This window comes from Ammospiza nelsoni, chromosome 35 (assembly GCF_027579445.1).
Source record: "Ammospiza nelsoni isolate bAmmNel1 chromosome 35, bAmmNel1.pri, whole genome shotgun sequence".
NCBI lineage: Eukaryota > Metazoa > Chordata > Aves > Passeriformes > Passerellidae > Ammospiza > Ammospiza nelsoni.
Genome location: NC_080667.1, coordinates 741,104 through 812,362, shown reverse-complemented (window position 1 = coordinate 812,362; position 71,259 = coordinate 741,104). Strand labels below are relative to the sequence as shown.

The 71,259-nt window shown below is 53.7% G+C and overlaps 1 protein-coding gene and 1 pseudogene across 1 annotated transcript; both read right to left on the bottom strand.

Moving 5' to 3' along the window:
• Positions 1 to 28,793: 28,793 nt before the first annotated feature.
• Positions 28,794 to 32,499, bottom strand: LOC132086020 (Fc receptor-like protein 3; the record flags this gene model as incomplete). Its single annotated transcript, XM_059491482.1, has 10 exons — positions 28,794 to 28,868; positions 28,979 to 29,058; positions 29,513 to 29,599; positions 29,681 to 29,967; positions 30,050 to 30,215; positions 30,687 to 30,965; positions 31,056 to 31,322; positions 31,582 to 31,812; positions 31,901 to 31,921; positions 32,433 to 32,499. Coding segments are annotated over 10 exons (1,560 nt in total), but the record flags the coding sequence as incomplete, so codon positions are not given.
• A 3,964-nt stretch (positions 32,500 to 36,463) lies between these two features.
• LOC132086090 (Fc receptor-like protein 2) lies at positions 36,464 to 65,523 on the bottom strand (annotated as a pseudogene).
• Positions 65,524 to 71,259: the final 5,736 nt, after the last annotated feature.

Genomic DNA, 71,259 nt, shown 5'->3' with positions numbered 1-71,259 from the left:
AGTGACAGTGCTCGGTGAGCACCCCCACGTCTGGAACTCCAATCTCCTAACACCCCCAAAACCACTTCCCAGTGCACTCAGAGTCACAGTCCTCACCTCCCCTCTCCTTCCCTGAGCTCTTCTTGGTGCAGGTGCTGGAGGGTCCCCCCAAGCCCACCCTGGGGTCTCCCCTGACTCTCAGCTGCCTCAGCACCCCTAGCCCCCTGCGGCCCCGAGCCCCCCTCCTGCACGTGTTTTACTGGGACGGGCAGGTGGTGGGGGGCCCGCAGGGGGGTCTCCCACTCAGGGAATTACAGCTGCCAGGTGTGCTCCAATTGGGGGGCCGTGCAGAGAGCAGCGCCTGGCTTTGCGTCATGGTGCCCTGTGAGTGCGGGGATGGGCACAGGGAGCCCTCACAGCCTGCTTGGGTGCCTTGCCTTGGCACATCCATGTCCTCCTAACACCTTTCTTGTGTCCTTCCATCACTCCCCTTGTCCCCTTGCCCCTCCCTGTGTTGACCCCATCCCCAATACCCTCCATCACACCCATCCCCCCATCCCTATCGCCCCAAACCAGCTGCCAGCTCCTCCCTGTGGCCTCAGCCCTGTCTGTGTCCCCACAGCGCCCGTGGCTCATGTCACCATCACCTCTGGTCCCCTGGCACACCAGGTGCGTGCAGGTGACAACATGACCCTGCGCTGCTTGGTGCAGGTGGGCTCAGCCCCTGTCACCTTCACCTGGCTGCACAATGGGCAGGAGGTGGCACGGGGTCCCCTCTGTATTGGAATACGGCTCCCAATATTACCAGTTGGATTGTGCCTGGGCCAGTCTGACCCTCGCTGCTGGGCCAAAGGCAGCAACTGCGGTGTATCACCCCAGAGATACCTTGGCTTGCTGGAGATTGCAGCTGGGCACTGAACAAGTCCAGGCTTGTTAGGAACCCCGTTTACCTCAGGAGGAATGGCTTCAGGCGATGGTGAAGAGTAAAAGGATGGATTCTGCTGGAGGGTTTAATGTCCAGAGGTTTATTCCATGGTTACAGAGGTCTGAACGTGGGCAACTGCTCCAACAGAATCCCGGCCGCATGGTCTGATAACCTTTTTAAGCTCAGGGACAGGGGGAGGGGAGGTAAAGGTGAGCCACCAACCAGGTGAGAGGGGCAGGGTCTCAGGGGAAGATGACACCCAGTCAGGCCAATGACCCCCAGGCCTGAGGGGCATCCTTTGAACTTGACCAACCACACAATGCCTTGCTGGAATGTTAAGCCTGATTGACAGGACTCACTCAGCATGGGGGCAAGGGGGAAGGGAGAGAGGTATAGGCACACCTGGGGAAGTGACCTGGAAGTCTAAAATGGGACATTACAGCACACCACAACACCTCTGGAGCTCAGGAATATCAATGTGGGACATTCGGGCACCTACCAGTGCATGGCCACCAACCAGCTGGGACAGGACGGGCACCGCGTGTTCCAGGCACTCAGCCCTGAGCTGGCCCTGGAGGTGACACCTGGCTCACCCTGGGTCACAGGCGGGGTCACACAGGGTTGCTGGGGGGTTCAGGTCCCCCATGGCTCAGGGTGACCCCAGTGTGTCCCCCTCCGTCCCCAGCAGTGGCTGTGAATGTCAGCAGGACCCTCCTGTTCCTGCTCCTGCTCCTGGCTGTCATCAGTGGCACTGCAGGGCTGGGTTACATTGGGGTGGGATGGGGACTCTGCAAGGATGGGAAGCCCCCAGAGTGGGGGCAGAGATCAGCAGCACCCAGGGCCCTTGAGCTGGGGGACACTGAGCCTGCAGTGACCTTGGCTGGGGGTCCTTGGGGATTTGGGGGGAATTTGGAGTGTCTTGGTTGGGCTCCACAGGCTTCCCTGGGTGGGCTTTGAGCAACATTGTGGTGCATTGGGAGTTCCTGGAAGGTTTGGGGAGGTCCTGGAGGGCTGTACAATGATGTTGGAGGATCTTTTTGGATCCTGGGGGAGTTTGGGGGTGGCCCTTCCTGCCAGGCTTGGGGTTCTGGGGACTCAGAGGGTTGGGGGCACCAGGGGGCTTGGGGGCACTGTGGGGATGCAGAAGTTCTGGAGGTCTCAGGAGTGCTGAGTGTCTGGGGAGAATCAGGGATATGGTGGGAGTCGGGGCTGCAGTGGGGATTTGGGGGTCCCGTGGGTGGTTGGAACTCTGAGGTCACAGGAAGGTTCAGGGGTGCTGGTGTCCCCTCGGTCACCCTCTCTCCTTTCCCTTGCAGAAACCAGGAATCTCCAGGACAGGTGAGTGGGGGGCTGGGGCTTTCCCCCTCCCAGACTAGTGAGACCCCCCTCTTATCCCCACAGGATCCCCCCTGGAGGAGGGGACTGTGCTCAACACCCACGCCATGGGCACCGAGTGGGCAGTGGGAGAATTCGGGGGGGACAAGGACACATCATCCACGGGTGTCACTCCCACCCAGGTCCCCACAACCGGTGTCACTCTCAGGGTCCCCACGGGTGTCCCCCAGCCCCGCCCCACCTTGGGATCCACAAGTCACCAACGTGGAGCTGTCAGGACCCTACGAGGGACAGTGGAACCCCCGTGACTATGAGAACCTGCTGTGACGCTGGGAGCACTGGGGCCACTGGGGGTCCCTGCCCCAGGGCACCCCCCTGTGTCTCCCACCGGATCCTGTGCTCCCATGCCCGGGGGGTGGTTGTTGAACAGATCCTTGTGGGATTTGCACTATTTTTGGGGCTCCCTCAGTCCCTTGGGGACCGGAACAAAATGATCAATTGCTGAATTTCCAAACTGGTTCCCTCTCAGCTGCCCCGCAGCGGGGAAGGACCTGCCGCTCCCTGTTTGTTCCCTCTCAGTGACACCGGCCAAGGGCTCGGGCACCTGTGGCAGTGCCGCCCCGTTACCTCGGGCACCGATCCAGCAGCTGCCGAGCCCCTCGGGCCCATCCCAGCTCAGCCCATCCCCGCCCGGTGCCTAAACCCCGGAACCGGCGCTCCCCGAGTGGCGTCTGAGCCCTGGAGCTGCTGCGGAGCCCCGGCCGGGGGCACCGGGAGGGCGGAGGGGCCCGGGGACCCTGGGGAGGAGCCCCTGGTGCTGCGGGAGCAGAGCCCCGGCCTCGGGTCACTGTTGCCAGTCACGGCTGCCATCGCACAGCGAGAGACGGGACTGTCCCGGGCTGCGGGGACCGACGGTGTCGGTGTGTCCCGAGGGGGGATTTTGGGGTCTCACCCCGTCCTTTCCAGGACCCCCCGATCCCCCATCCCCCTCCAGCTCCGGGGCTGTTGGGGACGTTGGGGACAGCGCCGCTCGTGCCGGGGGCCGTTGGGGACATCTCGCGACAGCTGCTGCCGCTGCCCACGGCCGGGCCTGGCGACAATCGCGACATCCGTATCGGCCAATGGCGACACGCGACAGCCACCCCTGCCCGGGATTCGCCTCCCTCCATCCCGGGGACACCAACCCCAACCCCAGCGGGTCCCTTGTCCCCCAAAACGCTCCTGGGGACACCTCGGTCCCCCCGACCCCCTGGTCCCTCCCCTCCCCCCGGGCTCGGCGGAGGCTCCGCAGGAGCTCCGGGGCTCGGAGCCCGCCCGGGGAGCGCCGGATGCGGGGTTGGGCACCGAGGGGGCACCGGGAGGGGAACCGGGCAGGGCTGGGGAGGCGGGATCTGGGCACCGGAGGAATTTTGGGAGGATTTGGGGAGATTTTAGGGTGATTTGGGGGATTTGGAGGGCATTTTGAGGTGATTTGGGATTATTTTGGCGACCATTTGGGGGATTTTTGGAGGGTGGGGAAATTAGGAGGTGTTTTGGGGTGATTTTAAGGGATTTTGGGGGTGATTCAGAGGTGATTTTAGAGAAGTCTGGTGAAATTTGGGGTAATTTTGGGCAGATTTTTGAGAGTTTGGGGTGATTTGTGGGATTTAGAGGATATTTCGATATTTTGTGCAGAATTTGGAGGATATTGGGGTGATTTAGAAGATTTTGGGGGCTTTAGGGATGATTTGGGGGAATTTTGGGGCAATTTGGGCGTAAGGATGTTGAGGAGTTTGGGGACATTTGGGGTTGATTTTGGGTTGATTTTGGTGGATTTTCTGGGTATTTTTATGGTATTTTGGGGGCCATTTTTATGGGAGTTTTTCATGGGATTTTGGGAGAATTTGGGGGGGATTTGGGAGTCTCACCCCATCCTTTCCTGCAGCCCAAGGGCTGCTCCAGCCCCATCGTGCTGCTCCATGATGTCACCAATGTCACTGTCACCACCGGAGCGCTGCCCTCGCTCCGGGACAAACCCCAAAACCATCCAAGTCATCATCAGGGACCTGACCCAGGAGCTCATGCGAGGCTCCCAAAATTTAACATTTTTCCCCCAACATCTGCAATTTTTCTCCCCCAAAATCTTCTATTCCCCCCCCCCCCCAATCCATTATTTTTTGCCCCAAAATTCATGATTCTTTGACCGAAGATTCAGGATATTTTCCCCCAAAATTCAGGATTTTTTTCCCCAAAATTCAGGATATTAAACAAACAAACAAACAAACAAACAAACAAAAAAAAAAAAAACCAAAAAAATACTTATTTTTTTGCTTAAAATCTGGTGTTTTTTCCCTCCAAAATCTGGGATATTTTCTCCGAAATTCAGGGTATTTTTCCCCAAAATTTGAAAATTTTTCCCCCAAAATCTGGGATATTTTTCCCCTGATCCTGGTCCATGTCCCCAAGAATTCCCAGGGATCGACCCCCAGCCTTGCTCATTATCGGCACTGAGGAATTCCAGCATATCCAGGAGGAGGCTCAGCCTCCATGGCAGCTCACGGATCGGCTGTGGATCCTCAAATCCCACCAGGACGTGGCTTTTGTTAGCATCTCCTGATTCCCTGAGCCCCAATTTCCCAAACCCAAATTTCCTGATCCCAATTTCCCGATCCCAAATTTCCCAATCCCACTTTTCCTGAGCCTGATTTTCCCGATCACGCTATTCCTGGTCCCGAATTTCCTGAGCCTGATTTTCCCTATCCCAAATTTCCCAATCTCGATCTTCCCAATCCCAAATTTTCTGATCCAGCTTTTCCTGACCCCGCTTTCCCTGACTCCACTTCCCCTGATCCCACTTTTCTGATCCCAATTTTCTCAATCCCACTTTTCCCAATCCCACTTATCCTGATTTTCTGCATCCTGTTGTTCCTGATCCTGATTTTACTGATCCAGGGAATGTCCCGGGATTTCCCCGGGAATGTCACCAGGAATGGCTCTGGGAATGTCCCCGGGAATGCCTCGGGATGTCCCAGGGATGTCCTCAAAATCTCCATGGGCTGTCCCAGGGATATCCCTGGGAATGACCCCCAGGAAGATGCTGGGAATGCCCTGGGCTGTCCCTGCGATGTCCCCGGGCTGTATTATTATTGTTTGTGATTCTCCTTATGTTACAGGAATCATTGAGAGAATTCAGCACTCATTCCTGAAGGAAGGCTCTAACAAAGTTCTTTTTCTGTTATTAATCTCTCTGTACAGCTTTTCACTTCACAGGTCTCAGCAATACAACCTTCTGCACTTTAGATCACACACCCCTCTGCCTGGACCTGCACTGGAAGGTGATGTGAAGGTGGATGCCCTCGCCATGACAGTCACTATACCACAAAAGTCAGGGCAGGCCAAACTTTCTCATGATGTCTACCATCAAAATGCCCGAGCACTGGGAAAACAATTCCCTCTGACTTTGCCCCAAGCACGGGATGTAGTGAATTCTTGCTCACAGTGTCAGCAGACTCTTTCTTTGCCACCAATGTTAGGTACAAACTCACAAGGGTTGAAACCTAATAACATGTGGCAAACAGATGTAACACACTTTTTGAGCTTTGGGACGTTTAAATATGTCCTTGTTTCTCCTGATACCTTTTCTGGATTCACAGTAGCAGCAGTACACTAGGGTGAGAAATCCACGGGAATTTGAGAGGAATTTCAGAGGGGAACTGAAAGATTCTAAATGCCTGGAATGCTTTCATTCCTTGGGAATATTGGAGGGGAACTGCAGGATTCCAAATTCCCAACATCCAGAATGCCAGTATTCCATGGGAGTTCCATGGGGAATTTGAGAAGGGAGCTGAAGCATTTGAAATTCCTGATGCCCAGAATGCAGTTATTCCATAGTTTTGGTGGGAATCTGGGAGGAGAACTGGAGCATTCTAAATTCCCAACACCCAGAATGCTCTTATTCATTGGGAATTTGGGAGGGGAACTGAAGGATTCCAAATTCCCTATGCCCCGAATGCCATTATTTCATGGGAATTTGGGATGAGACCTGCAGGATTCAAAATTCCCAATGTCCAGAAGGCAATTATTCCATAGTTTGGGGGGAATTTTGGATGGGAACTGGAGGATTTGAAATTTCCAATGCTTGGAATGCAATTATTTCATGGGAATTTTGGAATTTGGGAACTGAAGGATTGAAACTTCCTGATGCCCAGAATGCCGTTTTTCCATGTGAATTTGGGAGGGGAGCTGGAGGATTTGGAATTCCTGGTGCCCAGAATGCAGTCATTCCATTCTACAGTTTTGGTAGGAATATGACATTGGAGCTGGAGGATTCAAACTTTCTGACGCCCAGAATACTGTTAATCCATGGGAATTTGGGAGGGGAATGGGAGGAGTTGAAATTCCTGGCGCCCAGAATACTGTTAATCCATGAGAATTTGGGAGGAGAATGGGAGAATTTGAAATTCCTGACACCCAGAATGCTGTTATTCCGGGAATTTGGTGGGAATTTGGGAGAGGAGTTGGAGGATTTGAAATTCCCAACAGTTTGAATGCCATTATTCCATGGGCATTTCGGAGGGCAGCTGGAGCATCCAAAAATTCCAATGCCTGGAATGCCATTGTTCCATAGTTTTGGGGGGAATTTTTGAGGAGAACTGCAGGGTTTGATGCCTGGAATGTCATTATTCCATGGGAATCTGGAGGGAGAGGTGGAGCATTCAAAATTCCTCATGGCCGGAAAGCCATTATTCCATGGGAATTGGGGAGAGCAGCTGGAGCATTCAAAATTCCCAATGCCTGGAATGCTGTTATTCCATGAGAATTTGGAAGGTAAATGGCAAGATTGAAAATTCCTGACATCTGTGCCTCTCATGTGCCTTTGCAGCTGCCAGAAGGTGCAGTTTTGTTCTGTGCTGATCATGCTTGTGCCAAACATGGGCACCAGTGCTTGTGCATTTTGATGGAAAAAAGCATGACTCAGTTTTGCTTGTTCAAAATGTTTGGCAAAGTGTTTGGAAAAACCACTGTCAGTTTGTCGGCTCTCACATTTCCTTCTGCCATGAATCCTGTTAGCGAGGAATGAGCCCTGATATGAGAGACAAAATATTGGTTAGTTCTGAGTGTCAAAATTGTAGAAAGACATGAAAGCCAACAATATCATTAGTAACATCCTTTAAAACGGATCCTTTTATTCTTTTAACAATACTAGCAACACAAGATAAATCTGTAATTAAATTCAAAAGTTCTGAAAAGAGCTGAAACGCTCTAAACTACTGCAGCCAGTTCAACAATCTGAGGAGAGCCCTCTATTGTAGGGACATCTGAGTCCCATGTTTTGGTTGTTTGATTTTGCCATACTATTACTGATTTCTGTGTTTTCCCTGCTCCATCAGTGAGGAGAGTTATAGCACTTAAAGGCTCTTCACTTAGCATGGGTTTTTCTCTAAAACTTAATTTAGCTTGTAACAATTTGTGGCCTGGGTAATGAATAGAACAAACACCTGAATAATTTAGCAATGCAATTTGCAAGTCTAAATTTTGCAAAGCCCAATCAACCCTTTTCACAGGTAAATAAATAATTACAAAATCTTGGCCTGCCATAGTTAGCAATCTCGTTCTGGCTCTAACTATGATTTCAGTTGTCATCTCCATGGTTGTAAAAATTGATTTTTGGAGACCTATAAGGAAGAAAAACCCACTGTGTGATTAACAAAGGATCTTTTTCAGAAGTGTTCCATTGAAAAATGAGACCATAAAGTTGCATTTTTTCTCCTAACTGCAAGAAATGCAGTGTCTATTCTACAAGATTCCTTCACTTTTATTTCTAGCTTTACAAGAAAAAAGTAAGATGGGGGAGTCAACCCAACTAAGACATAGGGTCAGCTGACTTCACACCAAACAAACCAAGCCTGATCTTCAAGGTCGGGGAACCATTCATCTAAATCAGGGCAAGCCTCAGATCGCCTCCTAAGAACCTTTGGAGTAGTTATGTTAATTAGTCCAAGTCCCACTCCCCTCCTGGTTACATATGTTCCATATATTGTATGGTTTCTAGAATGTTAATCTCCAAGACTATATACTGTTACCTCTTACTTGTCTCTGGCCCTTGGAGCTCCTCCCTATGTTGTGTTCTGTTCCTGAGCATAGTTCCCATTTTTATTTCCCATTAAAAGTCGTTTCCTTGTTGGGCACTCAATGGTTCCCCCTCCTTCTCTCCTATTTTGCACCACGTTCACCCTAAATCCGGGGACCCAAAGGTTTGTCACAGCCACCCTCACTGCGACAGCCAGTGCCCAGAGCGCTGTCAGGCAGTGCCAGAATCCCGGCTGTGCTTCTGCTCCCCACAAGTGAGGAATGGCAGCCCCAGGCTCAGACCCAGGCAGAAAGCCAAGCAAGAGAGAGCAGAGGGAGGGCACCCTTCCAGTCTCTCTGGGGCATGGCTGCAAAACAGCCCCTGCTGCTTCTTCCTCCGCATGTGTTTGGGCTGTGCTGGTGGCAGAGCCAGCCAAGTTGTGCTCTGTGTTCCAAAGCCTGTTGGGAGCGGGCATGAAAAGCGCTGTGTGCACAGCACAGAGTCCTTAAAGGTGCTGGCAAGAGCATCCTGCAGGAACAGGGCTCTGGTCCCTGGCCAGGAAAAGCCTGGTTTTGGTGCTGTGAGCACAGGCAGGAGCTGAGGCAGGTGAAGAGGCAGCGGGCAGCTTGTGTTTGTAGAGGGCCTGGGGCTGCACGTCTGAACCTGCCCCTGGAAACTCACTTGAGGGAATAGGAGCTAGAGCTGGAGTGCCTGTCCTGAAAGGACCTGAAGTCATTCAGCCTTGCCAGCGTTTCTTAAGGGTGTGTTGGTGTTCCCCAGGAAAGCTGCGCATTTGGGGAAACACCTTTGGAGGAAAGGGGCTTGCTTCTCAAGGAAAGTGCCTCACAGGGAGCTCCCAGTGAGGCAGGTGCAAGTGTCCCCCTTTGGCTCTCTGTGCTCCTTTCAGTCCTTGAGGCCCATTGCACTTGGCAGAGGGGCAGGGAGAAGGCAATGAAGAGCAGGTTTGGCATCTGCCTGGACCTGTGGAAATCAACCCAAGCACCTGCAGCAGGTAGTGTTACCATCTTTGGACAGAAGTGTGAGCAGGAGCATCTCTGTCCAGCCATGAGCCCCAAAGCTCTCTGTGAGAGCTGTGAATTAAAAGGCCTTTACACACACCCCTTTCACATCTTTACTCTCTGCTGTGTTTCAACTCCTGGCAATATGCATTTGCCTCCTGCTTGGTGGGAGCTGCTGTGGCCCAGGGTCAGCACAGAGATGGGATGTGTGGGATAAGCAGTGTGGAGAGTCTTGGCTGATCTTGGTGTGTCCCTGCCCTCAGAAAAGGCCTCCCAAAATGTCCTGCTCATAGGGTCTCCCTGTGCATCTTGGAGAGAACAAGGCAGGCATTTCTGGCAGCTGGGCATCAACCAGCCTTAAAATGGGGATGTGTGGGGGAGTGAGCCCAGCTGAGACACCCTGAGAGCAGCCCAGTGCTCCTTGTTCCTCTCTGTTGACCCATGAGCATTTCTCGGCTTTCGGGATGGCCCTGGCTGTGTCAGGGCTGCTCCATGGACACGAGACAGCCAGTCCTGTCCTGCTGGGTCCCAGCAGTGCCTGGCAGCAGCCCTGCATCCACGTCAGGGTGCTGGCCAAGAGAGGCCCTGGAAGCTGAGGCAGCTGATTTGAAGCTTTTACAGATACACACAGGGGACAGCCAGCAGTGTTCCCTCAGGATACAGCAGTCCTGAGGGGCATCTCATCAGTCCTGAGCTGCCTGATGCCACCCAGTCCTTGTGGCACCAGTTGCTTTCCTGTGGGATGTTCTACCTCCCCAAAGAGTAAAGGGAGAGCTGGAGAAAGCTGCTGATCCAGCTGCTCTGGATCCTTTCCCGGCAGCCCTGGTTGAGTGGAGAAGTCCAAGCTGAGCGCAGATGTGCCCATGGAACAGCTGTGCACAGGAAGGCTCGCTGGCAAGGATGATCCAGGAACTACAGGCCTGGCAGCCTGGCTTTGCTCCAAGCCAGAGAAGGCCTTGGAGCAGATCCTCCTGAGTGCCATCCCACGGCACCTGCAGGGAACCAGGGGCTCTGCTGGAGGCTGGGAAAGCTCTATGGAGGGACGGGCACAGCTGGGGCTCCTGGTGGGGAGTTGAGGGCTTCTGTGGGGGTGTTTAGGGGTGGTTGTTGGGGGGCGTGTTTGGGAAGGAGTTGTCTGGAAGGTGAGAGGTCTGGCCTGGAATTTGAGTCAGTTTGAAGGCAGCATCTGTGCTTTAGCACAGCTTTGGTTATGGAGGGCAGAAAGAATATCTGTGACCATTTTTTTTACTGGTGCTGTTTCTCCTGCAGGGAACAAGAAGGGACAGTTGTACTTTATTGGCCACTTAGATATCTGTACTGGGGGAGGATTAGCCCTTTTGCCATCTACTCAATTTGTTCTGGTTACTCTTGTAACACTGAGTGGTCTTTCATTCCTTGACAGTGTTTAGTCCTTAAGAGAATTAGGAGATTATAATCCCTTCTTCAAAATCCATTTGCAAATCAAAGAATGGCCTTCTTTTTGGCTCTGTGTAGTGTTATGTTTTGTAAAGTGACTTCCAGTGGATGATGTTAAGGCAAATGAGTTGCTGCTTTGAGATGGGAGCAAACTTCCAAACCATTCCCATTCTCTGGCCATGGCTATTAATTGGAGAAGTTTGCAAATTTTGGAACTACTTGAGTTGAGCAATGGGAAGTAAAGCTTTCCTGAAGTGAGGATTCTTAAATGCCCTGAGCCCACAGAGCAGGGCAGCATTTGCTGATGTTTCGAGCAGTTCCAAGAGATCCTGTGGGGCTGCCTTAGACACCTGGGCCCAGAGATTCCTTCTAGCCTGGGCCACTTTGGCTGGGCTGGGGGTGGCCCCAGGGCAGGTGGCAGTTGTGCAACAGCCCTGGGTGGCAAGCTGCAGCACAGTCACCGTTGCATGGAATGGAACCCGGTGTCCAAGGGACCTTTGTGACACGTGGGAAATAGAAGCTTGCCGGGGTGCTCAGAACAGCCAACGGGACAGAACAGGACAGAGCAGTGCTGTGAGGAGCCCCCACACAGCACACTTGTTTCTGTCTCTCCTGGAGCTTTTCCGCAGCGTTATTCCTGCAGCTGAGCTCGAGGCCAGACTGAGGGACTCTGTGACTCGTAGCTTTTCCGAGGCATCTGCCATTCCTGCAGCCAGTGCCATTGACCGTGGGATTTGGTCACCTGAATCACTTAGGAGGAGCCTCCTGTCATTGTGGCAGGAGCCCTCAAGACGAGAGTGCAGGGCTTCCTGTCCTGCAGCCTTCCTGAGGCTTCCCTGTTGCAGGTGCCTTGAGGGCACAACTGCAATTGTTGACTTGACGATATTCTGAGGCATCTCTTTTTAAGGCGCCCTCAAGACTCTGACATGGCAGCCAGATTCCCCGGCATGTTGAAAGTGTTCAGGGGGAAAAAAAAAGAGAAGCCCTGGAGCTGCCGCAGCACAACAGCCTGAAGATCCAGAGGAGATCCAGACACTGCAGGATGGTGAGATGCCATGATCCTGCAGGATGCAGAGCTGGGCCACAGGGCTGATGGGTACAGCCAGCTTGGCCCAATCCCATCCCATCCCGTCCCATTCCATCCCATCCCATCCCATCCCATCCCATCCCATCCCATCCCATCCCATCCCATCCCATCCCATCTCATCCCCTGGGGAAATGCCCATGGACAGGATGAAACAGGGGCAGGACAGACACCCCACAATGGCCGTGCTCTATCCCCTGGGTCATGCTGGGGCTCTCCCTGCCTGCGAGCACAGGGCTGGGCTGTCTTCTCCAGGCTCTCCCGCAGCCCCTCAGCTGTGGCTGCGCTCGCTCTTTGCCAGATGCAGCCCTGGACAAGACACAAGAGCAGAAGTCCAGCCGTGGCTTCTTGCACCAAACTCTGAGGGTACCCGCAGCCACCCCCACCTGGGCTGGGCCTGCTGTCCCTGCTCAACCCAGCACCATGCTTGGAGCATGCCACAGAGCATCCCTGGCTTCCCTGCCCTTTATTCTCCTGCAGGTGTTCCGGAAATTCCTGCGCATCCGACGACGTAGAAAGAGCGGCACCACAGCAGCTGAGGGCACAGCCCAGCCTGACTTAGGGCTGACCAAGCTCCAGGCAGAGCCTGATGTCAGCCCAGATTCGGCTGAGCGCTCACAAAACTCTGAGGCTGCAATGAATGAGGACAGGGCAAAGGCGGACAAGGCAGTGACTGAGGATGTGGCCGTCATAAACACCAATACTGCAGAGACTGAGGACATCTCAAATACTGGCACCAGGCCCACTCTCACTGGGATTCATGCTCCCACTAAGGATTTTTTCGAGGAGAGTGCTGTTCCTTCTCAGCAGCAGGTAAGCAGCCTGGGGCCAGGCCTGGAGGATTGCCAGGATTGTGTGTCCCCTCAAGGCATGGTCACTGGGCCCCCTCAGCCTTTGAGGCCAGCACAGTGTGGCGGGAAGGGAAGCACTTCTTGGGGGAAGCTGAGGAAGTTGCTCCCAAGGACAGCACTCAAAATCTACCCCATGCCTCCTCGAGGTGCCAGCCATCGTAAGAAACATCCACCAGACTCTACTGTCCCAGGGCATTGTGGATGCTAGGCTGCAAAGGGACATTGTGAGGCTGGCTGAAGAACAGCCTGCTGACGTGGTGCTCACCCTCCTGCGCTGTGCCCCAACATGCGACGGGTACGGGGCCCACGTGCCTGGAGAGCTCAGGGCTCACCAGCCTTTAGGGCCCATGGCCCTGCACAGCCTGTGCTATGGGCTCTGCCAGACAGGCACAGAGGTCCAGGACCCTCAGGCCCTTCTGTCTCCCAAGCCTGCTGCCAATGCTCCCCCCCTGCCCCTCAGGGCACCGGGGCTCTTTCACCTGCACTCCCACAGCTGCACAGGGCAAGGTACTGTGACTGAGATGCCCCTGACACAGAGCTCTGATCCCACAGAGCTGCTGCAATCATATGGAGAACCATTGGCTCGTCACAACTAACAATGGAGAGAGTGCATCCAACACTGGTCCGTGTAATGGAGGATTGGCCACTGCACAGCACATGCACCTCTGATGGGGACGACAGGGACGTGTTTGCCCTGGATGTGAGTTTCTGGGCCCATGCTCACCCCCAGGACACCTCTCCAGTAGCTCTCAGTCCTTTCGGTGCTGGAGTCACTGGGCTGAAACCTGGTCTAGGGGCAGGCTCAGGGGGCACCAAGCCTGCTGCCCCTCCTGCATCTGCCCTTGGGCCCTGCCCCATGGATGCCTTGGCACTGAGCGCTGTCTTGGGCTGCTTCTTTTGCAGGCAGCCCTGGTGCTCTGGGTGACTGTCCAGGTGCCTGAGTGCAAAAAGGCCATGATCCCTTATTCTGAGCAACTGTTTGTGGCACTGCTCTTCCATATTGTCATCACTACACAGCAGATGCCACCAGAGGAAGTTGATACCTTCTGGAGAGCATGCCAGGAGGAACACCGCCTTCCCATCAAGCTTAACAGGTCCAAGTCCTCCTGTCCTTTCCACGCCCTTGTGGCCAGTGCCAGCGCTCCCAGTGTGACCTGGCCTTTGCTCTGCACACAGGTTTGCAGTGCAGGCCATGAAGGTTCTGCTCTACATGCTGCAGTGTGACCATGTGGTGATGTCTATGGAGCGCAAGTGTGGCTGGGACACGCTGCTGAGTGCTGACACCCAGCACTATGCCATGGGTCTGCTGGCCAGGTGAGACCCCCTTCTCCCCACTGCCCCCGGCATTTGTTCCCTGTGCTCCACACAGTCCCTGTGGTCATGGGCCACAGAGCCTCGTCACTGAGGGACGGCCAAGGAGCCTGAAAAAGGCTGGGAGAGGAGAGTGCCCAGAAGGGGCCACTTTCCAGAGCATCCACATCCCCTCCAGGGATGCTGGGGAAAGACCAGACCTCTCTGAGTCAGTCCTGGGAGAGGTTTGCCCCCCACCTCAGGGTCTCCTTTTTTCCCCCTGCCAAGGAGATGCGTTATGACTTGACCCCCCTGTGTTCCCATGTCACATATTGCCTTCTCCTGCTGCTCAGCAGTGAAAAGCCAAGGTGGGATCTGCCCTTGCTGGCATTCCTTGTGGAGGTGAGCCTGGCGGCCAGCGCTGCCTCGCTGAGCTTCCTCCCAGCTCTGCGCCCTCTCACAGCCACAGCTGCCTGGGACGGTGCTCATGCCCTGTGCTGCTGCCTGGGCCCGGCCCTGTGCACTTCTGAGCTGCTGCTGGATGGCTCCCCTGTCACTGCCCTGTGCCTTTCAGGTCCTTGAGTGCCTGGACTTGAGGGAATGTGCTCGCACTCTTGTGAAGATCATGCCTGCAGATGGAGTGCAGGGAGTGGCGTCGCCTGGCACTCAGAGGCCTCGTGGTGCTCAGCAAGGATCCCGCGATGGTGAGAAGGGGGCTGTGGCTGAAGCTGCGCTGAGGAAAGCAGCCCCTTGGGCGTGCAGGGCTTCAGAAGCTGAGGCAGCTGCTCTCAGCTCTACTGCCTCACCTGCCCCAGTTCTTGGCATCAGGCCTTTGTGGGCCCTGCAGCAGCAGGGTGGGCTTGCAGTGCCAGGGCGGTGTTGGCGGTGCAGCCCTCCATGGCTTTGCAGCACAGCCTTGTGTTCCACACAGGTCAGCAGAATGTGCAGTCTGTCTCCGAGCCTTCTGGAGCTGCTGGGTGATGCTGATGGAGAGGTGGTCAGCATGTCCATCCATGTGCTCACAAATGTGCTCCAGGCAGACATCCTGGTATCCAGCACCACTGCCCCAAAACTGGCTGAGGCACTGCTGCTGCTCTTTGACCATGTAAGGATCTGTGTCCCCAGTTGCAGGCACTGGCTGCTGCCCAGAAACTTTGCCTAGGTGAGCCTGGAGTAATTGTTCTAAAGGCCTCATCCTCTTCCATTCCTCCAGGACAACAGCTATGTGCAAGTGCTCTCCCTTCAGCTCTTCTTCAGGGTGATGGACTTGGTAGTGGAGGAAGGAAAAAAGCCCCTTGCAAAGATTCTGAGCCAAAGCCTCCTTCCACTCTTCTTCCACTGCCATGATGAGAACCAGTGTGTGGCAAAGGTGAGGTTTTGTGTGATGCTGGTGGATCTCGGGGAGGGGGCTCGGCTGCCTCCTGCCCTGGCACCTCATGGACTGCAGCCTCCTGCAGGACTTGGCACAGGGATGTGGGTCCTGTGCCTTGGCCTGTGGGGCCATCTCTGGGTCTCTGCTGCCCTCCAGGCCTCTTGGGAAACGCTGCTTCGTGTGACAAGGTTCCTGAAGAAGAGGAAGCTCAAGCAGCTGGTGAAGAAGGGGCAGCTGTCAGAGTTCACCAAGGTCCTGGTAAGGAGGGCCTGGAAGCCCCAGGCTCAGCCTGGAGAAGGTCCCTGAGGGCGGTGCTCAGTGTGCGGGGCTGGCAGTTGTGCCCGCTGCTGCACCCAGAGGCCGCGCGGGCTCTTCTCCAGGTTCCCGTGAGCCTGAGTCGGGTGCCCATGGAGCCCCGGCCCGGCGGGGCTGCGGGCCGGCACCGCGGCTCCCCGGGCAGCAGCCGGCTCTCTGCCCCTCCCTTCGGGAGCCCTTGGCCAGCGGCTGCTGGCCGCGCCTCAGGGCTGTGCGGGCAGGGGAGGCCGGCGATGGGCGCAGGCAGCGCCCCGCCCAGGAGCTGAGCCCGCGCCAACCCTTCCCTCCTGCCGCTCTCTCCAGCTGGCAGATGACAGGAGCCGAGCGGCCGAGCACCTGCGCCGGGCACTGCTCTACCTGGATAGCCCACAGGAGCCCCTGCGAGAGGCGGCCGTCAGGTTCATGGGTGAGTCCCGAGCCCGGGCTCCTCCCCGGCCCGGCCCGCCGCAGCTCGGCCCCGGCCCCGCCTGCTGCCCCGGCAGCGCCAGCCCGGCCCGGCGCCGTGGAGCCCCGCCTGGCCTGGGCGTTGCTGCCGCCCTCTGGCAGCCGTGCCCTGGGGCGGCAGCATGCGGCAAGGGCCCGGGCTGAGCCCTGCCGGGCCAGCAGCCCGTGTGGCCACAGCGCCGGCAGCGCCGCTGGCAGGGAGCTGTGCCGCTGGGGCCGTGACAGGCTCTGCGTTCACAGGCATGGCCGGGATGGTCACGATGGGCTGGAAGGAAGAGCTCCAGCTCCTCAATGAGGGTGAGTGCGGGCAGCGGGCTGACAGCGGAGGCTGCTACTGGGGGAACTGCAAGTCCTGCCCTGGCTGCGACAGGCTTCTTTACCTGTGTGGACAAGCACAGAGAGATCTCAGGGACAGGACCTGTGTGGGGGACATTTGTGGCCAGCACCTTCTGGCTGATCCCATTGTCTCCTGCTGCCTCCTGTCCATGGCAAGATGTGGGGGGTATGATTCTGGCTGGAAGGCCTCCTTGGCTACCTGCAGATCCAGGCTCTGACTGTGCCTCTGCTCATCTCTGTTCCAGCCCTTCAAGGCCTGAGAAGAGATGACAGCCCTTCCCAAATGAACATAGTCGTTCAGCAGAGAATCATTGAGAGATCTTCAGAACTACGTTTATCTGGTGGCTCAGAAGAACCATTGCTCCTAAAAGTCCTAAAAACACCATGGGAGAGGAGAGCAACTTGAGAGGCCAGAAGAGACAGAAGAGACCAGCTGGAGCTTGAGGCACAGCTGATGATTGGCACAGCTGAGCCTATGGGAAGCTCCAATAGCTCCTGCCTTCTCCCTGCCTGTTGACAAGTCCGTGCCTCCCCCCAGCCCTCAGACCCTGCCCGTGCCCTTTCTTCCCTCCCCACTCCTCCCTTTGCTTCGCCTTCCATTAATAAACAGTTTGGCTTCTTCACTTTGCCTGCATCCCTGTGGAGCTGAAGCACATCCGGGGCCCTGGGACACACTGGCCCCTGCTGCCATTCTCTCCCACAGACCCAGAGGAACGAGGGCAGGTCAGGCTGTAAAGGTCCCTGTGCTGAAGGCGCAGTTCCACAGCACTGTGCAGTTCCACAATCTTGTTGAGCACACTAAAGGTCAGCAGAGGGACAAGGAGCCTGTGTGTCAGGACCAAAGTCATGTCTAAGGCCCTGCCATATTTGGTCCACTGTTGTGCACATCAGCAAGATCATGAAGAGCAGACAATGAAGGAAACTTTATGGTTTAACTGGTGGGAATTTGACTGTAACTGGAAAAACTCCACCCCAGAAGAGGAGATGTCAGGCCTGGTTATGGGCTGGAGGGATGAAAAGGACAAATGCCCATCCTTTTGATGCAGGGGATGCCCTGAATGTGGGTGGCCAGCCTGCTCCTCCCACTGGAGCACCATGCTGAGATACCCTGAGAGCAGCCCAGTGCTCCTTGCTCCTCTCTGCTGACCCATGAGCATTTGTCTGCTTTCGGGATGGCCCTGGCTGTGTCAGGGCTGCTCCGTGGACATGAGACAGCTGGTCCTGACCCACTGGGTCCCAGAAGTGCCTGGCAGCAGCCCTGCATCCGCATCAGGATGCTGGCCAAGAGAGGCCCCGGAAGCTGGGGCGGCTGATTTGAAGCTTTTGCAGATACACACAGGGAACGGCCAGCAGTGTTCCCTCAGGATTCAGCAGTCCTGAGGGGTCTCCCTAATTCAAATAAATCAGCAGACAAATGCATTGCCTTGTAAAAGCCCTTTTATTGAGCTAGCAGGAGGGCAAGGGGTCTGCACTCCACTAAAATGCTTCTCTGCCACATGCAAATTTCAGTGGGTTGATATAGGAATTATCTCAAAATTACAATCCATCTTTTCTCTTCTGAGGTGATTTTAATAGGCAGCAGGTTAGAAATACAATCTGTCAGATTCCTGTACTTGAATCTAATGTCCAGTGCTGGTCAGGAGCAGTCTCCATGCCCTAGACGAGTCAGTAGTCAGTGTCCAATGACAGGCAAGGACATTGTTCCCTTGGTGCAACAGCAGGATAGGGGAGAACATCTTTGGCAGAAATATGAAGAAAAGTTTCAATAAAATATCCACAAGAATGCAGAAGTAGGCGTACTTGGCTGATAAGTAACTAACCAATAGTGAGCTCACCTTTGCAATATGTATGAGCCTCATTAACACCAACATAAAGATGTGTACCTATCAATAAAGTTTGAGATTTGCTGATCACTCATATTGCGTGCTGCATTTCTCCCGCAACAACATGGTGACCCCAACGATGTGATATCGGTAACAGCGACCACGGGGGATCGGTGAAGGAGTTCGGGTCCTGTCGCAGCAAGGACGGTGAAAAAGCACCGCTGAAAACGGGGGAGGTGCCGCTCCCTGAGTGACTGCAACGGAAAGCCCGGCCAATACGTGCTGCCTCAACCTTGTGGGGCTGCAACAGTGCTGATGTTTAAAATGGAAGGCAAGCAGCATATGATTTATTTACTTGCTTTTTAAAAAAGCAACAGGTTAAGGGCATAGATTTGCAGAAAGAGCTTCATGGGTTATTAGCTTACGGGTATGCACAGGGATTTTTTCAAAATCCTCATACAGTCCATAAATTAAGTGAGTGGCAAAAATTTGGAGATAAGCTGTGGGAGGTGTTTTCAGATGATGATAAAACTGCAAAGAAGTTAGGAAAGTTATGGCGAGTGGTGCATAATGAGTTAGTACAATATCAGGTAGAAAAGAAGGCTGCACAGCAAGCTACTGCGGCTCATGGTAAGAATAAAAGTTATGGGGAATTGTCAGATTTGCCCATTACCCCCTGCCACATCCACAGTTATCTTGCCACCAACATCGGCTCCTGCTTCAAGCAGCAGCTCACCCCCCATAACAGCACCATCCGCACCGCCTGTGCCCTGGCAAGACCCTCCACTCCCTCTCCTAGCAATGAGCCGATCCCTGGGGCAGAGAGGGACCTAGCGGGGGCCATTGCACAAGAGCGGAGGAAGGCATGGGCAGCAGTTGCAAAAGAGATCATGGATTCGGGGGATAGTGAGGCTATGGCAGCAGCTATGGAAGTGGCTTGCCCAGTGGTGTATACTCCTCTGGACGGGGGTGGATTACAGGCAGCAATTACTGCCCTAGATTGGAAACTGTTGTCACAGTTACGGACCACAGTTAGTCAGTTTGGGGTGACCGCTGAGCCCACAAAGCAAATGCTTGACTATATTTGGGGGACCCAGGTGTTATTGCCAGCCGATTGTAGAGGAATAGCAAAGCTTATTTTTACTAAACATCAGCAGCTTCTGTTGGCAAGCACATTGGCAAGCACTCTGCCAGGAGTGCATAGCAGTGGTACGGCAACCAGGTGACCCTTTACAGGGGATAACCTTAGATGAATTATTGGGCATAGGGGCTTTTGCTCAAACAGAAGCACAAGCGTTAATCGGTCCTGATAAATGCCGAGAGGCTATGCGACTGGTGAGGCTAGCTATAGACAGGATAAAAGAACCAGGCAGGGTTCCCTCACACATGGGTATAAAGCAAGGAAGGGGTGAATCGTTTGGATCTTCTGTAGATAAGGTAGCCGCTGCTATTGAGCGATCTGGAGTGGCAGATTTCATGAAAGGGGCCCTATTGAAGCAGTGTTCGCTTCAAAATAGCAACCAGGCTATGAAAAGTGTGTTAAATAGCCTAGGAGCTAATTGGACTATAGAAGAAGCTTTAGAACGCATGGCAAATGTGCCCGTAGGGACTCAGGCGATGTTAGTAGAAGCTATTAAAGAGCTAGGGACAGGACTGAAGGAGCAGGCAGCAGCATCGCAGAGTCAAGTCCTTGCCACCCTTGCGCCCCTACAAGTAGCAGCAACAAGTAGTCCACGATCTCCATCTACTGGCCAATTTAAATGTTACCGGTGCGGAGGCATGGGACATACCCGGCGAGCCTGCCAAGCAGCTGGGATCTGGTGTCACAGTTGTCGCTTGGATACCCACAATACCGGAGCCTGCCGACGCCGCTCGGGAACCGGGAGGCCCAGCGCGAACAGCCACCGCACGCAGACACAATTAGCAGCTGTCAACACCTCAGCCCAGCCCCCCTTCAACCAGCCACCGTCGGGAGCCTCGGGCTGGACGTGGCAGCCTCAGTAGCGGTAACATTGATGACCACCCAAGTGGAAAAGGTCCCGACTGGAATAAAGGGACCAATCATCATTGATGGACAGCCTATGGGAGCTTTGCTTCTGGGGCAATCATCAGCCACCATGATGGGATTATTTGTTTTAACTGGGGTAATATATGCTGATTTTACTGGGGAAATTTTGTTATGGTACATACTCCTTTTCCACCGATACGAATCAAAAAAGGACAGAGGATAGCTCAATTAGTTCCATTGGAACAAATGACTAAAACATTACCCCCTCATCAATCACAGTCCAGAGGGGAACAGGGCTTTGGCTCCACTGGAGGACTTACTCTGTTAACAATGAATTTAAACAATCAGCCAAAACGTGCTGTATTGATAGAGTATCATGGTGACAGGCAAACCTTGGAAGGTTTATTAGATACTGGCGCAGACTCCAGCATTATCAGCCTGGATTGCTGGCCCCATAACTGGCCGTTACAGCCAACCACAGTAGCAGTTACCGGGGTTGGAGGCTTAACACTTGGAAGAAAATCACCCATGTTATCAGAAATTATCAACGGAAAAATTTTACAGAGTGTTTTCTCAGTCATGCCTTTGCCCCCTACTGTGCAGTGCCTCATTGGTCAGGACATTTTGGCTCAAATGGGGGTAGTGCTGACAAATGAGTATCCTTTGGGCTAATGGCCATTGCGTGGACTTTCCCAATCCCACTCATTTGGAACACGGACACACCAGTGTGGGTTAAGCAATGGCCATTAAAAAGGGAAAGTCTGGAACAAGCACATGTACTAGTACAAGAACAATATGAGCAGGGTCATTTACAGTTGTCAGTAAGCCCCTGGAATACCCCTATTTTTGTTATTAAAAAGAAGTCGGGAAAGTATTGTTTACTACAAGATTTACAGGCTGTAAATGAACAAATGGAGCCTATGGGCGCCTTACAAACAGGTTTGCCTAACCCAGTCATGTTGCCACAGGACTGGCCACTGTTAATTGTGGATCTTAAGGTCTGCTTTTTTACTATTGCTCTTCACCCTCGAGACACTCGGAGGTTTGCATTTACCTTATCAGCTTTAAATAGGGGAGAAGACTCAGACAAGAGATTTGAATGGCTTACGCTCCCACAGGGAATGCACAACAGCGCCCCCTTGTGTCATCTGTATGTTGACAATGCTTTACAACCTTTGCAACAGGCCTGGGCCAAAACAACCATTTATCATTACATGGATGATCTTTTATTTGTGCAGCCGCAACCTTTCACAGGTCAACAAATTCAAGAAATACATAAGGCCCTGGAACTACATGGCTTGGTTGTAGCTCCTGAAAAAATCCAATTATCTGCACCCTGGAAATATTTGGGATGGACACATACTGATCAGGTTGTTACCCCCCAGAAATTGCAATTGAATATTAAAATACATACATTGCATGATGCTCAAAAGTTACTTGGTCATCTGCAATGGCTGTGCCCTATTGTGGGCATCCCAAATGAGTTGTTAGATGAACTTCGACCTTTACTAAAAGGGACTGACCCAGCACAACCTGTCCATATAACCTCTGAGTAGGTTAAGACACTTCAGCAGATATTGGACTGTGTGACACAGGGCAGTGTCCGGCGACAAGATCTTAACCTCCCCATACAGCTGACAGTTTGGTATGGAACTAAATTTTTACTGGGTTCACTTATTCAGAAAAACAGAAAAACGGGGGAGGCGTGGGCCTTAGAATGGGTATGTCCTCCACTTCAACAGCATAAAACCCTTCTTCAAAAATCAAAATTTTGGCTGACCTGCTAAAGAAGGGTTGTGAACGGGCATTACAGATTACGGGAAAGGAGCCTGATCAGATATGGATACCAATGAAGAAAGATACATTGACATGGTACCTGATAAACAGTATTGAATTACAAGAAGTGCTGCTGGGAGCTGGAAGCGTGATTGCCACTGGTGATATTCCCAATATACCATTGAACTGGGTAGGGCAGTGGGGTTGGATTCAATGCCCAAAAAGATCACAGAAGCCCCTGTCAGATGCTATAACAGCCTACACGGATGCAGGAAGAAAATCAAGAACTGCTGCAGTGACCTGGCAGGAAAAGGGACAATGGCACCATCAGATTCTCCAGGCTTCCCAGTTGGATACTTTACAAACAATGGAGCTATTGGCTGTTCTATGGGCCATGATGCATTTTTTGGGGCCCCTCAACATAGTGACAGATTCTTTGTATGTTGCAGGAGTGTGTGAGCAAATAGAGGATGCCTCTATAAAAGATGTTCAAAACAGGAGGTTACATGAGCTGTTTATTCAATTACAGAGGGCGATTAAGCTGAGAAAACGTCCCTTTTCTGTTATCCATATCAGAAGTCACAAATGGGATATTGGTCTAGGAGAGGGTAATGCATGAGCAGATAAGCTAGTCTCAATCACACAAATGACTCCAATTCCCAGACAGACTATGGCCAGAGAGTCACATTCCATGTTTCACCAAAATGCAAAAGGTCTCCATAGAGAATTTCAGATAGCTATGAACGAGGCATGGGCAATAGTCAAAACCTGTCCCATATGTAGTCGTCATAATGGGGGCTGCAGGTTAGGTTTGGGAGTTAACACAAGAGGGTTGAGTACAAATGAGACCTGGCAAATGGATGTCACACATGTTGCTGAGTTTGATAGGATGAAGTATGTGCATGTTACTATAGACACCTATAGTCATTTTATATGGGCCACAGCACAGTCTGGTGAGCAAGCTGGACAAGAGGAGAGGCATCTCAGCAGCTGCTTTGCTGTAATGGGAGTGTCACGGTGTATTAAGACAGATAACGGGCCTGCCTACTGCAGCAAAAGAATAAAGCAGTTTATGCAAATGTGGGGAATAGAACATGTGACAGGTATCCCTAATTCCCCGACAGGGCAAGCAATCGTAGAAAGAGCTAATGGTACCTTGAAAAGATATCTAGGTAAATACAAGGATATTAGAGAGCCGCAAGAAAGCCCATTAAGGTGTTTATTTTTTTAAATCACTTGTGTGTGTTTTGGGGAAAGCAAGGTTCCTGCTGTAATTCGCCACTATGTACAGGAGAAAGAAAGTGTAAAGTAAGATGTAAGGGTAAAATACAGAGATCCCAAAACAGGACAATGGCAAGGTCCTGCTAAGGTGTTATATTGGGGCCAGGGATATCTTTGTGTCTCTACCCCTACAGGATCCTTATGGGTACCTGCTAAATGGACCTGAGCAGCTGTGTTAGATGGAACCACCAGAACTCCATCAACTGAGCACAGAAGACTGTCAGCGAGTAGAGACAAAGCTGTTGATAATCCTTCGACCAATACTTCTCAAGCTGAAAGGACAGTGCAGTTTGGCTATCTACCGAGCAATTGATTGGTGCAAATCCTTAGATTATATACTAAGCCTGCTTCAAGCGCTTTCTACATTTGAATTTAGAGGGCCTAGGTACCTAGCTTGTACTGATTGTCAAAATAGACAGTGTGCTGCATGGGTATTGTTTTTTTGTGGGGGTTGTCAGCAAACAAAGTGGGTACATCAGACTCAATTACCTGACTTGTGGTGCAGGAGCTGTGAATTTTATTGGCTGTTGGGCTCCTGGCAAGCAGAACTCTGGACCTTTACAGGATTACCTGGCCGCCAAGGGTTACAGTTGTATGAGTCACCAGAACAGAAAATTATTGCATGATTTAGGTGGGAAATGCAGCATTTAGTTAAATGTGCTTTGGGACAGTCCAAGTCGCATATTTTACAGACTAAGTGTGGTAAGGGTATTCCCCTTTCACAGACAAGTATAATAGGTCCAATTTCTGCAGATTAAGATCCCAACCAAGCGTGGGACAATTGTCTGAGAGACCTAAAGATGTTAAATCTGGGCAGATCAAGGAGAAAGAAGGGGAAAGGAAAGAAGAGACATTCTTAATGACTTGTGGGAAACACGTTTATCTCCCAAATGTCTGGGTGGTTCAAAGCAGCACCTGGGGAGACCAGGGTGATGTGGCACTTTTATGCTGTTACCTTGCTAATCCTCACCCTCTTAGCAGACAGTGCAGGTGCTGCCGGAGAAGTGAAAACTCATCATGCATGGGCCCCACCTCAGCCTAAGACTAACATTTGGGTCACCCTGGCAAACTTAACTAACCAGGAGGCTATTTGCCTGTCATTATCTTCTCCTGGTAATCCATTTACAACTTGCTTGGTAGGGCTACCAGCAGATCCCTGGCCATGTCCCTCAGGTGTACCCACCTGCAAAACTGACAATCCTAAGACAAGTGTAGATAATTGGGACCAATGGGTTTCTCACTTCCCCATCACACCACAGGAACCCCAAGAATTGGAGCTGTTAGGTTCAGTGATGGCAGATGCATGTATTAATTTCTACCATAGAAGCCAGCTTTCAGCAAAAAACCATTCCACTATTGTAACTTCCAGCATGGCTGTGTATCATAATGCAACAGCTTGGTGCAATTATACCACAGGGAAAGTGTCAATCTCATCAAATGACCCTATTCAACTGCCAGCAGGTTACTTCCTAATCTGTGGGGACCGTGCTTGGCCTGGTGTCCCATCGATGCTGCACATACATTGGGCCATGTACAATTGGACGGCTGTCTCTGCTTACTCCCAATACGTCCATGATATTAAACATGAGCTGCCGCCATCGTCAACATAAGAGAATGATCCATGCATTTACTGCTGACTGTAGGGACGATGTAAAATTTTGGTTCCCAGGGGCCATAATTGCAGCATCCTTTCTGACTCCAGGGGTGGCAGCCGCAGGTGCCCATGGTACCCTAAATAAGTTGGGATGCTGGCTTGCAAAGCAAACCAATGCCACCTCTTTGGCACTTGCTAGCCTTTTGCTTGATGTTAATTCTATTCGTCACGCAACGCTTCAAAATAGAGCTGCGATTGACTTTCTTTTACTTGCACAAGGCCATGGCTGTGAAGAATTTGAGGGCATGTGTTGCATGAATCTTTCTGACCATTCGCAGTCCATCCATGCCCAGCTCGCTGAATTGCAAAGGTTAACTGGAAACTTACAGGTAGAATCAGGTTTTGGTATTGATGGATGGCTCTCATCGTTAGGCCTGGGATCATGGCTACGTTCTGTTGTTAAAGTTGGCATTATAGTGGGAATTATAGCTCTGTTAGTAGTGTTAATTTTGCCGTGTTTTTGCATGTGCTTACAGAACATGGTGTAAAGGATGATATCTGCTGCATTTAATCAGACTATGCTTATTCAACAGAAAAACGGGGGAAGTGTGGAGAGCTTTCTGGACAGTTGGTTAGCTGAGAAAGGTCACGTCGACATAATGCCGCTCGTTAAGCTTGAAAGGGACAAGCATAGAAGCCAGTAGTCAGTGTACAATAACAGGCAAGGATATGGTGCCCTTGGTGCAACAGTAGAATAGGGAAGAACATCTTTGGCAGAAATACGAAGAAAAGTTTCAATAAAATATCCACAAGAAGGCAGAAGTAGGCATAGTTGCCTGATAAGTAACTAACCAATAGTGAGCTCGCTTTTGCAATATGTATGAGATTCATTAACACTGATATAAAGATGTGTACCTATCAATAAAGTTTGAGATTTGCTGATCACTCATATTGCGTGCTGCATTTCTCCCGCCGATCCCAACAGCTTACAATAGGACACAGCTGGTCCACTGTAACTTGTAATGCTCCACTAGCAATTTGTCCCTGCACACGTGCCCTGGCTACCTTGATCACCAACTCTTGCTGGTTTGGTTAGCTCTGTCAACATGAAATCAGTATCATCTCATTCTGACTCTTGACTCTTGACTATGAACTCCAATCTTTTTGCTTCTTTGCTAGGGTTTTCTCTATCCATTTTAACTTTTTCCCACCAACTCTTCAGGTCACTAGTAGAAAAGCAGATGTTCACCCACATGGCTTCTCCTGGGGGACTCAAGACTTGCCTTAAGGGGGTGACTAAAGGCAAAGCTTTCTTGGTTTTATTCCTTGGGTTGCTTGTCACTGGGGCTCTCTGAAATTGTCCCCTCACCTGGATTATTCATCTCATCCTCACTGACATTTGGCTTTCATTCAGGGGCCAGAGTGGTTGCCTCAGGGGGAGTGTACCTGAGCTGGCCTGGGCTAACTCGGCTCTAAGTCTTGGACACCTAGAACACAATCTTCCTGGTGCATTGGAGCCAATTTCAAACATCTCTGCCTTATGCTGAATGCTGAATGCTGAATGACATCACTTTCTTTTCTGCCTCTTATCTCTTTCCAAAGTTAGGACTAAAAGTCCTGTGAGGCCAAATCAAAGCCACATTCTTTCTGACACTCAGGTTTATTCTTCAGGGTAAAAAAGATGTCTGCATATATCACTGGATCTCATTTTTCTTCTTGTCTTAAAAATAACATCAACTGTAACAGTGTATGGTAAAGTTCCATTAGGGGGTGACTTCTCACCACTTTCTAATTGATACCAAGCCTACTATTGGGTAAGAGTATTTAATCCGATTACATTTCCTTGAAAAATTACCCTCCGGGATTCCTGCCAAATCTTTCTCATCTGCTAAATTACATTCTAGTGGACTCTTTTTATACCATCTTTACTTCTTGTGTTATTCATTCTTCATGCTATCTTAATTTCCCAACTTATCAGGATGTATTAGTACTTCTCTTTTCCTTCTCTTTATCCCCTGTAGACTACACTTAACACACATGGGCTGACTCTGAATCACCCAGCAACAATATTTTTTTTTATAGTCTTAACAAGCAATGAAAACCAAAGGATTGCATGATTGGAAAATTGGTATGATTCGTGCTGTAAAATTGAAACCACAATCAATATTGATACAGCAATTAATAATTGCAAATAATAAAACATTTAAAAGTTGTAATGCCAAAAAAGAAAGAGATAGGAGGGGTTCCACCCTCCTCCCTGCAGATGTTGAAGGACAGGAGGAAAAAGCAAGAGATAACAGTTACTAAAAATTAACAAAAAGAAGGGACAATCTGGTTGGGTCCCAGGAAAATGCCAGCTGTAAGAGATTTATAACTTTGATTCTTAAATGCAGTAATATGTTAGTTTTGGCTTTCATTGTACTGGCTTGATGTGCATGTGTAACCCAAAGGTGAATTAAAGGACATAGATGTAGAATAGAGGCCTTCATCAGTGACAACCCCCAAAGACTTGTGTGACCACCAAAACAAGTGGTGGCACATGCACGGTAAAGGTGGTGATGAGGGCGGAGGTAGAAGTGTGATGAATCGAAAATGGGAGGAGATGACATTGACACATGGCATATAAGGGGGGAATCTTCACTTGGCAAGCTCGTACGTGAGGTGGCAAGAGTCCAAGAGCCCTGCACGCCGTACCTCGCAGTTATCTTTTGCTTATGCGCTATTATTGGAACCAAATTATCCCCTAGTTTTGACCAATTATATTCTTAATATTTCAAGTGTATCCAATTTTATATATTTTCTAAACTTTTCAATTCAAATTGCTGCTACCTCTAATATTGTTTGGTTTTTTGATGATGGGATAATTGGGCAAACATAACAATATGGAAAAACAGGCCTGGGAGCCTCCCTCATGGCTGCTTACCACACAGCTCATCTTTGGGACGGGCGTTTCACCTTTTATACCTCTGGGGGTTGCATCAGCCAACCCTGGCCCCTCCCAAAGTCTGTCAGTCAACTCTTCTTTGCCATTAATTGGTGGAGATTGCTTTCCTGCAACTTGATTGGTGGGTCAGGTGTTGTCATGCTGTGCCCTCCAGCAGTGATGAGCTTTTTCATTCTCAGCTGCCCTGTAGGAGGGGCACACGTACGTGCCTTCCTTTTACCTGTCCTAAATAACCCAGGCTGTCCGGTGGCGACAATACAGAGGATGGGGAAAGGGGACTGTGAGGAGAACAGAGGGCATCTAAACAATAAACTACAATAACGTACCTATACATCAAGAAATCTTCTCCTAATATTCACACAGTATTCATTCCTTAATTGTTAGGGCAAATAATCTCATTATTTATCTATAACAAATTTTATTTTTATTTTTACATTTTCCTACTGTTATTCCTACTCCCATATCTTTACCTGAGAGCCCCTTAATTCCAAAATTTTAATAATTCAGAGGGAAAGGGTTTATATTTTCCATTTCCAGAGAAGTTCCTTCCTTCTTTAACAGACACCTGTATTTCAAACCAAGACAGAGCCCCAAAAATCCCACAAAGATCTGCGCAACAACATGGCTGGGTCCCTCCTTCCTGAGCCAAACAGGGCAGAGCTGAACAAACAAAAACCATTTTCCTGGTTTAACGAAAAAGCTGTGTTTTGGGTCCCATAAGAGGGACAGTGATGCTGTGCCCCATGGTACTGGGGGAGGGAATGGGGAGATCCTGGGGGTACTGGGAGCACTGGGAGCACTGGAACGGGGAGCTCTTGGCAGCCCCACAAGGGACCCCACACTCATGCCCCCCCCCCCATGGCACGGTGGGCATCCACGGGAGCTGGGGGGCGGACACACAGTGGGAGGTGCCCTCAGGCAGGGATCTCCAGTGCCCCTAGTGCCCCCAGTGTCACAGCATGTTCTTGTAGATGTCACTGGAGTCCTGCTGTTGCCCATGGGGTCCTGGCAGCTCTGCATTGGTCACCTGGGGGGTTGTGGCACAGGGGGGCACTTCAAGAGACACTGGGTGGGGGAACCTGGATGGGAGGTGACACCCCTAGGGTGACATGTCCCTGTCCCCCCACCTGTACTCACCCCCTGCCTTCTTGTTTCACACGACCTGGCTGTACAGCACCTCCCCTGCCTCTGGAGGGGCCGAGGGCCCTGGGGGGCCCCTGCAAGGATAAGGGGGTGTCTGTGGGGGTGTGGGGGGTTGTAATGAACATAAAATGGGGGTTCAGGCCTGGACCCCACACTCACATTTCCTGCTGTTTCCTGAGGGATGCAAAGGAAAGGGGGGAGGGGTGACTGTGGAGTCCTCAGGGCCCCTGAACACCCTTGAGATCTCTGCCCCCAGGAGCCTGGTGCATCCCTGAAGCTCCTAATGAGCCTTGAATCACCCACTGAATCCACTGAGCCCCAAACTCCTCCAAACCCCTGACAGAAGCCCCAATGTCCCTGCATGACCCTGCAGGACCTCCCCAAATCCTCCAGGACCTCCAGGTGAGATCTCTGGGGATTCAGCTTCACCGAAGTCAGGAGCTGTTGGTGCCGCCATCTGGACCTTGAACTCTTTGGGGGCTTCACCCCAATCCCTGGGACCCCCATTCCCCCTCCATTGTCACCCACCTGGGTGGTGCCACCAGTGCCAGCCTCCAAGGACATCCAGGAGCAGAACCAGGAACAGGAGGGACCCACCGACCCCTGCAGACACTGCTGGGGACAGAGAGGGACACATTGGGGTCACCCAGAACCCCGGGGGTCCTGAACTCCCCATGTGACCCTGTGTCACCCTACCTGTGCCCTGGTCCTGTGTTGTCACCTCCAGGGCCAGCTCTGAACTGAGTGCCTGGTGCCCGTCCTGTTGGTTGGTGACCATGCACTGGTAGGTGCCCGAATGTCCCACATCGACAGCCCTGAGCTCCAGGAGGGGACCCTGGGCCACCTCCTGCCCATTGTGCAGCCAGGTGAAGGTGACAGGGGCTGAGCCCACCTGCACTGAGCAGCGCAGGGTCACGGTGTCTCCTGAGCGCACCAGGTGTGACAGGGGACTGAGGGTGATGGTGGCATTGGCCACGGGCACACTGGGGACACAGACAGGGCTGGCGCCTGGTGAGGTGGATGTGGGTGCCATGGGTGGGGTCACCCCCAGTCTGAGGGTCCTGCTCACAAAGGACAGTGACATTCAGGGGGAGACTCTCAGCCGTGCTGTCCCCGCACTGGCAGTGGCCGCTGCCATTGTCCCCAGTGTGGTGCAGCTCCAGGTGGGACCAGGGCCAAGCGGTGCCCCTGAGCCCACCCGGGTACCAGGAAATGGACAGGTGACCTGTCCCTGTGGCCACCGTGCAGCTCAGCACAAGGCTGTGCTGACAGAGACACCCACGAGGGAAGAACCCCTGCGGGAGGGGGTGACACCAGGGGACATTGAGGGACTTGGGGGGAGGTCAGGGAGGTGCAGGGAGATCCCGGTGAGGGAGAGGAGAGGAGGTGCAGAGCTGCGGGGGGGGGGGGGGGCTTGGATAGGTACCCCAAGGAAGGATGGGGGGTTTAATGAGGGGACACATGGAGCGGGAGATGGGAGGACCCCAGTGAGGGTATGGAGACCCAGAGAGGGTATGGTGGGACTTGGCAACTGCGGGGAAACAGCAGAGAGAGGTGGGGTTGACACAGAGATGGGTGAAGGGACACAGAGATGGGTGAAGGGACCCAGTGAGGGACGGGGGGAATGGGGCAGTAATGGAGGTACCCAGGCAGGGCACCCGAGGATGCTGTGAGGGCTCCCCGTGCCCATCCCCACACTCACTGCACACTGTGACACGGAGCCGGGTGCTGCTCTTCTGCACGGTCCCCCCCTTGGAGTGCACCTGGCAGCTGTAATTCCCTGAGTGGGAGACCCCCATGGCAGGCACCAGCAGCTGCGGGGACCCCTGTGGGCCCCCCAGCACCTGCCCGTCCCAGTAGAACAGGTGCAGGAGGGGGGCTCGGGGCCGCAGGGGGCTGGGGTTGCTGAGGCAGCTGAGAGTCAGGGGGGACCCATTGGTGGGCTCAGAGTGAACTTCCAGCACCAGCGCCATAAAAAGCTCTGGAAAGGAGAGGGGAGGGAGATTTGTGAGCCCGAGTCACTAGGGAGGGGCTGTGGGGGGGGTTAGAGTGACAGCTGTGGAGTGCTCACCATGCACTGTCACTGTCACTGATTCCCACTTCTCCCATCCTCGTGATACCGTGGATTTCACCCAGCCCCTGCAGCTGTAGCGGCCGCTGTGTTGCAGCTGCAGAGGGGACAGGGACAGCTCAGTCCCATTGCGGAGCTCCTGCAGTTTCTTCTCCTCGTGGTAGAAGGACACTGAGCTGACCGGGTTGTCCCGCCAGCGCCGGCAGTGCAGTGTCATCGTGTCCCCTTCCAGCAGCGCTTGTGCCGGCACCTGCAGCACCAATGGGGCTGCGGGACACGGGGGTCCTGTTACACTGTGGGGACCTGGCGGGTCCCAATGCCATCGCAACCCCCATATTGGCTCATACACAGCACACCAGCGATCCCCAAATCCACAAACAGGGTCTGCCAGCACTGGGAAGCTCTGGGAAGCCCCCAGAGTAGGGGACAGGCTCTGGTCAAACAGGAGGTGACCAATGGAGCAGAGCCAACCCAGAGCCCCGGGGTCAATGCTGGTGCCAGGATAGGGACACCCAAACCCCCTCACCATCTAAGACTCTCACAGGAGGGCTGAGCCCAGTGCCGGGTCTCTCACACGTGTAGTTGCCTTTCTCAGGGACAGTGAGGCGGTTGTGTCTCTCCTGCCTCCAGCGCTGCCCATCCTTGTACCAGGTGGTGACACCAGTGTTCCCCGAGCCCTGACAGGTCAGTGTCACCCGGTCCCAGAGCACCGCCGGCCTCCAGGGGGGCTCCACCAGGAGCTGGGTGGTCTGGGCACCTGCAGGTGACAGGGGACACCAGCCTGCCAGGGCCAGTGTGGGGCTGGGGACAGCAGGGTTGGGCCATGGCAGCCCCTGAGGACTCACCAGTGAGGCCAAGGGTCTGGGCTGGAAGGGACGAGGGACAGGGCTCAGTGAGTGTGGCACCATGGGGACAGTTGTGCACAGGGGAATGGGTCATAGGGGCTGCCCCTGAACTGTCCCCCTGAGGGAATTGGTGTGGCACAGATGTCTCGATGGGGACACTGTGCTAGCACAGGTCTCCCCTGCCAGCCCCATGGCCTCTGTCTCCATGGCTCATCCACATTGTGCTTGTCTTCTTCTCCCTGTCCCTGCATCCCTGCATCCCTGTGTCCCTGTCCCTACAGCTGCCCCAGCCCCAGGATGCCTCTCCCCACATTCCTATCCCTCCAGCCCTGTTCACCCTTTCCTGTCCCCACGGCCACCCCATGACCCCGGTCACTTCATGCTCTGGCTCTGCTGGCATTGGGAACCTCAGGGAACCCTGCAGCTCCCCTGTGCCCCCTCCCCACCACTCTCTGCCTCACCAGTGCCCATCCCCGGGGTACTACCAGTGCGGCCCGTGCCCGGGGCACTCACCCCACAGGAGCAGCGCCACCTTCCCGGCCATCCTGGTGTCCCCAGCCATGTGCACTGGCTGTCACTCGCTGCTGTGGCCACCGCTCCCCTGGCTGGCGGCTCTTTGGATGAAGGGGAAGGAAGCGAAGTCACATCTCGTCCCTATGTGTAGGTGGCACCTAGGTGGGGCAGGGTGGCCACAAGCTGGGGACAGGCTGTGGGCAGGGTGGGGACATGCTGGGGGAAAGGCTGTCTCTGGGTCAGTGGGACATGGGCTTCCCAGGAGCAGGGGGGCTCAGGGGGTTTGGGGAGCCAGGGATGGGTGTCCAGGGGAATGGGGAGTCCAGGGAATAGGGGTCCAGGGAATGGTTCCATGGGGAATTGGGGTCATGAGGAGGGGGAGTCACGGGGGTTGTGGTGCCATGGGAATGGGGGTCCCCAGGGCGGGGGGGACTCAGGGATGGGAGTCCCAGGGGAGGGTGGGCTTCAGGGATTTGGTGTCATGGTTTTCGTTTGCTAATTTGAGATATTTCAGTTACTCTAATAATTGATGTGGTGGGTTTAGTGTTGGGTAATTATTAGTGCATTTATCAGAAAGTATTTATTTCTTTTTTGTTTTGAGATGAGACTAGGAGAAAGGTAAAGTACATTTCAAACTTTAAAAGGGTATATAAGAAAAATTTTTAATTGTAATAAATCCCTCATCAAGGGATTTTTGTGCCAGGGATGGGTGCAGGGGGAATGGGGGGACCTGGGAGAATGAAAGTCCCAGGGGAATGGGGATTTCAGGGCATGGAATGAATGGGAGAGTGTTCCTTGGGAATGGGGTCCTGGGCCATGGAGTTCCTGGGCAATGGCAGCCCTGGGATGGGGGTCTCAGGAAAGGGGAGACAGAAGGAATGGGGGTCCCATGGTCAGCTTCCCAGGGGAATGAGTTTGCCAGGGATGGACAGTGACGCGATGTGCATGTGGGTCACAGCTCCTTCCCTGGGTGCCTCAGATTTTGGGAAGACTCAGGGGCTAGCGCTGCCTGCTGGGTTGCCCGTGATTTGGGGGGGCAACCAGAGGGGATTCAGAGGTGCTCTGGGTCTGTGCCACCACAACCTCCAGGGGCATTTCCCATTCTTCATTCCCATTTCCTTCCTTTTATCCCTCAATTTCACAACCTCCCAGTTCATGCCTTGGTGATCCTGGGGAGCTCCTGAGCAGGGAACGTGTTGGGGGAAGCCCAGGGTGGGGGAAGCAGGGGTGAGGGGTCTGCAGGGAGGGCTAGGGAGGCTGTGGGGGATGGAGGAGTGCAGCTTTCCCTCTGCCTACACTTTCACTTTCTCTCTCCTGCAGCAGATGGAAGAGGCCGTTTGTGCTGAGTGTCACATGGGAGGAGGGTTCTGCCCTGGGGGGAGGCACATCCAGGGGGCTCCTGTCCTGGGGGGATCCTGTCCCAGGGGGGACACATGCTGGACAAGGGGCTCCTGTCCTGGGGAATGGCAGCTCCTCGTGTTCCCAGACTTCTCCATTCTTGCTCATCCCCTGCAGGATCTGAGCCAGCAAGAGCTGCTGGGGAATGGAGCCCTGGGCAGGAAGGAGCTCCCAAACTCCTGCTCCATGAAGCCAGTGGCCATCCAAGGGTGGGGCCCAGCCATGGCCCAGCCCCACTGCACAGGGATGGCCATTGCCCAGCCCTGCTCTGCCCAGCCCCAGGTGGCAGCCAGCACCTGAGGGTCCCCCCTGCCCCATTGGCTTTGATTCTGACAGCCTTAGAGCTGCTGCAGAGGTGAGAATTGTGAGGGGGACAAAGGCCTACCTGTGGTTTGCTCAGCCCTGCAAGAAGCACAAACCCCAAAGAGAGCCCAAGCAGGGGCTCTGTGAGGGCCTATGATGGTTTTCAGAGCAGGGCTGGCTGGAAACCCCACTGCAGAGACATTGAGGGGGAGCCAGTCCAGAAATGTGGCAATTGATCACTTTGTCCCTCTCACCAAGTCAATGCATATTATATTACTGGAATTTTACAAATAATAAAATGTAATTTTTATATGTAATGTTAAATTAACTTTGTTACAAAGATATAGTTTTTATGTCTGTTGTTAATTAAGCTTTGTGAAATTGCTGATATAAGGATGCTTGTGAAAAAATGCCAGCAGTTGCTGCTCCCTTGGGCCACCTCATCCAGCCGCTCCCGCCTCAGCCACAGAATCCCAAAATCCCTGGGAGAGGCAGCGGAGCTGTGTGTTTGTACACAGGGATGCTTTAGGAGCATGGCTAAATTACAGGAATCCCGTCCCTAATTACCACTACTCTGTAAGGGTCTGCAGCTCCCAGAGCAGAACAGGGGCATTGACCAACACAGATACAAGTTTGCCACATTTTGTCTCAAGGCACTGCTCCCAGCCTGGGCTGTCCCTGTGCTCCAGCTGCAGCTGCAGAGCCCTCGGGGCTGTGGCTCTGCTCTACTTCTCCTCCTCCTCCTCCTCTTGGGGATATTGTATGGGGATCAGCAGTGGCCAAGGAAGAGCAGGAACTCCAAATGTGCTCTGGTGGCCCCGGACAAGCTCTGGAAGAGTCAGCACGGAGCCCCAGCCTTCCTCAGGTGCTCAGTGCTGACAATCCCAAGGCAATTCAACATTTCCAGAGCTGCTGTACCAGGGCTGGAAAAGGAAAAAGGAGTGAAAGGCTCAGGGTTTGCAGAAATTGTGGCACAAAGCCACCAGAGGTGCTACTGTGGACTCGAGACCTTCCTGGTGTCAGGCGCTGCCTTCCTTCCATTCGGGATCATGGAGAGCAGTCACGGGTGTTGCACAGGGCGTGTGCCTGGCCCCGGGACACTGTTACACTGCCAGTGGGCACTGGGATCCAACCTGCTGCCTTGGCGGCTTCTGCCCGCTGCTGGTGGTGGTGCCAGGACCGATTGGTGCCCATGAGTTTGCAAAAGGAGCGATTTCCCCTCCTCCCTCCCGTCCGAGGCCGCCATGGCCCCTGAGGAGATGGAGCTGGACCGGGGCGCCCCCTGCTGGCCGGGAGTGCTCCCTGCAGTGCCCCCTGCTGGCCGCAGTTATAGCTGCCGCAAAAACCAACAGCGCTGAGCAGGAGGGAAAGTTCTGGGTTTGTGTTTTTTGTTCTGTTCTGGTTTACAAATTTCCCAGTAAAGAGTTGTTATTCCTTTTCCTGCAGTTTTGCCTGAAAGCCAAATCTTTTTTCAAATTTAAAAAATTTTAGACATGGGTCTCCTTTCCATTCCAGGAGCACTCCCAATTTTCTTGCCAGATATTTCTCATTTAAATGAGTTGCCAATTCCTGGGTTTCAGAGTGGATGGGAAAGCCACCCCAAGAGCAGATTTGTCAGGGATTGGGCCGCTTCATACTCTGCCCTTTAAGCCAGTTGGGCCACCAAGTGCCCTCTCCCCAGCTGGCACTTCTGGTCACCAGGACACTCAGGAGCTGGCTTTGGCAGAGCCTCACACTGTCCCCAGTTTGCCATGGCTGAAAGACAGATGGACAGATGGGACCTTCTGAGCAGAAGCAAGGCCTGATGCACCCCTGCCACACACAGCTGTTCCAAAATGTCTCCAGACATCAAACTTTTCCTGTCTCTGACATCGCGCCCTGCGCCATGACCTGATCCGGACTGCCCTGGCAAAGTGGGAGACTCTGGAACCCCTAAAGGGCCTTTGTGAGATCCTCGTGTGGGGAACACATCAGAGGAAGTGTTTGGGGCAGGGGACAAGAGAATCCAGAGCCTCCTAATGGCAGCTTTGGCCATCAGAGCAAAGAAAGTCCAGGGCCCAGACAGGTTCCTCTGGTGGAGGAAACGTGCTTGGGGAATTGTTCAGGGTTTGTTCCTTTTGGAGTGACTTTGCCTGGAAATCGTTTTTTGTGTGACCATTTGGACGCCGAACCTTGTTGCTGTTGCTGTTGGTTTTATTCTCTCTCCTTGCTGTTGCAGGAGATGGTCCTTCTCTCAGCCCTTTGGCATCTTTGTCTCTCTATGGGGAAGGAGAGGGGCAGTTTTTAGTGGCAGCACACACACGAGTGGGTGCCCATGGGACCCCCAGTGCCCCCCAGTTTCCCCCAGTGTCACAGCACGTTTCTGTAGATGTCACCGGGTTTCCGTGGTCGCCCCTGGGGTCCCCGCAGCTCCGCGTAGGTCACCTGGGGATCCTGGAGGGTGGTGGCACAGGGGGACCCTGCAAAAGACATGGGCTGTGGGATCTGGGTGGGGTGACACTCGTGGGTGATGTGTCCCTCTGTGTTTGTCCCCCTGTTCCCACCCCCTGCCCCCTTGGTGACCACGACGTGGGTGTACAGCACCTCCCCCTCCTCTGGGGGGGCCAGGGGATCCGGGGGGGCCCTGAGGGAATAAAGGGGATGTGGGGGAGGGAATGGGAGGTTTTGGGGGTTGGGGTAAAAGGGGAGAGTGTGGTTTGAGCCCCCTACTCACCTTTTCTGGTTCTTCCTGGCAGCCGCAGAGGAAAGAGTGGAGGGGTGACTGTGGGGTCCCAGGCCCTGAACCCTCTCAGGATTCCTGAACCCCCACGGGACCCTCAATTCCTCTCAGGACCCCTAAGTATCCCTGAAGCCCCCCAGAATCCATGAACCTCCCCAGTGCCCCTTACCAACTCAGCCTCAAGAACTCAAAGCCCAGCAGGACAGAAACCCTCCCCAAACAGGACCTTGTTCTGGGGCTGTGGGTGCTGCAGCTATTGCTCCCCAACTCTAGGAACCTCTACAGCTCCCTGGGACCCCTGTGCCCTCATTGTCACCCACCCACACGGTGCCACCGGTGCCAGGCCACAATGACACCCACGAGCAGGAGCAGGAACAAAAGGGCTCCACTGACCCCTGCTGCCACTCCAAGAAGCAGCTTTAATCCCCTGAGTGGGAGACCCCCACGGCGGGCACCAGCAGCTGCGGGACCCCTGTGGGCCCCCCACCACCTGCCCGTCCCGGTAGAATACATGCAGGAGGGGGGCTCGGGGCCGCAGTGTGCTGGGGGTGCTGAGACAGGTGAGAGTCAGGGGGGACCCCACAGTGGGCTTGGAGGGGACCATCCAGCACCAGTACCAAGGAAAGCTCAGGGCAGGAGAGGGGAGGGAGACTTGTGGTCCCGAGTCTCTGGGGAGGGGCTGTGGAGGTATCAGGGTGGCAGCTGTGGGCTGCTCATTCTGAACTGTCACTGGCACTGGCACCGGCGCTGACTCCTTCCACCCCCAGTAGTCCACCCAGCCCTTGCAGCTGTAGTGGCCGCTGTGGTGCAGCTGCAGAGGGGACAGGGACAGCTCAGTCTCATTGTGGAGCCCCCTAGTTCTTTCTCCTCATGGTAGAAGGACGCTGAGGTGACCGTGCTGTTCCGCCAGCCCTGGCAGCACAGTGTCACCATGTCCCCCTCCAGCAGCGCCCACACCGGCACCTGCAGCACCAACCAGTCTGGGGGACAGAAGGCTCCTGTCTCACCCGATGGCACCAGGACCCCCACACTGGCTCACATCCAGTGCACCAGGGTCCCTGATTTCAACACAGTTACCCCCAGACTGGGATACTCTGGCATGTCCCCAGAGCAGGGGGTGACCCATGGAACAGAGCCCACCCAGAACCCTAAAGGTCTGGTGAGTGCCAGGCTGAGGACACTCAAATCCCCCTCACTCTCAGAGACGATGACAGGCAGGCTGTGCCCGGTTCCGGGTCTGCAACACCAGTAGGTGCCTTTCGTCTTGGGCTTGAAGTGATCGCTTCCTTGTTGCGACAAGCATTGCCCATCCTTGTACCAGGTGGTCACACCGGCAGTCCCGAGCCCTGACACCTTGTACCAGGTGGTGGCACTGGCGGTCCCCGAGCCCTGACAGGTCAGTGTCACCCGGTCCCAGAGCACCGCCGGCCTCCAGGGGGGCTCCAACAGGAGCTGGGTGGTCTGGGCACCTGTGGGTGACAAGGGACACCAGCCTGCCAGGGCCAGCGTGGGGCTGGGGACAGCGGGGTGGGGCCATGGCATCCCCCGAGGACTCACCAGCGAGGCCGAGGATCTGGGCTGGAAGGGAGAAGGGACAGGGCTGGGTGGGGGTGGCACTGCAGGGACAGCAGAATGGGGGCTTGGGGTGTGGGGGCTCTCCCCAAACTGCTGTCCCTTGTGGAGAGATTTATTAATAGTTGGTTAGCTGAGAAAGGCCATACTGACATAATGCCGCTGGTTAAGCTGAAGGAAGAAAGTCAGCAGTCAGCAAGCTGAAAGGAAAAGTCAGCAGTGACCTTGCTGCAACATGAGGAGAGGGAGTAGAGATTATTCCTGAATATATCCTGAGAATATGTGAAAAGTATCAAAAGTAGAACCATAGGAATGCAGAAGTAGGCGTAGGTGCTCATATGTAACTGACCAATCCTGAGCTCAACTTTTGCAATATGTATGAAGCTCATTATTAACTGTATTTAACCCGCCGTACTGATCAATAAAATTGGGCCTGTGATGATCAAATTGATGTCTGAGTCTCCTTCTGTCGACAGTCCCTGTGGAGACAGCAGTTCTTGTGGGAAAGTGTGTCTGGGTGGTCCCCCAAAACATTTTAAGACTCCAGGGGATATGTCTGGGTCACAGCCACCCGTGCACCAGATATACAGATGCCTTGGGAACAGAGACACCGAGGCCACCTTGGGCTGAGGAAGAACATGGGGACACTGTGGACACCCGAAGCACAAGGAGGACACCAGGGACACAGCCCATGCTAGGACAGGTCACCCCCACCAGCTCATGATCCCATCCCCATGGCCACATCCTCAGCATTCTTGTCCCCTTCTGTCCCTGCATCCCAGTTCCCCAGTCCCTATGCCCAGAGCTACCCGGGTCCAAAGGTGCCAGTCCCCACATTCCTGTCCCCACATCCCCATCCCCAAATTCCTGACCCCTCTGCCTGTCCCCAAAGCCACCCTACATCCCCAGTTCCACCCAGGTCCACTGTGGATAACATGGACTGGCTCTGCTGGCATTGGGGACCTCAGGTGATTCAGCAGCACCCCTGTGCCCCCTCCCCTCCCCATCCCTGGCGTGTCAGGCCCCTGCCTGGGGCACTCACCCCACAGGAGCAGCGCCACCTTCCTGGCCATCCCGGTGTCCCCAGCCATGTGCACTGGCTGTCACTCGCTGCTGTGGCCACCGCTCCCCTGGCTGGCGGCTCTTTGGATGAAGGGGAAGGAAGCGAGGTCACATCTCATCCCCACAGGTAGGTGGCCCTTGGTGGGGGCAGGGTGGCCACAAGCTGGGCACAGGATGAGGACAATGCTGCATAGTCTGGGGACATGGCAAGTGATGCTCTTCCCAGGACTGGGGGGGCCCAGGGGGTGTGGGGAACCAAGGAGGGGGGCCAGGAGAATGGGGGTCCAGGGGATTTGAGGTCTCCATGCCTGGGGGGATTCAGGGATGGGCATGCTGTAAGAACATGGTCCCCAGGGATTTGGGGTAATGGCATGTGGGTGTCAGGGTTGGGGTTGCAGCGGGAAAAAGGGGACCCACAGGATTAGGGGTTCTGGGGGAAGAAGCAGCCCATGGGATGGGATCAAGGCAATGGTTGTGCTGGGCAATGGCAGTACTGGGATGGGGGTCCCCAGGGAGGAGAGACCAAGGCAATGGGGGTGCCAGGGCAATGGGGGCATTTCAGGGATGGACAGTGTCTGGGTGGGCGCAGGGGTCACAACTCTTTCATGGGGTGCCTCAGATTTTGGGATTACACAGAGCCTAGAACAGCCCCCACCCTGGGGCACCCCAGGGCTGTCCTGGGAGTCTCTGTGCCCCTGCCCCACACACCCCTGGGTCAGCTCCCCCGATTTCCTGGCTCAGCCATCCCAGGCAACAATAGATGCCCAAATGGTTCAGTCAAAATTACACATCCATAGAATAAAAGCAAAACTCTTTCCCACACCAATTATTTTCCTAATAAAATACAAACTGGCAAAGTACAAAATGCTCTGGTTTGTAGAATCCATTGCTTTCCCAACAAGTCCCTCACAATAAAAACACAAGCAAATCACAAAGAAATGAGATTTTTCAGTTCCCTTTATCAGCCCCTTGGTGCATCCCACAGCAGCATCTGCTTGTGCATAACACAGAGTGGGGAATCTCCCTGAGTTTCCAACAGCTCCATGGGATTGTTCCCTGCCTGCTGGGCAGCAACCCAGCCCTGAAGGAAGCCTTTTCTTGTGCCATTTTTAGGAGCTCTCCCCATTTTGCTCATTCCCACCCTGAAACTTGATTGACTTCCCATGGAGGAAGGGGAGAAGCTCTGTCCATCCTTGGGACAGTGCACAGGAATCTGTGGAAATGCCCATGGTGGAATGCCCAGGCTTTGATTCCCTGGTAAATCCACTCCAGCCTGCCCTGAATTCCCCTGCCTGGGCACTCCCTGCTCCTGCTGTGACACCCCTGTTCCCCAGTCCCTTGTGTGCAGCCCCTGCTCAATATTTCCACACTTTTCCCTCTCTTCTGCTGTGAACATCCAGATCACAAACATTCTCTCTGCAGGTTTTGTTCAAGAAGGAGGGTCCAGGTCACGTTGTTGAGCACATTGTTGTGGGATTTCCAGTTGTTCTGGGGCTCTCTCAGTCCTTTGGGGACAGGGACAAAAAGATCAATTGCTGCATTTCTGGACTGGTTACCTCGCAGGTGCCCCTGCCGTGGGGGTTTCCAGCCAGCCCTGCTCTGAAAACCATCAAAGGCCCTCACAGAGCCACTGCTTGGGCTCCCATTTTGGTATGTGCTTCTTGCAGAGCAGAGCAAACCACAGGCAGGCCTTTTCCCCCACAGAATTCTCACCTCTGCAGCAGCTCTAAAGCTGCCAGAATCAAAGCCAAGGGGGCAGGGGGACCCTCAGGTACAGGCTGCCCCCTGGGGCTGGCCAGAGCAGGGCTGGGCAATGGCCATCCCTGTGCAGTGGGTCTGGGCCATGGCTGGGCCCCACCCTTGCATTGACAGGGGTCCCCAGGATGTGCCACCCCTGGGACAGGACCCCCCATGCCAAGATGTGTCACTCCCTGGACTGGTTTCCCCCAGCTGAACTCTGGAACAGGGACCTCACAGGGCAGGATCCTCCTGGATGTGCCCCCCCAGGAACAGAGACTGAACACCTGTGGAGAGATTTATTAATAATTGGTTAGCTGAGAAAGGCCACGCTGAAATAATGCCGCTGGTTAAGCTGAAGGAGTAAAGTCAGAAGTCAGCAAGCTAAAAGGAAAGGTCAGCAGTGACCTTGCTGCAACATGAGGAAAGGGAGTAGAGATTAGTCCTGAATATATCCTGAGAATATGTGAAAAGTATCAAAAGTAGAACCATAGGAATGCAGAAGTAGGCGTAGGTGCTGATATGTAACTGACCAATCCTGAGCTCAACTTTTGCAATATGTATGAAGCTCATTATTAACTGTATTTAACCCGCCGTACTGATCAATAAAATTGGGCCTGTGATGATCAAACGGATGTCTGGGTCTCCTTCCGTCGACAAATGGTGGAGAATGCGGGCATAACCAAATCTCTGCCCTTTTTCTCGGATTAAAAGAAAAAGGGATTACGCCACAGTCGAGGAAGTTGGGTTTGGGTCCCGGCAGCAGGGACGGTGCCGGAATTTGAAGCACCCTTAAGGTTCACAACGGTGACCTAAGCCAATACGTGTCCGCAGGAGCCTGGAGAGCTGCAACAGTGCGCACTGATTAATAGGTATGAATAGGCAAGCGGCATATGATTTATTCGCCCCATATTTAGAGTGGCAAGGGATAAAAGGGATAGATTTAAAAAAGGAGTTACCAGGGTTATTAGCTTATGGCCATGCTAAGGGTATCTTTTCTAATCCTCATACAGTTCATGAGCTAGCAGAGCGGAAGAAGTTTGAGGAAATATTGTGGGATACAGTGTTAGACGATGATAAGTCAGCAAAGAAATTCGGGAATTTATGGCGGGTGGTGTATAACACGTTACTTCAGCAGGTCTCTGAGAGAAAGGCAGCAGAAAGGGCAACAGAAGCTCATAAGAGGAATATAGGGTATGGTCGTGAGGATGATCCCCTGGCACCTTCTGTAACTAAGATACTTATGCCTGAGGGTCCCCAGGAAAGTAGTGTGGAAGATTTTCCTATAGGCGCAGTGGAACCGTCTGCACCTTTCCTTTCAGAGGGGGAGGGCGAGTCGGATGGTGGGGGTAAGAGCAAACCAGCTTTGGCTCCGCCACAAGCTTCAGGCGGGTCGGACGGTGGGGGTGGGAGCAAGCCAGCTTCGCCTCCGCCACCAGCCTGGCCTCCGCCGCTTCACCCGAGTGAGCCGGCTCCGGTTTCACTGTCGGCTCCAGCGGGGGGGCTGATTGCCCCCCGCAGGCCGGCTCCGTTTGAGCCGGCTCCGGTTTCACTGTCAGCTCCAGCGGGAGGGCTGCTTCCCCTGATTCCCCCGCGCGAGCCAGCCTCTGCTTCACTGCCTTCCCCGTGCGAAAACTCGGTGTCTGCACCGAAGCGCCAGCAGCATAGCACCCTTAAAGAGCCAGATCCCATCCCAGGGGCACACCGTGATCCATGGGGGGAGATGGCTAAACAGAGGAGGGAAGCTTGGGCTGCTTTGGCGAAAGAAGTAATGCAAATGGGGGATGGTGAGGCAGTGGAAATAGCTTCTAGTCTTGCATGCCCAGTTACATACACACCACACTATGATGGACAGGGGAACCTTACACATAATATAGCAGAATATACTCCCTTAGATTGGAAGCTGTTAACTCAGCTATGTTCTACGGTTAGTCAGTTTGGAGTAAAAAGTGAACCTGTTAAGCAAATGCTAGATTATCTTTTTAATACTCAGGTTTTATGTCCTAATGATTTAAGAGGAATAGCTCGATTGATATTTACTCAGCATCAGCAGTTACTATTTAACGCCCATTGGCAAGCTTTGGTGAACGAATCGGTTGCTGTACAACGAGCCCAGGGAGACCCATTACAGGGGGTGACAGTAGAGGAGCTGATAGGCTTAGGGGCATATTTGCGTACAGAGGCACAGATGATATCGGGACCAGATAAACTCAGAGAGGCTATGAGGTTAGTGCGTGCTGCAATAGATATGGTTAAAGAGCCAGGAGGGTTACCGGCTTATATGGGTATTAAGCAAGGAAGGGAAGAATAATTTGGGAATTTTATTGATAGAGCAGCTACTGCCATAGATCGGGCTGGTGTCGCAGACTACATGAAGGGGGCGCTATTGAAGCAGTGTGCCCTCCAAAATAGCAATCCAGCAACCCAGAGAGTGTTAGCTACTTTTGGGGGCAAATTGGACTATTGAGGAAGCATTAGAACGAATGGCATTAATGCCAACAGCTTCACAGGCATTTATAGTAGAAGCCTTAAAGGAATTAGGATTAGGGTTACAAAAACAAGCAGAATCTGCTCAAAATCAGGTGTTAGCTGCTCTTGCTCCTCTCCGAAGTGGCTCCATGCAAGGAGGTTCGAAGCCATTCCTTAAGTGTTACCGATGCGGCAATGAGGGACACACACGCCGAACCTGCCGAGCGACTGGTGTATGGTGTCAACACTGCCGATCCAGCTCCCACAACACTACGGCTTGTAGGCGCCGGTCGGGAAACCATCCGCGGAGCGCGCATCTCGGGGGCCACGCACAGACACAAGTTGCCACCGTGACATCGGGAACACCAGCAGCTGCTGTGACATCGCTGCCACCTCCTGTCTGCAACCCGCAACAACAGGGAGCCTCGGCTTGGACTTAGCAGCAGCAGTAGACGTCACACTAAGGACAAACCGGCCTGAGAGGATACCCACTGGAGTAAAGGGCCCTCTTATATTAAATGGACAAACATGTGGAGCATTATTGCTGGGACGTTCCTCTACAACTATGTTGGGATTATTTGTTTTGCCTGGTTTTATCGATGCAGACTTTACAGGGGAAATACAAATCATGGCTTACACCCTTTATCCTCCAATTAAAATTACAGAAGGACAATGCATTGCACAATTGGTACCACTGTCACAAATGACATTAGGAATACAATCATTTACTGGACAAACACGGGATGAAAAAGGTTTTGGCTCTACTGGTGTTACACTTTTAACTGTGGATTTACAAAATAGACCAAAGCAAAAGGTTGAAATTACTTATGGGCATCAAAGCATAACCCTTTATGGATTATTGGATACAGGAGCAGATACTAGCATCATTTCTCCAGAAGCATGGCCACAACATTGGCCACTATTTCCTTCATCAAACATGCTGACAGGAGTGGGAGGATTTACACTGGCAAGCAGATCGCCGTCTTTGTCTGTGTGTATTGAGAATCAACAAATATCTGCTGTGTTTTCAATTGTTCAACTGCCTCCTACAGTTTCTTGTTTAATTGGAAGGGACATTTTAACACAATTGGGAGTGATGTTAACTAATCAGCACCCTTTGGGGTAATTGCCATTGCTTGGACTTTCCCCATTCCACTCACCTGGAAAACAGATACACCGGTGGTGGTTAAGCAATGGCCATTAAAAGGGGAGAGTCTTATGCATGCCCATGAATTGGTACAGGAACAATATACAAAAGGGCACCTACGACTATCTACAAGCACTTGGAATACACCTATTTTTGTAATCAAAAAGAAATCAGGGAAATATCGTTTGATACATGATTTGAGGGCTGTGAATGACCAAATGGAACCAATGGGAGCCTTACAGCCTGGTCTTCCAAATCCAGCTATGATTCCAGAACACTGGCCACTTTTAATTATTGACCTAAAGGATTGTTTTTTCACTATTGGCCTACATCCTGATGACATGAAGAGATTTGCTTTCACTTTACCAGCAGTAAATCATGGAGAACCGGATAAAAGATTTGAATGGACATCTCTTCCGCAGGGCATGCGCAACTCTCCCACTTTATGTCAGCTTTATGTTGATGCTGCATTACAGCCACTACGTCGCAAATGGCCAGCAACTATAATATATCATTACATGGACGATATTTTGTTTGCACAGCAACAGCCATTCTCCTCTTTACAGATTGAAACCATTAAAAATACTCTTGCTGCATATTCATTTGTTATTGCTGCAGAGAAAATTCAGGCTACAAAGGCCTGGAAATATTTGGGATGGACTCTGATGGATCAAATAGTAATACCACAAAAATTGGAATTACAATTGGACATTAAAACTCTACATGATGCACAGAAGTTGCTGGGAGACTTACAGTGGCTGAAGCCTATTGTGGGAATACCAAATCATTTACCAGAAGCCCTACGGCCTTTGTTAAGAGGCGTGGACCCTACTACTCCTGTACACCTGACAAAGGAGCATCATCTTGCTTTGCAGCAAATTAGTAACTGTGTACAGCAAGGGTATGTGTCTCGTCGACAACTCGACCACCCCATTGACCTTACTATCTGGAATAGCCCTTGCCACTTGCTTGGTGCTCTCTCTCAGTTGCAGAAGAAAACGGGGGAGATACGGGTGTTGGAATGGTTATCACCACCACTACAGCATAAGAAAACAATATCTTCAAAAATTGAACAATTGGCTACATTAATCAAAAAGGGGCGTCTCAGAATTCTTGAAGTGGATGGTAGAGAACCTGCTACTATTAGATTGCCTATGGAAAAGGAAACCTTGGACTGGTACTTGATTAATTCAAAGAATTTACAAGAAGCATTATTGATGTCACCTGCTAAAGTAGAGACTAGTAAATTAGTGCCTAGAGTTTTGCAATGGATGACAGAATGGAACTGGATCACTCGACCTTTGAGAGAAGAACGCCCCATAGAAGGAGCTATTACAGCTTTTACGGATGCAGGAAAGAAATCAAGGCGTGCTGCTGTTACCTGGCAAGAAAAAGGACAATGGAAGCATCAACTCCTCACAGCAGACCCTGCAGATAGCTTACAAACTTTGGAATTGTTAGCAGTAGTATGGGCGGTGTCCAACTTACAGGAACCTTTAAATGTGGTCACAGACTCTATGTATGTTGCAGGAGTAGCCAAACGAATAGAGGAAGCAGCAATTAAGGAAGTGAATAATAAACGATTGTATGAGTTACTGATACAGTTAAGGAAGGCTTTACGAGAGAGAAATGCAGCATATTCTGTGATTCATATTAGGAGTCATAAGTGGTCTGAAGGTTTAGGAGAAGGGAATGAACGTGCAGATAAATTGGTTACCCTACCCATTGATAATTCTTGTCCTATTGACAAGCACACATTGGCCAGAGAAGCACATAGTAGATATCATCAAAATGCAAGAGGTTTAGCAAAACACTTTGAGCTGAGTTTGTCAGAAGCCAAGGCCATTTCCAGAGCATGTCCAACATGTAGTTATCATAATGGTGGGATAGGTCTAGGCATCGGGGTAAATCCTCGAGGTTTAGAAATAAATGAGAAATGGCAAATGGATGTTACACACATAGCCAGATTTGGTAAAGTCAAGCATGTGCACGTCACCATAGATACATATAGTCATTACATATGGGCTACGGCTCAAGCAGGAGAGAAAGCTACACATGTTATCAGACACCTGTTAAGTTGTTTCGCTGTTATGGGAGTTCCAAAGAGTATTAAAACCGATAATGGTCCAGCTTATGTAAGTGCTAGGGTCCGGAAATTTTTGAATCACTGGTCTGTTGAGCACGTGACAGGTATTCCACACTCTCCTACTGGACAGGCAATAGTAGAAAGAGCAAACGGTACCCTTAAGCAGTATATTGAAAAACATCAAGATTTGGCAGATCCACAAGCATGTTTGGCTAAGGTTTTGTATGTGATTAACCATTTATGCATTTTTGGGGAAGATGATACCACCCCTGCAATGAAACATCATCCGAGGTCAGGTCAGGAAAATACTAAGGAAACAGAGGTCTGGGTTAAGTATAAGAACCCGAGTACAGGACTATGGGAAAAACCTGCAAAAGTATTATATTGGGGTCGGGGGTATCTTTGTGTTTCCTCACCTACAGGGCCTTTGTGGGTGCCTGCTAAGTGGACTAAACCTGTTTTTGATGCAGCCTCTGGTGGATCGCCTCACGGAGGAGGACACGGAGCGACTGGGGAAGAAACTGCTTCTAGTCCTACAACCACTACTGTTACAATTGAAGGGGTACTCGGAAGCGTTGGACAGAGCACTGACACGTCACTATCGGACAGCCCAGGAGCTGATTGGTTTTATTGACTCATTATCAACTTTTCATTTAACGAATCCAGCAAAACTACATTGCCTTGACTGTCACAATCCACATTGTGCTGCCTGGATAGCCCTACGTTGTGGGAGTTGTGAAAGAACTTTTTGGATAGAACAATCATTATTGTGGGATTTGTGGTGTCATACTTGTGAACACGAGCACACGTGGGGTAAAAGTTGGCAAGATGAATTAAGGAGACAAACAGGGCAAAATGCATATATAGCTTTAAATCTTTATGAGTCTCCTGAACAGAAAATTCTTGCTTATTATCGATGGGAAGTACAATGTATTGTAAATAGAATTAAGGTTCAAAGTAAATCACGTATAGTTTCTATAAGCTGTAGGAAATTAGTGCCTTTAACACAGCATTCAATTGTAGGACCCTTCAAAGGGGATCCTGATAGAGCATTAGATTGCTGCATTGACAAATTGCAAAAATTGAGTTTGCAAGTGGCAGGACCAGTGAAATCAGGAGCAGCAAGATTAAAGACAGATAAGAAAAAGAAGGCAAAAAGGGGGATGGTCTCATTTGAATAAGGGTATCAGTGATTGCTAATTAATTTTCTATGATTAGAACACTTTTACAGTTGTGGGACCCTCGGGAAGATATAGTTGTTGAGGAGGATAACGAACAAGAAGTACGATTACGAAATAAGATATGTCTTGTGTTAAAGAGAGACCTTGAGCTGTTAGCCTCATACAGTAAAAAGGCAGAAGAGGCTTTGTGATCACCACCATTGAATTGGTTGCTTTGGGTTGAAGAACCAGACTTTTATACTGGTCCTTACTTATATTCACTTCCTTGTTATGTTTGCAAAAGGGATAATGATAAATGCTATACATGGGTAGCTTTGCATTGTGCAGATTGTAATCAGGTTTATTGGTATTCACAGAGGTCAGTAGATTATTTATGGTGTAACCCTTGTTCTGGAAAGTGGATTCGAAATTATTTCTGGGTTAGAGCTCTTGAACAAAGTACTGGCCTGCCAGGACGGACAGGATTACAGCTTTTTGAGAGTGCAGAACAAGTGGTTATAGCATATCTTAGGTGGAAGTTGCAGGAAAACCTTAGAATATTTGAAATTACTAAAGCCTCACGCATCATAGCAGCTCGCTGTAAAGCTGATTTGCCTTCAAACTTACCTCATGCTATACCTGTGAGCAAGGATGCTGATTTAGAATTAGATCAGTATATTCAAAAATTAACTCAGCCTTACAATAGAAAATCTAACAAACCAGGGAAAAGACAGCGAAGAAAGGAAAAACAACGCAAGCAGAAGGAAGAAAGGGAGAAGCAAAGCAAGCAGAAAGAAAAATGAGGTTTGTTCTTGTTATACTGCTCAATGCTGTAGCAAGTGAAGCAGTAGGAATAACACACTTTAGTCAACCAAGGGAAAATTGATGGGTGACACTTGCTAATCAAACTAACCAATCATCACTTTGTCTTAGTCTTGGAGGAGTCACTAACCCATTTCGAACATGCCTGGTGGGACTTCCAGTATGGTCTCCTGGAGAATTTTGCAGTTGGATAAACAACCAAACCTTATGTATGTCTAACACGTCAAACATCACATTGCCAGTACAACAAGGGTATACTGCAGGTCAGAGTGATGGCTATCGTCAATGCTTACTAATCCAATCACTTAACACCTCTTTGCATTCTCCTCCTGAGGAATTGGATCTTTTTGGAAGTACAAATGCCAGCGTATCTAACACTACAGCTGGTGGATGGTTTAGCTTCAGACTTTTGGGTGCTCAGAATTTAAACCAACCTAAAGAAACATGGGCCACCCTAGATTCATCCCTGAATGTGAGTGAATTCTCTCCACAGCATTACAGTCAATGTAACAGCACAAATATCACAGCACCAATGAAATTACCCACAGGAATATTTTTGATTTGTGGAGACAGGGCGTGGAATGGTATACCAGCTAAACCACAGGGTGGACCCTGTTATTTGGGAAAATTGTCACTGTTTCACCCTAATGTGTCCTTGCTAATGCAGTTGAGTCAAAATTCTAACAGGCAAAAACGTAGCATACATGACTTAGACTGCAGCAAGATAGGAGATCCACGGTTTTGGGGCACATTCAAACAGGTGGTGGTTTCAACTATCTTGCCAGGAGGATCTGCCAATAAAGCCATGAATTTAGCAAAACAATTAGGATGCTGGGCAAGGGATGAGCTGAACAAGACATCACAAATTCTAGACATGTTAACTGCAGATGTGCAAAGTGTTAACCATGCTGTTTTGCAGAATAGAGCTGCTGTAGATTTTTTGCTCTTAGCACAAGGGCATGGATGTGAAGAGTTTGAGGGAATATGTTGCATGAATCTGTCTGATCATTCGGTGTCCATTCACACTAAGATAAAAGAATTGCAACAGGGACTTCACAAACTTAAGGAAGAAGATGGTTTAAGAATTGACGAATGGCTTAAAGGCCTAGGACTTGGACCGTGGCTGAGGAACCTTGTGATCTATGCTATAGGCCTGCTGACTCTCAGCACAAATGGCCTCTTCCCTCTCATCCAGGATGAAGAAAGTCAAAGTGTTGAGGGAGCACAGCCCAACACCTCCGTTCCTCAAATCCTCCTCACCCTTCCCTGCAACCCCTGTTGCCCTTTATCCGCCCTCCCCTGCGTCTCCCAAACCCCTTCCCTGCTCAGGTGCACCGCAGGATTGCTGAGCCAGGAACTGGGGGTGAGGGAATGTGGCAAAAACTGAGGAGAATAAGGAAAAAATAGAAAAAAGAGAGGAAAAATTCCAGGGCAGGGGAGGACGGAGAGGCAGAGGTACCCAGGACCACCGTGCTATGCCTGGCCAGGAAACTAACAAACCAGGGGTGATTTTGTGGGGCCTTGCATCATCCCAAAATCTGAGACACCCAGGGAAGAAGCTCTGACCCCTGTGCGCCCCCATGCACTCCCCATCCCTGACACACCCATTCCTCTGGGACCCCAACCTTGGGACCCAATTTCCTTCAGTCCCCCATTCCCTGGGACCCCCATCCCTAGACTGCAGTTCCCCAGGATCTCCAACCCCAAGGAACCCCATCCAGTAATTCCACTTCCTGGGACACCCCTTCCCTTGGGGACCTTGATTTCCTCAGGGCCCCCATTCTCACAGGGCCCCCCTTTCCACTAGCACCCCCATGCCATGGCCCCCATCTCATAACCAGAAGTCCCTGGAGGCCATGTTGTTTTTGGACCCTCATGCCCAAGTCTGAGTCCAGCCAACCCTTGGGACCCCCAATTTACCTGGGACCCCATCCCTGGGCACCCCATTCCCCTGGACACCCATCCCTGGCTCCCTATACCACCTCAGCCTCCAAATTCTGGCAACATAATGTCCCCACCATGTCCCACCATCACCCCCATGTCCCACAAGGTCCCCACCCTTCCCCCATCCTGTTCCCACCCTGCCCCCACCAAGGGCCACCTACACATGGGGACAGACATGACCTCACTTCCTTCCCCTTCATCCGAAGAGGCGCCAGCCAAGGGAGCGGTGGCCACAGAAGCGAGTGACAGCCAGTGCACATGGCTGGGGACACCGGGATGGCCGGGAAGGTGGCGCTGCTCCTGTGGGGTGAGTGCCCCGGGCACGGGCCTGACACCCTGGGGATGGGCCCTGGTGAGGCAGAGACTGGTGGGGAGGGGGCACAGGAGGGCTGTGAGGTCCCCTGAGGTCCCCAATGGCAGACGAGGCAGAGCAGGGCATGGAGCTCAGTGTGGCCAGAGATTTAGGGTGGCTTTAGGGAAAGAAACAGGGGAACTGGGATGTGGGGACAGGAACAGTGGGGTTGGAGATGTGGGGAAAAGTATGTGGCAGAAGGAGCCTTTAGGCTTGGGGACTGTGGGGACAGGGACAGGGGAACAGGGATGCAGGGACAGGGACAAGGGTCACGTAGCATGGGGATGGGCCGGGAGGACAGGTTCCATTGGAATGGGATCATGGGCAAAGGGCCATGGGTTTATGGCCATGGGGACAGGTGCTTTGGAACCGATGGAAGTGGCCAGTGCAAACATGGGATGCCCACAGTGTCCCCATGACCCTCACCCAGCCCTGTCCCTTCTCCCTTCCAGCCCAGACCCTCAGCCTTGCTGGTGAGTCCTCAGGGGATGCCATGACCCTACCCCACTGTCCCCAGCCCCACACTGGCCCTGGCAGGCTGGTGTCCCCTGTCACCCACAGGTGCCCAGACCACCCAGCTCCCTGTGGAGCCCCCCTGGAGGCCGGCGGTGCTGTGGGACCGGGTGACACTGACCTGCCAGGGCTTGGGGACTGCTGGTGACACCACATGGTACAAGGAGAGGCAGCGCTGGGAGAAGGAGGGAGGCAACAACTTCACTGTCACTGAGAGAGGCACCTACATGTGTGAAAGACCTGGCACTGGGCTCAGCCTCCCCATGAACGTCTCAGACGGTGAGGGTGGTTTGTGTCCCCAGCCTGACACCCACGGGAACCCCGGGGACCCTTGTGGGCTCCACTCCATGGGTCACTCTGTGGTGTGACCAGAGCCCATGCCCTACACACAGGGACATCCCAGAGCATCCCAGTGAGGTGGGACCCTTGTGTTTAAATTGGGGAAACCTGGTGTGCTGGCTGTGACCTAATATGAGGCTCCCGGTGACATCAGGACCCTCTAGACCCCTGTGATGTGACGGCACCCCGCTTTTCCACAGACCAGCTGGTGCTGAAGGTGCCAGCGCGCGCACTGCTGGAGGGGAAAACGCTGACACTGCGCTGCCGGTACAGGCAGGAGAAGTCGGTCACTTTGGTGCTTTTCTACCATGAGGAGACGGACCTGGGGGGGGCTCTACAATGGGACCGAGCTGTCCCTGTCCCATCTGCAGCTGAACCACAGCGGCTGCTACCACTGCAAGGTCTGGGTGAACTATGGGGTATCACAGGGATGGGAGGACTCAGTGCTGGTGACAGTGACAGTGCATGGTGAGCACCTCACAGCTGCCACCCCAACAGCCCGACAGCCCCTTGCCAGGGACTCGGGGTCACCATTCCCACAGTCCCCCAACTCCTCCCCTGAGCATGTCCAAGTGCTGGTGCTGGAGGGTCCCCCTGAACCCATACAGGGGTCTCCCCTGACTCTCAGCTGCCTCAGCACCCCCAGCCCACTGGAACCCCGAGCCCCCCTCCTGCATGTGTAATACCGGGATGGGCAAATGGTGGGGGGCCCACAGGGAACCCTGCAGCTGCTGGTGCCCGCTGTGGGAGTCTCCCACTTGGGGAATTACAGCTGCCAGGTGCGCACTGAGGGGGGGGGGCATGCGGAAGAGCAGAGCCTGGCTCCACGTCACGGTGCACAGTGAGAGCGGGGATGGGCACGGGGAGCCCCCACAGCCTGCTTGGGTGCCCTGTCTGAGGACCTGCATGTCCCCCAGACACCTTTCTTGGGTCCCCCTGCCTCTGCCCTGTGTCCCCTCATGCCTGCATGGTGTGACCCCATCCCCAACATCCCCCATCACACTCATTCTCTTTTTCCCTAACCCCCCCCCACCACATTCTAGCCCCTCCTTGTGCCCTCAGCCCTGTCTGTGTCCCCACAGTGCCTGTGGCCAATGCCACCATCACCCCCGGTCCCCTGTCACACCAGGTGCGTGCAGGTGACAACATGACCCTGCGCTGCTCGGTGCAGGTGGGCTCAGCCCCTGTCACCTTCACCTGGCTGCACAACCGGCAGGACGTGGCCTGGGGTCCCCTCCTGGAGCTTGGAGCTGTCGATGTGGGACATTCGGGCACCTACCAGTGCGTAGCCACCAACCAGCTCGGACAGGACGGGCATCAGGTGTTCCGGGCACTCAGCCCTGAGCTGGTCCTGGAGGTGACACCGTGGGGACACAGGGACAAAGGTAGGGTCACACAGGGTCATTCGGGGTTGCAGGACCCCTGGGTTGATGGGTGACTCTGATGTGTCCCCCTCTGTTTGTTGCAGTGGCCGCAGGGGTCGGTTGGGCTCTTTTCTTCCTACTCCTGCTCGTGTGTGTCATTGTGGCCTGGCACTGGTAGCACAGTGTGGGTGGGTGACAATGTGGGGACAGGGATCCTAGGGAGCTGTAGAGGGCCCCAGAATTAGGGAACCATAGGAAATGACCCACAGACCCACAACTGTGCCTTTGTCTGGGGGTGCTGTAGGGTTTGAGGAGGTGCTGGAGGGTCCTGCAGGGACGTTAGGGGTTCTTTCAGGGGCCCTGGGGGTGTTTAAGTTGGTCTCTGTCCCTTCTGGGCTTTGGGTTCTTTAGGGTGATTTGTTTGGGGCCACTGGGAAGGTTCATTGATTCTTGGGGGCTTCAGGGATGCTTGGAGGTCCTGAGGAGAATTGAGGATCCTGTGGTGGTACAGGATTCCTGAGAGGGGTCAGGGCCCTGGGAACTCCTCAATCACCCCTTCCCTCTTTCCTTTTCAGCTGCCAGGAAGCACCAGGAAAGGGGAGTGGGGGGCTCAAACCACACTCCCCCTTTTTTCCCAAACCCCACGCACCTCCCATCCCCTTCCACACAGTCCTTTATTCCCACAGGGCCCCACCAAACCCCCTGGCACCCTCGATGGATGGTCCTCCGGTGACGTACATGTAGCTGCAAAGGCAACCATAGGAACCCAGTGACATCTATGACAATCTACACCAAAAATTTTGATGCTCTGGGAAGCGGGAGGCACTGGGTGACACTGGGGGTGCTCCTTCCATGGCTCCTGTGGTTGCCCATCCTTCCAAGGGAGGTTGGTCATGAGTCAGGGGAAGGCTACACAGGGCACTCTGCGCTCCCCATTTCCTCTCCCGCTACTCCCAAGGGCTCCCCCATCTCTTAGCTGGTACCTGCAGGGGCTCCCCAGCCCCATCCAAGTGCCCAAGTACCCTCAGAGACTGCCCCATTCTCTCCTCACAGTGCTTGCAGTACACACAGGGCTTCCCCATTCCCCCTCCCACTACCCCTGTCCCATCCCGCTACAAAAGGGGGAGTCGGGGAGGATTCTTGCTGAAAGGTTTCTCAGATGAAAATGAAGCACAAAAGTGGCAATATTATATCTGAGAACTGTTTATTGAAAAAGGAGGATAAGCGTTCGTACCAAAGGGGGATAGAAGGGAGTAGAAAGGGAAAAGGATAGAGAAACAGAAGACAGGGACAGCATTACCACCAGGAGCCTGGGCACTCTGTGAGCATCAGCTGGGCAGGAGTGTGTGTGCTGCAAGCCAGGGCGAGCCCACATGGCTTTTGTGAGTGGCTGGGCGTGATTTCCAAGGACGGCACCTGCGTGTCTCTGGCATTGGCGAGCGATGGCTGCAGGCTGGCTGCTGCGGGCTGGCTGCGGGCTGGTGCTGCGGCACTGGTGGCTCTGGGCTGGCTGCCGCGGGCTGGGGCTGCGGTGGGCAGGTGCAGCAGGCTCGGTGCTGTGGACAGCACGGGAAACGCGGCAGAGGCGGCGGGTGGGTGCAGGCAGCATCCGCTCCATTGGGGAACAATGAAGGAACGTCCAGGATGAGCAGGAATGAGCTGCCTCGGGGAAGCAGCAAAGCAGAGAGAAACAGGTGCAGACATAGAAGAAGGACCATCCGAAGGAAAAGTTGAGGCGGGGGGGGAGTATCAGTGATATTTTTGCCCAACGTCCAGGAGGAATGATGCATCTGACTCCATCTTTTCAGAAGGCTAAATAATTACACTATTATACTGTATTATTCTATATTATATTACATTACATCTAAACTGAATCTGCCAAGCACTCAACTGCACTCCACAGCACACAATCTCATGACTGTCAGCCGACAGTCCCCACACACACAAACCTGGATTCAACTGGTCAGTGAATCAAAACACTCACACCAGAATCCAATCACCAATTCCCTTCAGGTAAACAATCTTCCACAACACATTCCACTTGTGAACAACACAGGAGCAGTAAATGAGATAGGAATTGTTTGCATCATTCTTTACTTCTCTCATTGCTTCCCCTAGCACACACTTACAGCCCGATCACTGAAGGTTTCTCTCCCCTGATTCTCTGTTGTGTGAAGCCTCACCAGGGACAGGGCTCCAAGCACATGGACAACCCACAGAGTCATTTTTCACTTCATATGTAGCATATGTTGTGATACAAATCAAAATCAGATTTGTCCCTCTTAACCCCCATGTGCTTAGTGGCCCTGCCATCCCCCTCCCAGTGCACCCACTAAATTGGCTTACTGGTGCCCATCCCAGTTCCAAGGGGGCACAGGACCTGGTTCCCTGCTCCTGGGACAAAAATGCAGCTCTTTGGTTAAACTGGCAGAAATGGTGTTTCTTTGTTCAACTCTGTCAAGGAAGCTGAACAAGATGGGAACCTCCCTTGCAATGGAAAATACGACCCCTTTCTCCCTGAACTATTATAACTTTGAAATTACAGGGCTTTTAGGCAAAGATGTGGGAACAGGAATAACAGTTCTTTACTGGTATATATGGTGAGAAATAAGTTAATGGAAGTTGACTTTTGCTGGATATTATACGAATTGATATTACATTATTATTATATTGTTGATTAACTATTGTGATGTTGTTGAGACAGTGGTGTGTATTGCGGAGTGGCTGATGTTGTTGGGGTGGCCATCCAAGGGTGGGGCCCAGCCATGGCCCAGCCGCACTGCACAGGGATGGCCATTGCCCAGCCCTGCTCTGCCCAGCCCCAGGTGGCAGCCAGCACCTGAGGGTCCCCCCCGACCCCTTGGCTTTGATTCTGGCAGCTTTAGAGCTGGATGGGAAACTGAGGAGAGCCATTCCCAGCAGCATTCCAGGAGCAACTTCCTCTGATAAATCCCTTTTTTTGGGAATGTGGAAGGGGTTTCACCTGGAGAAGGAGGTTGTTGCATTTCCCACTACAGGATGGAAGAGCCTCTTTTTCCTTCATTCCATGTGAAATTACCATGTGAAAAGCTTTGGATTCAATGGGTGGAAGCTGGAGATTGGATTTCTCATGGAATTCCTATCCCACCCCTTTTCCAGCGAGCTGGGAAGAAACTCCCCAGCCCAGTGCGACATTCCCTGGATATAATGGAGGCAGTGTGGAAAACATCTCATCCACCAGCTGGGCCGGGATCTGGAATTTTTCTATTGGGAAAAACGGAGCTGTTGGCAAAGGCTGGGAGATCCTGGAATCTGGCAATCTTCCATTGAGAAGAGCAGAGCTGCTGGCAAAGCGTGAGGATGAAGCAGAATTCCCATCAGGCCAACATGGATAAGCAAGGGCCCCATGACACGAAAAACATTCCGGGGTTCCTGTTCTGACAGGGATTGAGTAATTTTCCACCAGGATTTGGGAAAATTCCCTGACTTGGGGTCTGTCAGGGGAATTCACTGTGAGGAACTGGGCAAGGAGCATCCTGGAGATGGAGACCCCTGGGAATGGATGGGGTGCATGAAGGATCTGAGAAATTCCAGAGGGAAGGGAAAGAGAGGGGAGACAAAAGAGGGGGAAAAGGGGTAGAAAAGGGGAAAAGGGGAAAGAGAAGAATGGGAAATCAGCTGGTGATCAAAGGGATTTTAGCTTCCACTTCCAATCCATTTCTTAAATTTTCTAAGGTTAAAGACCCCTCAAAGCCTCTGGACAAGGAAATTCCCACTGCCTGTTCCTGGGGTGAATTCCCAGCAGCGCCTTTGGTGAGCAGAATACTGGCAATGTGCTGAGCCAACAGCTCCCACTGCAGTGCAGAGACCATTCCAGACCTTTCCAAGGCAGAGCCGGCTTCTCCCATCCCATAAAATGGAAATTGAGCCCACAGAGAGAGGGACAGTCCAACCTCCCGAGGGAAAAGCCTTTGGCCTCACGCATGAATGTTGGGAAGATGCTGATTCGGGAGTTCATTCCATCAAAACCTGACACCTTCCCTGTGCTGCACCTGTTCCAGAGGTTTCCCTGCAGCAGGAATGAGTCTGGTGGGATCCAGGATGCCCCAGCCCTGCCCACCCCACCTAAGTCCGGCCCTTTTCCCACTCAGTGTTAGGGATAAATCCCTTTTTCCTCCATCCTGTCCTCAAACAGCTCCAGAGATTCTCTTCCATGTGGATTGGTGATGATCGACATTCCGGGCGTTACTCAAGAGCTCAATTAGCTCCCATTGTCTGTCCCTGTAGATTCCAGAGCATTCCAGAGCCTGGGAAAGGCACAGGGAGGAGCTGGATGCTGGATCTGGGAGGGAAGGATGGAAAAAGGACCTGGAGCATCCGTTGGTGTTGGATAAGGATGGGAAAGAATGGGCTTTTCATGGAAAACACACTTGGATGGGTGATCTCCAGGGTTTTCCAGGATAGGGATGAGCTGTGGAGTGCCAGAACCACGGGTGAGTGTCCACATCCCAAATATCCCCCATAAATCCCAGCAGGAATCCCTCAGGAGCAGAACAACCTCCTCGCTCAGGCTCTTCCTCCCCAAAAATTCCCTTCCTCGGGGCCTGTCTGCTAGGAATTCCACAAGGTGGGAAGGAAATCCTGCATGGAATCAACACCCTGAACATCCCAAATCCACCCAGGCAGCTCCTCCCGAGCTCCAGGGCCTGGATTTTGGGGAGTTTCCTCTGGAGGAACCGGGATGGCTGGGAGAGCGGATTTCCCACCCCAATCCCGCTGCTCCTGTGAAAGGAAGGGAAATCAGAGCTATTTTGGGACTCCTGGGTTATTGTTTCCTCCTCCAGGAATTCCAGGAGTTGGGATTTTCACAGAGCTGAGGAAAATGAGGGGACTTTCATGCTGCCAGAACAGGGATGGGACTCGGGAATTTTGGGGTGGTTTCTGCAGAAAAAGATGGGAATGCCAGGCTGTGGGAACTGGGTAATCTTGGAATATTGAAAAACAGGGATATTGGAATATGGGGACATTGAGTTATAGGAATATTGGTATATTGGAATATAGGGAAATAGGAATAAAGCAGTGTTGGAATACTGGGATATTGAAATAGAGAAATATTGGAATATCAAAAACTGTAATATTGAAATATAGGAATATTGAAATATTGGAACACAGGATTACTAAAAAAACTGAAATACAGGAATATTAAAATATTGGAATATTGAAATATTGGAACACAGGAATACTGAAATATTGGAATCTTGAATTATTGGTACACAGGAATACTGAAATATAGGAATATTGAAATACTGGGATGCAAGGCTATTGGAAAATTGGAATACTGGAATATTGAAATATTGGAAAACAGGGTAGTTGGGAAATTGAAGTACGGGAATGCAGAAACACTGGATTATGGAAATATTGGGATACGGGAATACTGGAATATTGAAATGTTGGGATACATAAATATTGGAAAATTGAATATTGGGATACATAAATACTGGAATAGGGCAAGAGCCAACCTGACAGCCCTACAGGACAGAGGGACAAATTAAAGCCACTGCTCCCAGGAAATAATTGGATAAACCAAGAGGAAATTCCCAATCCTTCCACCTCCCATAGGGATACCAGGATTGGGAGACCACAAGCAAACCCTCATTAACCATCATTAACCCCAGGGCTTAATTATTTCACACACCATCCCCCAGTGCTCACCTGGGACCGGCCACTGAAACCCAAAATTCCAGCACCAAGCTCCATACCTGTCTCTCATGCCAAACTCAGCTTTTTAAATGTTCCCCAAAACGCTCAAAAATGAGGGAAAATTTCATCCCAGTGCCCACAAAACCCTCCCCCCTCAGCCTGGGAACGCTGCTCCCCCAATTGGCACATCCAGGTACAGAATTTCTCCTGCTCCCAGCACTTCTCCTGAATGGAAAAATCAAAGAATCGGGAATCTGGGTCAGCTGGGACAGAGCCAAATCCCAGCTGGGATTTCTGCGGGATTCGCTGGCCACGGGCAGGTCCTGACAGCTCCTCACACCCCTTGGACTTCCAGGCTGGCAGCAAAACATTCCTGCAGCTCGGAAATCCCTGGAATTATTCAGTAATTGGACTTCAAGGACCCGGAGTGAAGTGCGACAGTGGGAGGATCTGGAGGGATCCCTGAAAACCGAACCCCACGCTGGGGTTTGAGGGATTTCAGCCACAAAGTTTAAGGACTTTTTTGGGGGAAAGGAAGATGAGTTTCCACACAGCAGGAATATTCCCATGGGAAGGTGTTTTCTGGGGCAAAGTTACAATTTTGGGTGTGAAAAAGCAGCAGCTGGAAAACACAAGAGCCAGGAATGGGAAGGAAGCGTCTACAGGTTGGAATCCAAGGGGTTTATCCCTAAAAATGCTCCTTTGCCCTCCCCAGGATGGTCCTCACACTGAAATTTGAGGGATTTATCCCTAAAAACACCCTCTGCCCTTTCTAGGAGTCTCTACATTGAAATCCAAGGGGTTTATCCCTAAAAAATTCCCTCCCAACCTCCTCAGGAGGGTCCCCACAATGAAATCCAAGGGTTCTCCTGTAAGACTCCCACCCAAAACCCCCAGCGAGGGTTGTGGGGCTCAGTCTGGGCTCAGCACCCCCATAAGAACACCCCAAATTCCCCTCAAAGGCTGAGGGCTCATGACACCCTCAGCAAGGCACCCTCAGCCCCCTCAAGACCCCCCTTTTGGACCCTCTAAACCTCACCAAGGGATCTTCTGCCCCCTTGGTGCCTCCTCAGGACTCCCAGATCTCCTTCAAGGGCCGGGGGTCTCAACCCCTTCTCACGACATCCTCACCAGGGAACCCTCAGCCCCCTCAGGACCCCCAAATCCCCACCAAGGGTTGGGGGCTTCCCCTGCTCCCCAGTCACACCCTCACCAGGAGACCCTCAGAACTCCCAACACCCCCAAACCTCACCAAAGGGCGCTCAGCCCCCTCAGGATCCCCCCAAACCCCCAGCAAGGGCTGCGGGTCTCAGTCCCTTCTCATCACATGATCCTCAACCCCCTCACGACCCCCCAAAACCTCCCAATGGCCGGGGGTCCCAATCCCCCTCATGACCCTCTCACCCAAGGCCCTGCAGAGCCCCTCAGCATCCCAACACCGCACCAAGGGCTCCGTGTCCCCTCAGCCCGGGCTCCTCAGAGCCCCCCCATGGCCCCCACAGCCCCCTCATGGCCCCCAGCCCCTTCATGGCCCCCTTAGGATCCCCATTCCCGCACCCGCGGGACTGCCCGTGTGTGTGGGGCGCGTTCCCGGGCCCGGCTGCTGGGGGGCTGTGGCTGGGCGGCCCCCCCGTGCTCACACCTCCAGGATGCCGAGTCCCCCTTGCGCACCCTGGCGCGGTCGGCGGCTCCTCCGCCCAGCACGGCGCTGACGCGCTGCAGCGGCACGTACAGCTCGCCGTTGATGCTGAGCTACTACCCGCCTTCGCTCACTTGCCCGCGAACGTTAAAGCCGTAACCCGACTAGGACTTGACAATGCGGACGACGCGGGGCCCGCCCGGGGGTCCCTTCCCAGCCCCGTTCCGCGCCTCTGGCCACGCTTAGCCCTCCTCGTCCGCCACCTTGGCGTCCGCGCACGGCAAGCGTCACGACACTTGGCCCACGACGGCCGCCGTAGGGACCCGCCCCTCCCGCTTGCACTGCAGAGTACGATGGGAAATGGAGTCCGCGGAGCTGCCCAGCGCCGTTAGCGCGCCGCGGGCCGCAGAGGATGATGGAAAATGTAGTCAGAGAGACAGAACGGCGGGGACAGTGCGGGGCATGCGCTGTGGGCTTGGGAACAAGAGGTTGCCATGGGAACAGGGCTGTTGTCATGGGAAGGGGGGGTTGCCATGGAAACCGAGAGGCTGTTACCATGGGAATGGGGAGAGGTGGGCATGGGAATGGGGGCTACAGGTGCCATTAGCCTGGAGGGCTGTTTCCGTGGGAATGGGGGGCTCTAGGCATGGGAATGGGAGGGGGCTGTTGCCGAGGAAATGAGGGGGCTGTGGGTGTGGGAATTGGGAAAGGGCTGTTGCCATGGGAATAGAAGGGTGTTGTTGCCATGGGAACAGAAGGGTGTTGTTGCCATGGGATTGAGGGGCTTAGGGGCGTGGGGAAAGGGGGCTGCTGACATGAGAACGGGGGATGGTTGCCATGGAGATGGGATGCTGTTGCTATGAGAACGGGGTGTGTGTTGCCATGAAAGCAGGGGGCGCGGTTTCCCTGGAAACCGGCAGGGGGCGCTGTTTGCGGCTGTGCTGTGGGGTGACTCTCAAAGGACTGAGGGAGCCCCAAAAATCCTGCGAATCCCACAAGGATCTGCTCAACAACCTGAGCGGGACCCTCCTTGTTCGTTGCCGAGCTGACTAGGCAGAGATGAACAAACAAAAACCCCCCGGTTTCATCAAAAGCTGCGTTTTGGGTCCAATAAGAGGGACAAGGCTCCTGTGCCCCCTGGCACTGGTGGGGGGCGCAGGTAAAGGGGAGCCCCTGGGGGTACAGGGAGCACTGGGAGCACTGGAATGGGGAGCTCTGGGCAGCCCCACATCCGACCCCCCCACTCATTGCCACCCCCCCCAGGCACAGGAACATAAGATCTGGGGGGTGGGGGTGCACACGGGGAGTGCCCTGAGGCAGGGACCCCAAGTGCCCCCAGTGTCACAGCACGCTCTCGTAGTCACGGGGGTCCCAATATCCCTTGTCGGATCCCGACAGCTCCACGTTGGTCACTTGTGGATCCCGAGGTGGGGCAGGACCGAAGGACACCCGTGGGGGCCGTGAGAGTGACACCAGTTTTGAGGACCTGTGTGGGAGTGATACCCATGGGTGATGTGTCCCTGTCCCCCCCTGTACTCACCCTCTGCCCACTCAGTGCCCACAATGTGTGGGTCCACACAGCTCCCATCGCCAGGGGGGTCCTGGGGGGATAAGGAGGGGGATCTGGGTGGTTTCTGGGAAGAGGGAAAGGAGAGTCCCAGACAGAGGCCCCCACTCACCTGTGCTGGGGCTTCCTGGTGGCTGCAAGGGAAAGGGAGAGGGGGTGACCGTGGGGACACCAGGACCCCTGAACCTTCCTGGGACCTCAGCAGCTCCAACCACACATGGGACCTCCAAATCCCCACTGCAGCCCTCATTCCCACCAGATTCCTGAACTCTGCTCCCACGCTGGGGGCTTCCCCTAACTCCAGGACCCCCACCCCACCCGCCATTGTCACCCACCCCAGTGGTGCCACCAGTGACAGCCCCCAATGACAGCCAGGAGCAGGAGCAGGAACAGGAGGGTCCTCCCGACATTCACAGCCACTGCTGGGGACAGAGGGGACACACTGAAATGACCCTGAACCCTGGGGGTACTGAGCACCCTGGTGACCCCATGTGACCCTACCTGTGACCCAGGGTGAGCCAGGTGTCACCTCCAGGGCCAGCTCTGGGCTGAGTGCCCGGAACATGCGGTGCCCATCCTGTCCCAGCTGGTTGGTGGCCACGCACTGGTAGGTGCCCGAATGTCCCACATTGACAGCCCCGAGCTCCAGGAGGGGACGCTGGGCCACCTCCTGCCCATTGTGCAGCCAGGTGAAGGTGACAGGGGCTGAGCCCACCTGCACTGAGCAGCGCAGGGTCACGTTGGCACCTGCACACACCTGGTGTTACAGGGGACCAGGGGTGATGGTGGCATTGGCCACGGGCACTGTGGGGACACAGACAGGGCTGGCACTGGGCGAGGTGGGATGGGGTACCATGGGAGGGGTCACGCCCATCCGGAGGGTCCTGCTTGCCCAGTACGGTGACATTCAGGGGGTCACTCTCAGCCACACTGTCCCCGTCGCTGGCCCGGCACCAGTACTGGCCGCTGTCATTGTCCCCAGCATGGCACAGCTCCAGGCGGGGGCCGGTTCCCAGCAGTGCTCCTGAGCCCTCCCGGTGCCAGGAGAAGGACAGGGGACCCGCAGCCACTGCACAGCTCAGCACCAGTCGCTCCCTGCATGCCACCTGTCCCCCAGGGGGCTGCACTTACAGGGACACCACCAAGGGTGGGACCCCTTCGATGGGGGGACACCAGGGAACAGTGAGAGACCATGGGGGGGAGGGATGGGAGAGGGCAAGTGGGACCACAGTGAGGAAAAGGAGGCACAGAGATAGGAGGGGGGCTTGGAACAGGACCCCAACGAAATATGGAGGGCTCAAGGATGAGTAACTTGGAGAGGAAGATGGGGAGACACCAGGAAGAGTATGTAAAACCAGGGAGGGAATGGTGAGACTTGAGGACCATGGAGGGAGATCAGAGAGGGCTGAGGTTGAATCAGGGACAGATGAAGTGACCCCAGAGAGGAATGGGGGGACACGGAGGGTGGCCCCAGCAGGAATGAGGGGATGTGGAAAAAGATTACAGGAAAGATGGGGGTACCCACATAGGGCTGGGAGATCTGGTGAGGTACCCAGGAAAGGATGGGGGACCCGGGTAGTTATGGGGATCCCCAGACAGGGCAGGGGCCCCCGAGGAGGCTGGGGGGGCTCCCCGTGCCCATCCCCACACTCACTGCACACTGTGATGCGGAGCTGGGCGCTGCTCTTCCGCACGGCCCTACCCTCAGATTGCACCTCGCAGCTGTAATTCCCTGAGTGGGAGACCCCCACGGCGGGCATCAGCAGCTGTGGGGACCCATGCGGGCCCCCCACCACCTGCCCGTCCCGGTAGAACAGGTGCAGGAGGGGGGCTCGGGGCCGCAGGGGGATGGGGGTGCTGAGGCAGCTGAGAGTCAGGGGGCATCCCACAGTAAGATAAGGGGGACCCTCCAGCACCGGCACCGAGAAGAGCTCTGGGAAGGAGAGGGGAGGGAGCCTGAGTCCCTGGGGAGTGGCTGTGAGGGTGTCAGGGTGGCGGCTGTGGGTGCTCACCATGCACTGTCACTGTCACTGAAGCCGAGTGCGCCCACGGTGCCACCTTGGAGTCCACCTGGCCCCCGCAGCTGTAGCGGCCACTGTGGTTCAGCTGCAGAGGGGACAGGGACAGCTCGGTCCCATTGACGGACCTCCCCACCTCCTTGTCCCCATGGTAGAATCGCACCCCAGTGACCAACATGTTCTCCCAGCGCCAGCAGCGCAGTGTCACCGTGTCCCCCTCCAGCAGCTCCTGCGCCGGCACCTGCAGCACCAGTCGGGCTGTGGAACATGGGAGTCTTAGGACACCTGTGGCATTCAATTTTCTCAAGGACCCTCGAATTGGAACACATCCAGTGCAGCAGGGTTCCCTGAATCCAGAACAGGGGTCCATCTGCTCTGAGATGCTCTGGGATGTCCCCGTGTGCTGGGGACAGGCTCTGGTCACACAGGAGGTGCCACTCTTGGTGACAGTGAAGTGGTCCGGTCCCTGCTGCCCCCAGCGCTGCCCGTCCTTGTACCATGTGGTGGCCTGGGCAGTGCCCGAGCCCTTGCAGGTGAGTGTCACCCGGTCCCACAGCACCGCCGGCCTCCAGGGGGGCTCCACAGGGAGCTGGGTGGTCTGGGCACCTGTGGGTGACAGGTGACACCAGCCTGCCAGGGTCAGCGTGGGGCTGGGAACAGCGGGGTGGGGCAATGGCACCTGCGAGGACTCACCAGCAAGGCCAAGGGTCTGGGCTGGAAGGGAGAAGGGATAGGGCTCAGTGAGGGTGGCATCACAGGGACATTGGCAGGGAGGGACTGGGTGTCAGGCCTGTCCATAAACTGTCATATTGTGGCATGTACCCCTTGGGGGCAGACACATTGGCTAGCCCTTGCTCAGTTAGGACATTGGGACACATTGGACGTACGGAAATGGAGACTCAGCAGTGGTTGCAGTGGTCACCCCCACCAGCCCCATGATAGTTCCCCAAATCCCTGTCCCCCCGTTATTGTCCCCCTTCTCCTGTCCCCACAGCCCTGGTCACCTCTTGCTCTGGCTCTGCGGCCTTTTGGGACCTCAGGGGACCCAGCAGCTCCCCCGTGCCCCCTCCCCACCAGTCTCTGCCTCACCAGGGCCCATCCCCAGGGTGTCAGGCCCGTGCCCGGGGCACTCACCCCACAGGAGCAGCGCCACCTTCCCGGCCATCCCGGTGTCCCCAGCCATGTGCACTGGCTGTCACTCGCTGCTGTGGCCACCGCTCCCCTGGCTGGCGGCTCTTTGGATGAAGGGGAAGGAAGCGAGGTCATGTCTGTCCCCACGTGTAGGTGGCCCTTGGTGGGGGCAGGCTGGGGACAGGATGGGGGCAGGGTGGGGACCCTGTGGGACATGGAGGTGATGGTGGGACATGGTGGGGATATGGTGGGGCCAGAATTTGGAGTCTGAGGTGGTGTAGGGAGCCAGGGATGGGTGTCCAGAGGAATGGGGTGCCCAGGGATGGGGTCCCATGGGAATGGGGGTCCCAGTGGATGGATGGACTCAAACTTGGGGATGAGGGTGCCAGAACAATGTGGCCTCCAGGGATTTGTGATCATGGGATGGGGGCCAAGGGATGGGGGTGGCAGGGGAAAGGGGAACCCTGTGAGAATGGGGGGCCCTGGTGGAATCAATGTCCCCAAGGGAATGGGGCTCCCAGGGACTGGAATTACCAGGATGGGGTTCTTTGGGGCAAGAGATCGTGAGGAACTGCAGTCTAGGGAAGGGGTCTTAAGGAAGGAGGGACAAAAGGAAATCAGATTCCCATGACTGGGGTCCCAAATGAATGTGGGTGTCAGGGATGGGCAGTGGCTGGGGGGGCATGGGGGTCACAGCTCCTTCCCTGGGTGCCTCAGATTTTGAGGTGACCCATGGCCAGCTGCTGCCCTCTTGGCATGTTCATTTCCTGTGCAGGTATCACATGGGGGTCCAGGGTAGCTCTGCTTCTGTGCCCTCCCCTGCCCTTGATTTTTTCTTTCTTTATTTCTGTTTTCTTCCCTTTTTTCCTCACTTTTATGCCATATCTCCTCACCCCCAGTTCCTGGCTCAGCAATCCAAGGAATCACCTGAGCAGGGAATGCATTGGAGGCAGTCAGTGGAGGGGGATAATGGGGAGCAACGAGTGCAGTGAAGGGTGAGGAGGCTGTGGGGGATGGAGGTGTTGGGCTGCGCCCCCTCAACACTTTCATTTTCTTTTTCCTGGACAAAAAGGAAGAGGCCGTTTGTGCTGAGAGTCAGATGGGTAAGGGAAGCAGTGTCTGTCCTGGGAGGGCACATCCAGGAGGATCCTGCCCTGTGAGGTCCCTGTTCTGGGGGTGATCTGGGGGGACCAGTCCAGGGAGTGACACATCCTGGCATGGGGTGTCCTGGGGGTGGCAGTTCCAGAAATGTCCCTGCACATTCCTGGCTGGGTGCCTGTCCCAGGGGTGGCACATCCTGGGGAACCTTGTCAGTGCAAAGATGGGGCCCAGCCATGGCCCAGCCCCACTGCACAGGGATGGCCATTGCCCAGCCCTGCTCTGGCCAGCCCCAGGTGGCAGCCAGCACCTGAGGGTCCCCCCTGCCCCCTTGGCTTTGATTCTGGCAGCTTTAGAGCTGCTGCAGAGGTGAGAATTCTGTGGTGGAAAAGGCCTGCCTGTGGTTTGCTCTGCTCTGCAAGAAGCACAAACCAAAATGGGAGCCCAAGCAGTGGCTCTGTGAGGGCCTTTGGTGGTTTTCAGAGCAGGGCTGGCTGGAAACATGGCTGGCTGGAAACTCCCCATGCAAAGGCAGCTGTGTGGGAACCAGTCCAGAAATGCAGCAATTGATCATTTTTTCCCTGTCCCCAAGGGACTGAGAGAGCGCCAGAGCTACTGCAAATACCACACCAATCTGCTCAACAACCTGTCCTGGACCCTCCTTCTTGAACAAAACCTGCAGCCCTTTGGGACTTCTCAGAAAGAATGTTTGCATTCTGGATGTGCACACCAGAAGAGAGGGGGAAATGTGGAAATATTGAGCAGGAGCTGCACACGAGGGGCTGGGGAGCAGGGGTGTCACAGCAGGAGCAGGGAGTGTCCAGGCAGGAGAATTCAGGTCAGGCTACAGTGGATTTACCAGGGAATCAGAGCCTGAGGCACACAGGGGCATTTCCACAGATTCCTGTGCACTGTCCCAAGGATGGACAGAACTTCTCCCCTTTTGGGAGCTGAATCCATGGGAAGTCATTCCAGTTTCAGGGTGGGAATGAGAAAAACAGGGAGAATTCCTAAATATGGCTCAACAAAAGGCTTCCTTAGGGGCTGGGTTACTGCCAAGCAGGCAGGGAACAATGCCATGGAGCTGTTGGATACTCAGGGAGATTCCATGCACTCTGTGGTAACCACAAGCAAATGCTGCTGTTGGATGCAGCAAGGGGCTCCTGCAGGGAGAAAAAAAAATCTCATTTTTGTTATTTGTGTTTTCATTGTGAGTGACTTGTTGGGAAAGCAATGATACAAAGTATTCTATAAACCAGCTAATTTTATACCTTATCAGTTTGATTTATTTTTTATTGGGAAAATAATGGTCTGGGAAAAGATTCTTGCCTTTATTCTATGGATGTGTACTTTTGTCTCAGCCAATTGGTCATCGCATGTTTGCTGAGGTCGCTGAGCCAGGAAATGGGAGTGACAGGAAAGAGCCCAGGAGTGTGTTGGGCAGATATCGAGAACCTCCCAGGACAACCTTGAGTTGGCCCCCTGGCCATGAGCACTGTGGGGAATGTTCTGGGTTCTGAGTTACCCCAAAATCTGAGGCAATCCCGGAAGCAGCTTTGATCCCTGTGCCCACCCAGACATTGCCCATCCCTGGCACCCCCATTCTCCTGGGAACCCAACCATGGGACCCCCATTGCCTTGGTCTCTCCTCCCTGGGGACCCCCATCCCAGGACTGCCATTGCCCAGCAGCACCATTACCTTCATGCTATCCCATGGGTGACTTCTTCCCCCAGAACCCCTGTTCCTGAGGATCTCCTTTTCCCTCTGCACCCCCAACCCTGGCACTCACATGCCATGACCCCAAATCCCTGGGAAACATGTTTCCACAGCACCCCCAGCCCTGGAACCTCCCAGGCATGGAGGCCCCAATTCCCCTGGTGCCCTATCCTCCCGGACACCCATCCTTGGTTCCCCACATCCCCTGAGCCCCCCACTCCTGGCAACAGCATCCCCCACCATGTCCTCAGACTATGCAGCCTTGTCCCCATCCTGTGCCCAGCCTGTCTCCACTCTGCCCCCACCAAGGGCCACCTACATATAAGGTCGAGATGTGACCTCGCTTCCTTCCCCTTCATTCAAAGAGCCGCCAGCCAGGGGAGCGGTGGTCACAGCAGCGAGTGACAGCCAGTGCACATGGCTGGGGACACCGGGATGGCCAGGAAGGTGGCGCTGCTCCTGTGGGGTGAGTGCCTTGGGCAGGGTCCTTACACCCCAGGGATGGGGAGGGGAGGGGGCACAGGGGGGCTGCGGGATCCCCTGAGGTCCCCAAAGCCAGCAGTGCCAGTCCAGGTTACCCACAGTGGACCTGGGTGGAATTAGGGATGTAGGGTGGCTTTGGGGACAAGAACAGGGAGGAAGGAATTCGGGGATGGGGACATGGGGACAGGAATGTGGGGACTGGCACCTTTGGGCTCAGGGAGCTCCGGGGATAGGGACAAGGGAACTGGGATGCAGGGACAGAAGGGGACAAGAACGGTGAGGATGTGGCCATGGGGATGGGATCATGGGGATGGAATCATGAGCTGGTGGGGGTGTTGACCTGGGCCAGGATGGGCTGTGTCCATGGTGTCCTTGTGCCTGGGGTATCCACAGTGTCCCCATGTTCTGCCTCAGCCCAGGGTGGCTTCAGTGTCCCTGTTCCCAAGTTGTCTGTGCCACAGGGATGTGGTGCACAGGTGGCTGCGACACAGAAAAATCTGCCTCACCAAATCTTTTGGGATCCACCCCCATGCACTTTCCCACAAGAACTGCTGCCCCGATGGGGACAGTTTCGGGACACCCACCACACCCTGTATCTCGGGTGCTGCTGTCTGTGTGGTGACACCCCCACTGAGCCCTGTTCCTTCTCCCTTCCAGCCCAGACCCTTGGCCTTGCTGGTGAGTCCTCGGGGGATGCCATGGCTCCACCCCGCTGTCCCCAGCCCCATGGTGGCCCTGGCAGGCTGGTGTCCCCTGTCACCCACAGGTGCCCAGACCACCCAGATCCTGGTGGAGCCCCCCTGGAGGCCAGCAGTGCTGTGGGACCGGGTGACACTGACCTGCCAGGGTGTCACCACCTGGTACAAGGGCGGGCAGCGCTGGGGGCAGGAGAGACGTGACCACTGTCACTGAGAGTGGCAGCTACACGTGTGCCAGACCCAGAAGTGGAAACAGCCTCCCCGTGACTGTCTCAGATGGTGAGAGGGTTTGAGTGTCCCGAGCCTGGCACCTGTGGGGTCCCCAAGGGCTCTGGGTTGGCTCTGCTCCATGGGTCACCTCCTGTGTGACCAGAGCCTGTGCCCTGCTCTGGGGACATCCCAAAGCATCCCAGTGTGGAGGGGTCCCTGTATTGGAATTGGGGACCCCTAGTGTGCTGGGTGTGACCAAATGGGGGCGTCCCATTGGGAGGTGCATCTGAGCCCCTCCAAGCCCTCATGATGTTACAGGACCCACTTGTTCCTCAGACTGGCTGGTGCTGCAGGTGCTGGCTTGGGCGCTGCTTGAAGGGGACAGGGTGACACTGCACTGCCGGGGCCAATGGAACAACCCGGTCACCTGGGTGTCCTTCCACCATGAGGAAGAGCAGCTGGTGGAGCTCCGAAATGGGACAGAGCTGACCCTGTTCCCTCTGCAGCTGCACCACAGTGGCAACTACAGCTGGAGGGGTTGGCTTAAAGACGGAGTGGGAGGTGTCCACGCCAGTGACAGTGAGAGTGCATGGTGAGAACCTCACAGCCTCCACACAGACACCCCCAGAGCCTCTCCCCTGAGGACTCACCAGTAAGGCTGAGGCTCTGGGCTGGAAGGGAGAAGGGACAGTGCTGGATGGGGGTGGCACCGTGGGGACAGAGGCACACGGGGTAAAGGGTGTGGTGGCTACCCCCAAACTGTCCCCATGGAGACAGCATTTCTTCTGAGAAAGTGTGTCTGGTGGTCCCAAGACATTTGGAGAGGCAGAGGGACATGTCTGTGTCACAGCCACCCATGCACCACATCCCTGTGGCACAGACACCTTGGGAACAGGGACAGTGAGGCCATCCTGGGCTGAGGCAGAACATGGGGACACTGTGGACACCCCAGACATGAGGACACCACGGACACATCCCATGCTGGCCCAGGTCACCCCCACCAGCTCATGATCCCATCCCCATGGCCACATCCTCACCATTCTTGTCCTCTTCTGTCCCTGCATCCCAGTTCCCTTGTCCCTATCCCCAGAACTACCTGAGCCCAAAGGTGCCAGTCCCCATATTCCTGTCCCCACATCCATATCCCTAAATTCCTGCCCCCTGTTCCTGTCCCCAAAGCCACCCTACATCCCCAGTTCCACCCAGGTCCACTGTGGGTAACATGGACTGGCACTGCTGGCATTGGGGACCTCAGGTGATTCAGCAGCACCCCTGTGCCCCGCCCCGTCCATTTCCCCAGGGTGTCAGGCCCCTGCCTGGGGCACTCACCCCACAGGAGCAGCGCCACCTTCCTGGCCATCCCGGTGTCCCCAGCCATGTGCACTGGCTGTCAAAAGCTGCTGGGGGTGGCTGTGCTTTGGGTGGTGGCTCTTTGGCCAAAAGGGAAGGAAGCAAGGTGAGGTCTAATCCTCATGCATAGGAGGCCCTTGGGGGCAGGGTGGCCACAAGCTGGGCACAGGCTGTGGGCAGGGTGGGGACAAGGCTGGATGGGACACAGTGGGACATGAGGTTCCCAGGAGTGATATCTCAGAGGGTTTTGGGAGCCAGGGCTGGCTGTC